Source organism: Carassius carassius, chromosome 41, assembly GCF_963082965.1.
Source record: "Carassius carassius chromosome 41, fCarCar2.1, whole genome shotgun sequence".
In the NCBI taxonomy this organism is placed as follows: Eukaryota; Metazoa; Chordata; class Actinopteri; order Cypriniformes; family Cyprinidae; genus Carassius; species Carassius carassius.
The window spans coordinates 26,264,205-26,336,293 of NC_081795.1; the positions used below are offsets into that span (position 1 = coordinate 26,264,205).

Here is a 72,089-nt window from a genome sequence, read left to right on the forward strand (position 1 = left end):
AGAGTTGGTGAAATCTGTTAGATTTTGCATGACCATTGCTGCATATAAGAACCATCAAACGTAAAACATACCAAAGTCATAATGAAACCGCACACTCCTTTTAAACTGGGTGGACCATATTTGTATCACAAGCTCAGATCAGTTGCATTTACTCGTGGCTCAGCCTCAGCCAGGCATCAAGATGATGAGCTATTATCATTCAGGAACAATTAGCAGTGTGTCTGAAATCCTAGTATTCCTAAAATTATTTTCACTTAGAATTTGTCATGTATGCCAGATTCTTTACGGTCCCATAAGACCATGGGAGAGAGTTTATAAATGGCTGTAAAAGCAACAGAATTGATGCTTTAGGGCATCAATGTGGAATATCCAGATGGTCCAGAAATCGGTAAATGGTAATGGTACAAATTCATAAGGGCCAATGCAAAGTAGAAACGAGCTATAAAGTCTGGACCATTATGAATTTTTGGAGCAAGCTATCAGTTTTCCTTATGTGTAAAATCTGTTCTGTTCTAATTTTCATAGAAAGTTACCGTAAGGTCCTTCTGCTGATGAGTCCATGGCACTCCAAATAACTGTTTGCAGAAAAATCATGAAATTTGGCACACTTGTTGCAGATTATAAATACACATTTTATATTATACAGGTGCTGGTCATATAATTAGAATATCATCAAAGAGTTTATTTATTTCAATAATTCCATTAAAAAAGTAAAACTTGTATATTATATTCATTCATTACACACAGACTGATATATTTCAAATGTTTTTTTTTTCTTTTAATTTTGATGATTATAACTGACAACTAAGGAAAATCCCAAATTCAGTATCTCAGAAAATGTGAATATTACTTAAGACCAATACAAAGAAAGGGTTTTTAGAAATCTTGACCAACTGAAGAGTATGAACATGAAAAGTATGAACATGTACAGCACTCAATACTTAAGTTCGTGCTCCTTTTGCCTGAATGACTGCAGCAATGTAGCGTGGCATGGAGTTGATCAGTCTGTGGCACTGCTCAGGTGTTATGAGAGCCCAGGTCGCTCTGATAGTGGCCTTCAGCTCTTCTGCATTCTTGGGTCTGGCATTCTTGGGTCTAGGACGTCACTTCCTGTTTGTTGTTGGCGGATGTACTGCATTTGAGCTCCGTCACTATATTCTTTTCATTGACTATTTTTAACTCAAAAATCAATTTTATACATCATCGTTTCCGTTTATATAACGTGTGAATATATCCTCTATTGTATTCTACAACAAAAACAATCAGAGCGCCTCGCTATCACTAGTTTTATTTTGATCTCCCGGGTCCGCTATTAGCTTTTAGCCCGTTAGCATCAGCGGCGTGGTTGCAGCTAACTGCGCTTACATTGCTAATACTCTATTCACACACATTACCACTGCTGTACTCACTGTTACGTGCTTTAATGGCGGATGAATGTCTCCACTCTGTGCAGCTCGAGCTCGAGGCCGTGGGAAAGCAGATTCGCGACCTGGAGGTGAGGCAGGCCCAGCTGAGAGAGCGGAGAGCCGCGCTGGAATCATCCCAGGCTGACGCTCACAAGTCCGGGGTAAGTATACAGCGATCTGCTAACAGTCCCACCACGTCTACTCCGTGTGTTTCTCTACACAGGCCCGGTGCACCCAGGACGCGATCTTCCCAGATGTCCTTCACTGCGACGCCGGGACACCACGGACCCTGGGTGCATCCACAGCGGAGGACGCGAGCCGGGTCCCGGGCGACGACTTCTCCCCCTCCTGCCTTCGACATCTCCATCCGGAACCGCTTCGCTCCCCTCCACGAGACAGGACGCGACGCTGTGATCATCGGAGACTCCATCGTCCGACACGTAAGTGCTACGTTAGCCGAAGGTAAAGTGCACACTCATTGTTTGCCTGGTGCTCGTGTTCTCGATGTTTCTGCGCAGATACCCGCGATCCTGAAGGCCGACGAGAGCCCCAGAGCGGTCGTGCTTCACGCCGGGGTTAACGACACCACGCTGCGGCAGACGGAGACGCTGAAGAGGGACTTCAGCAGCCTGATCGAGACGGTTTGCAGCACGACGCCCGCGGCGACGATCGTCGTGTCAGGACGTATCGACGAGGACACGAAAGGTTCAGTAGACTTTTTGCTTTAAATGAATGGTTGTTGTCATTGTGTAAAGAACAGAAACTGCTATTTGTTAATAACTGGAATCTTTTGTGGGAGCGTCCTAGGCTGTTTCGCGCTGATGGATTACACCCCAGCAGAGTCGGAGCGGAGCTGCTCTCTGACAACATCTCCAGGACACTTCGCTCCATGTGACTAGTAAGACAATTCTCTAATAACTATTATGATGAGTTTTGTTCCACCCGCTTAAATGATAAAAGTACTTGCACTGTAAAAACTATTAAGACTGTGTCTGTTCCCCGAATAGTGAGGTCAAAATATAATGTAGGATCTAGAAAAAATCTTATCGTAATTAAACCAGAAAAATGTAAAGTAAATGAACAAAAACAATTTTTAAAGTTTGGGCTCATAAATATTAGATCACTCACACCCAAAGCAGTTATTGTAAATGAAATGATCACAGAAAATAGTTTTGATGTACTCTGCTTGACTGAAACCTGGCTAAAACCAAATGATTATTTTGGTCTAAATGAGTCTACTCCACCAAACTACTGTTATAAGCATGAGCCCCGTCAGACTGGTCGTGGCGGAGGTGTTGCAACAATATATAGTGATATTCTCAATGTTACCCAGAAAACAGGATACAGGTTTAACTCTTTTGAAATACTTCTGCTAAATGTTACACTGTCAGACATGCAAAAGAAGTCTAATGTATCTCTTGCTCTGGCTACTGTGTATAGACCACCAGGGCCGTATACAGAATTCCTAAAAGAATTTGCAGATTTCCTCTCAGACCTTCTAGTTACAGTTGATAAGGCGCTAATCATGGGAGATTTTAATATTCACGTTGATAATGCAAATGATGCATTAGGACTTGCGTTTACTGACCTAATAAACTCCTTTGGAGTCAAGCAAAATGTCACCGGGCCCACTCATCGTTTTAATCATACACTAGATCTAATTATATCGCATGGAATCGATCTTACTGCTATAGATATTGTACCCCAAAGTGATGATATTACAGACCATTTCCTTGTATCGTGCATGCTGCGTATAACTGATATTAACTACAACCCGAATTCCGGAAAAGTTGGGACGTTTTTTAAATTTTAATAAAATGAAAACTAAAGGAATTTCAAATCACATGAGCCAATATTTTATTCACAATGGAACATAGATAACGTAGCAAATGTTTAAACTGAGAAAGTTTACACTTTTATCCACTTAATTAGCTCATTTAAAATTTAATGCCTGCTACAGGTCTCAAAAAGGTTGGCACGGGGGCAACAAATGGCTAAAAAAGCAAGCAGTTTTGAAAAGATTCAGCTGGGAGAACATCTAGTGATTTATTAAGTTAATTGATATCAGGTCTGTAACATGATTTGCTATAAAAGCTTTGTCTTAGAGAAGCAGAGTCTCTCAGAAGTAAAGATGGGCAGAGGCTCTCCAATCTGTGAAAGACTGCGTAAAAAAATTGTGGAAAACTTTAAAAACAATGTTCCTCAACGTCAAATTGCAAAGGCTTTGCAAATCTCATCATCTACAGTGCATAACATCATCAAAAGATTCAGAGAAACTGGAGAAATCTCTGTGCGTAAGGGACAAGGCCGGAGACCTTTATTGGATGCCCGTGGTCTTCAGGCTCTCAGACGACACTGCATCACTCATCGGCATGATTGTGTCAATGACATTACTAAATGGGCCCAGGAATACTTTCAGAAACCACTGTCGGTAAACACAATCCGCCGTGCCATCAGCAGATGCCAACTAAAGCTCTATCATGCAAAAAGGAAGCCATGTGTGAACATTGTCCAGAAGCGCCGTCGTGTCCTGTGGGCCAAAGCTCATTTAAAATGGACTATTTCAAAGTGGAATAGTGTTTTATGGTCAGACGAGTCCAAATTTGACATTCTTGTTGGAAATCACGGACGCCGTGTCCTCCGGGCTAAAGAGAAGGGAGACCTTCCAGCATGTTATCAGCGTTCAGTTCAAAAGCCAGCATCTCTGATGGTATGGGGGTGCATAAGTGCATACGGTATGGGCAGCTTGCATGTTTTGGAAGGCTCTGTGAATGCTGAAAGGTATATAAAGGTTTTAGAGCAACATATGCTTCCCTCCAAACAACGTCTATTTCAGGGAAGGCCTTGTTTATTTCAGCAGGACAATGCAAAACCACATACTGCAGCTACAACAACAGCATGGCTTCGTCGTAGAAGAGTCCGGGTGCTAACCTGGCCTGCCTGCAGTCCAGATCTTTCACCTATAGAGAACATTTGGCGCATCATTAAACGAAAAATACGTCAAAGACGACCACGAACTCTTCAGCAGCTGGAAATCTATATAAGGCAAGAATGGGACCAAATTCCAACAGCGCAACTCATAGCCTCAATGCCCAGACGTCTTCAAACTGTTTTGAAAAGAAAAGGAGATGCTACACCATGGTAAACATGCCCCGTCCCAACTATTTTGAGACCTGTAGCAGAAATCAAAATTGAAATGAGCTCATTTTGTGCATAAAATTGTAAACTTTCTCAGTTTAAACATTTGCTATGTTATCTATGTTCTATTGTGAATAAAATATTGGCTCATGTGATTTGAAAGTCTTTTAGTTTTCATTTTATTAAAATTTAAAAAACGTCCCAACTTTTCCGGAATTCGGGTTGTATATGTCTCAGCGTTACCGTCTGGGCAGAACTATTGTTCCAGCCACCAAAGACAGATTCGCAAATAACCTGCCTGATCTATCTCAACTGCTATTTGTACCCAAAAATACACATGAATTAGACGAAATTACTGACAACATGGGCACTATTTTCTCTAATACATTAGAAGCTGTTGCCCCCATCAAATTGAAAAAGGTTAGAGAAAAACGTACTGTGCCATGGTATAACAGTAATACTCACTCTCTCAAGAAAGTAACTCGTAGTCTTGAACGCAAATGGAGAAAAACTAACTTGGAAGTTTTTAAAATTGCATGGAAAAACAGTATGTCCAGCTATAGACAGGCTCTAAAAACTGCTAGGGCAGAGCATATCCACAAACTCATTGAAAATAACCAAAACAATCCAAGGTTTTTATTTAGCACAGTGGCTAAATTAACAAATAACCAGACGCCACCTGATTCAAATATTCCACCAACGTTAAATAGTAATGACTTTATGAATTTCTTCACTGATAAAATAGATAACATTAGAAATACAATAGCGAATGTAGATTCTACAGCGTCTAACACTTCAGTTTCATCCATCGCACCCAAAGATAAACTGCAGTGCTTTACAAATATAGGACAGGGAGAGCTAAATAAACTTATCACTGTATCTAAACCAACAACATGTTTATTAGATCATGTACCCACTAAATTACTAAAAGAGCTGTTACCTGTAGCCGAAGAACCGCTTCTCAATATCATTAACTCGTCGTTATCTTTAGGTCACGTCCCAAAACCATTCAAGCTGGCGGTTATCAAGCCTCTTATTAAGAAACCAAAAAAACTGGCAAATTATAGGCCTATTTCAAATCTTCCATTTATGTCTAAAATTTTAGAAAAAGTTGTGTCTGCTCAATTGAGCACCTTCCTGCATAAAAATGATCTGTATGAAGAATTTCAGTCAGGTTTTAGGCCCCACCATAGCACAGAAACTGCACTGGTTAAAATTACAAATGACCTGCTTCTTGCGTCAGATCAAAGCTGCATCTTATTTCTAGTCTTACTTGATCTTAGTGCTGCGTTCGACACCATAGATCATGGCATACTCATAGATCGATTACAAAACTATACAGGTATTCAAGGGCAGGCTCTAAGATGGTTTAGATCCTACCTGTCCGATCGCTACCATTTTGTTTACTTAAATGGGGTGTCATCTCATTTATCATCAGTAAAATATGGAGTGCCACAAGGATCCGTCCTAGGTCCCCTTCTATTTTCAATATACATGTTGCCCCTTGGTAATATTATTAGAAAATACAGAATTAGCTTCCACTGTTATGCTGATGATACTCAGCTATATATCTCAACGAGACCAGATGAAACTTCCCAATTATCTAAGCTAACAGAGTGTGTTAAAAATGTAAAAGATTGGATGACAAATAACTTTCTCCAATTAAATTCGGATAAGACAGAGATATTAATTATTGGACCAAAAATCACCACACAGAATCTTGTAGATGTCACGGCTTACGCTGCTGGAAGGAACACGGAGCCGAGGGATAAACGAAACAAGGCTTTAATAAATCAAACATAGGCAAGGTAAGTAGTAAATAACAGGTGGCAAGTGGCAAGTAACAGGTAACAAGTTGACAAGTAGACAAGTAGACGAGTGACAAGTAACGAGTAGACCTGACAAAACAGAACTGAAAGGACAAGGCTTTTATACAATGGATGATTGGGAAAACACAGGTGGATGGCATGACTTAATTAACAGGGACAAAAACACACAAAATGAGTCCAGGTGTGTGACAGTACTCCCCCCTCCCGGTAGGTACGTCCTCGCACCGTAGAAACAACAAAGGGAGGCGTGGGTGGGAACTTGGGAGGAGGTTCCGGTGGAGGACAGCCTCCCAGGAGGGGGCCAGCAGACAGGGACCACAGAGGAAGGAGCCAGGGAGGAGATGACGGAGGAAGGAGCCAGGGAGGAGACAGGAAGGATCTGAAGCAGGAGGTACCCAGCAGGACCCAGGCCACAGCCATAACGGCCCAAGGTGGGGCCGACGGAGGAAGGAGCCATGGAGGAGGAATGGTCACCGACTCCAGGGACTCGACCCACGGCAATGGAGCAAGTGGAGGAGGAGCCCGAGGCGGAGACGGAGAGCCGAAGAGCCAGGGTGACGGGGAGGAGCCGGAGGTCCTAGGCGGAACTGATGGCTCTGGTGACTGACGCGGCGATGTGGATCCGGAAGGCCGCGGTGAGGCCAGAGTGACCGAGGACTGAGGTGTAGCCGAGGGGATGAAGGAGCCTGACGGAGCCGGAGGGACGGAGGGATGAGGCGAAGCCGGAGGAGTGGAGTTGGAATTTTGGAGGAGCAGGCACTGGAGTAAGCTCTGGGGCTGGAGCCCTTCCTGGGCTTAACGGAGGATCAGGAGCCCGTCCTGGGCTTAACGGAGGATCAGGAGCCCGTCCTGGGCTTAACAGAGGATCAGGAGCCCGTCCTGGGCTTAACGGGGGAACAAGAGCCCGTCCTGGGCTTAACAGAGGATCAGGAGCCCGTCCTGGGCTTAACGGGGGAACAGGAGCCCATCCTGGGCTTAACGGGGGAACAGGAGCCCGTCCTGGGCTTAACGGGGGAACAGGAGCCCGTCCTGGGCTTAACGGGGGAACAGGAGCCCGTCCTGGGCTTAACAGAGGATCAGGAGCCCGTCCTGGGCTTACAGGAGGATCAGGAGCCAGTCCTGGGCTTAACGGAAGATCAGGAGCCCTTCCTGGGCTTAACAGAGGATCAGGAGCCCGTCCTGGGCTTACAGGAGGATCAGGAGCCCGTCCTGGGCTTAACGGAAGATCAGGAGCCCTTCCTGGGCTTAACAGAGGATCAGGAGCCCGTCCTGGGCTTACAGGAGGATCAGGAGCCCGTCCTGGGCTTAACGGAAGATCAGGAGCCCTTCCTGGGCTTAACAGAGGATCTGGCATAGGTGAATTGGAAACCCCCTCATTTTGACCCATTTGGCGCTCCACATTTTGCTCCCTCGTGGTGGGCAGTGTCGCCGGCTCTCGCACCTGGTCTGACGGGTTGCTCTCTGGCTCTCCGTCATCGGTGGGCTCGGGCTTATGCCTCGTACCGTGGGGAGATTGTAGGCTGGGCTCTGGGTCCAGAGTGGACCTGGCGAGATCCTCCATTGGGCCGACCGTGAGAGGTGACCCATTTCTCACCAGATTCCACTCTATGAATGCGGCGAAATCCTCCCGAGGACCATCTTCGGGCGACAACGCTCTGCAACTGGAGTTCAGGCTGGCGTGATAAAAGGTGCAGAGCGCGTGGTCCGGGTAGCTGGTGGCATTAGCTATCAAGAGAAACCGTCTGGTATGGTCCTCGAGAGACAGTCCCTCCTGCTCCAGCAGGAGGAGGAGGTATTCGGGGCAATAGAGGGGATCCATGACACACTACGGAAAGAAAAAGACTGTGAAAAAACGGAAAACAAAACGGAGGGAAAACACGCAGTTTTTAACTTTTTAGGTCGGGTCTTCTGTCACGGCTTACGCTGCTGGAAGGAACACGGAGCCGAGGGATAAACGAAACAAGGCTTTAATAAATCAAACATAGGCAAGGTAAGTAGTAAATAACAGGTGGCAAGTGGCAAGTGGCAAGTAACAGGTAACAAGTTGACAAGTAGACAAGTTGACAAGTAGACAAGTAGACGAGTGACAAGTAACTAGTAACGAGTAGACCCGACAAAACAGAACTGAAAGGACAAGGCTTTTATACAATGGATGATTGGGAAAACACAGGTGGATGGCATGACTTAATTAACAGGGACAAAAACACACAAAATGAGTCCAGGTGTGTGACAGTAGATTACAATCTGCAACTAGACGGATGTACTGTTACTTCCTCTACAGTCAGAAATCTGGGTGTTATATTGGACAGCAATTTGTCTTTTGAAAATCATATTTCCAATGTTACAAAAACTGCATTCTTCCATCTTAGAAACATTGCCAAGCTACGAAACATGTTATCTGTTTCTGATGCAGAAAAGCTAGTTCATGCATTCATGACCTCTAGACTGGACTATTGTAATGGTGGTTGTCCTGCTTCGTCAATAAACAAGCTACAGGTAGTCTACAGTCAAAATGCAGCAGCTAGAGTCCTTACCAGGTCAAGAAAATATGATCATATTACCCCAATTTTACAGTCTCTGCACTGGCTACCTATTAAGTTCCGAATCAAAGTTCCGTTACAAATTATCATTACTTACCTATAAGGCCCTAAATGGTTTAGCTCCTGCGTACCTAACTAGCCTTCTACCACGCTACAACCCATCACACACCCTAAGGTCACAAAACGCTGGACTTTTGGTAGTTCCTAGGATAGCAAAGTCCACTAAAGGAGGTAGAGCTTTTTCACATTTGGCTCCCAAACTCTGGAATAGCCTTCCTGATAATGTTCGGGGTTCAGACACACTCTCTCTGTTTAAATCTAGATTAAAAACGCATCTCTTTCGCCAAGCATTCGAATAATGTATCTCTTAAATTGTGAGTGTAGTTGCATCTGCATTTTTATTCTTTAGCTTGGGTTAAACTAATTTTACTTTGTTGGATCAGCAGCTATGCTAATGATGTCTCTATTTTGTTTCTATGTTTTGCCACGGGATTTACATCCCGTGGTAACTAGAATTTACACAAGCTCCAGTCTGGATCCAGAACACCTGAGAAGAGATGATGCTGACCCTCAGAGGACCCCAGATGATCCTAACCTTGAATCAACAAACAGAACTAACAATTATTGCTACATGTGTGACTGCATCATATAATTACTATTAATTAATAATATTGATAGTTCATCATCTAGCTGACTACGTCTTATTATTATTATTATTTTTATTTTTCTAAAATCCTGTCAAACGTGCACAAACTACTAGCTACTACTAAATATTGTAGAAACATAATTTTCTGTAAAGTTGCTTTGTAACGATTTGTTTTGTAAAAAGCGCTATACAAATAAACTTGAATTGAATTGAATTGAATCGCATCTTCCTCTTAACAATACCCCATAGATTTTCTGTGGGGTTAAGGTCAGGCGTGTTTGCTGGCCAATTAAGAACAGGGATACTGGTAGCTTTGGCACTGTGTGCAGGTGCCAAGTCCTGTTGGAAAATTAAATCTGCATCTCCATAAAGTTGGTCATTAGCAGGAAGCATGAAGTTCTCTAAAACTTCCTGGTATACGGCTGCTTTGACCTTGGACCTCAGAAAACACAGTGGACCAACACCAGCAGATGACATGGCATCCCAAACCATCACCGACTGTGAAAACTTTACACTGGACCTCAAGCAACGCTTCTGACGCTGTCTGTTGTTCAAGAGTGGCTTGACACAAGGAGTGCGACAGCTGAAACCCATGTCTTGCATACGTCTGTGTGTAGTGGTTCTTGAAGCACTGACTCCAGCTGCAGTCCACTCTTTGTGAATCTCCCCCACATTTTTGAATGGGTTTTGTTTCACAATCCTCTCCAGGGTGCGGTTATCCCTATTGCTTGTACAATTTTTTTTCTACCCTTTTTTTTCTTTTCCTTGCCTTCACCTCTATATTAATGTGCTTGGACACCGAGTTCTGTTTACAGCCAGCCTCTTTTGCAATGACCTTTTGTGTCTTGTCCTCCTTGTGCAAGGTGTTTGTGGTCGTCTTTTGGACAACTGTCGAGTCAGCAGTCTTCCCCATGATTGTGTAGCCTACAGAACTAGACTGAGAGAACATTTAAAGGCTTTGCAGGTGTTTTGCGTTAATTAGCTGATTAGAGTGTGGCACCAGATGTCTTTAATATTGAACCTTTTCACAATATTACAATTTTCTTAGATACTGAATTTGGGATTTTCCTTAGTTGTCAGTTATAATCATAAAAATTACAAGCTATAAACTTTTGAAATCTATCAGTGAAAGTGACATGACATTCAGCCAAGTATGGTTACCCATACTCAGAATTCATGCTCTGCATTTAACCCATCCAAAGTGTAGTAACACAGCAGTGAACACACACACAATGTAAACATACACCCGGAGCAGTGGGCATCATTTAAGCCACGGTGCCCGAGGAGCAGTTGGGGGTTCAGTGCCTTGCTCAAGGGCACCTCAGTCGTGGTATTACCGGCCCAAGACCGAGACTCGAACCCACATCCCTAGGGTTAGGAGTCAAACTCTCTAACCACTAGGTCACGACTTCCCCGTCTGTGTGTATTGAATGAATATAATATAATAAGTTTCACTTTTTAAATGGAATTAGTGAAATAAATCAACTTTTTGATGATATTCTGATTATATGACCAGCACCTGTAAATATACCCAAGTAAGGTCTCCATCTCAAATGCTTTAGCACCACCAATCACTCAAATGTGCATGGACTAGACTTCAATTTAGATAAGAATTTTATGAAGAAAAAAAACCATTAATAATAATTAATAATAATAATTACTGACAGTTCATCTGATCTTTGCCAAATTTAGCTTAACTCATCTATGACTATGCTAGCAAAAAGCTGTGTTAATTAATGTTGATGCACAAAACTGTTCTCTTTTGGTCTGTCCATAAATAGGACAATGAGCAGGGGAGGCCTATATGAACAAAATACAAAGAGAATAATTCAGTGCTTTAAAGAGCTTGTTTTCAACCTGCAATACTCCCATAAAATTATCTTCAAAGTACAGCCTAAACATTTGAACTTTTTAGCCACAAAACTTTGGACAAGCACCATGAAAACTAGTAGTCATAATCAGTCTTTAATATAACTTACGGTCTCACTTGCCTCTAGTAAAACAAAAAACAACAATTGAATAGAAGTAAAATGTTGACCTGGCTCCAGTTTGAACTTAAAAAGAGTCTTGGAGTGAAAGTGAAAACACTAAGGCAAGGAAAAGCAAATGTTGCCAATATTTGCATTCACACAGCATACTTTGATTCTGGTTGAATATACAGCGTGCAGTATCTGTTGGGACATGTTGTATACTGTTGGACAGGTACAACAACACTGAAAGAAAATTCCAAAGATGACAAAAAAATATGCTCGATGTTACAAGTTTATGAATTAGCTTAATTCCAGTTGTGGAGATTTAAGCTCTTCAGATCTTGGCCAGGCAATTCTCTAGATTGTGAATATCAGCATCTCCGTCTTCTCCTTTGCTTCCAAGAGCGCTGCACTCGATGAACTCCACCCGATTGGGCAGCTGGGTGAACTCGAAATCTTTGCCTTTCTTACCCAGGTACACCGAGCCCCCAACAGCCCCGTCCTGAGAGGATAGGGCCGCAGAACGCGTCATTCTCAGAGTATTCCTGTGGAGAAGACACAAACCTAGCATCAATCCATTACAAGAAACAGCAACACACATGACATCTTACTAAAGGTTTCACAGAAAGGCATCTTGTGCATGCAAAGCATCTGCACATTAACAAAGCCAACGCCAAAGTGAGCTCTCTCTCCTCCAGAAAACACTTGAAACATCTGGTTTCTAGTCCTGCCATTATTTCCATGATGTAGCTACTTCAACATGTTGCACATCTGCATAAACCCCAGCTTGATTTACAATAACAATGTCACAGTTATCATAGATATAAGAGTGTTAATAGCTGGTCATGAAGCCTCAGGAGCGGAAACTTGGATGACCAATCAAAGCTGAGTGGACTTTGAAGAGAGAGGAACTAAACGGTGTATTTCAGGAAGAGGGTGTAAAGAGGTGCTGCAATCATGTAGAGCATTACACAAAAAAAAGTGACTCCAAAATTAACATGTCGTCGTATAAATGAGCACAATATTGGCACTTTAACTATATTACTGAAACAGAAAGAAGTGAATACTCACAACTCCTTCTCCAACTGCTGCTGAATTAATTTGGCTGATTTTGCCATAGAGATATCTACAATACAAAAACAAACACACATGTATTACAGATATATCAAATCCCTCTATTCACATATTTTTGAAAAGCAAACTACATCTGCAAATATGTATTAAAGAATTTTTTTATAAAGCAATCATCAGTGGTGTCCGACATTGATTCACTACGCAAACATATTCAAGCAAGTCAGGGCAAATAAATGCTGCTGCACTTACATTGACACTACATTTCCTAATCAAAGCTGATGATATTCTGTAGACTACACAATAAAAGCACCTTGTAAAATATATTTTAAATGTTTAGTTGTGAATGTTATATTCATCAATAACCTTGTTTGTTGCAGGCTACCACAAGTGTCGGGGCATTTTTTGCCACTACGTTGTCTGTGAGGATGGAGTAGAGAAACTCAGCCACATCTCTGACGTCCTTCTGGAAGACGCTGCTGTCCACCACAAACACGATGGCTCTGCAACACCAAAATCCTTGAAAGACATACTCAACCAAGTGCATCCTGAAGCAGTCCAGGAAATTGTCTTTTTTTATTTTTTATCCAGCAGCTAGGAATTTTGATCAATTACTGAACATCTATTTACATGAGTGTGAATGCTAACTAATTGCAGAGCATTTCAGAGCAGAGCAAGAAGACAGTCATGCAGCTCCATGTGAAACTATGACAGGCTGCTGATCAAGCAGCGGTTTATGGTGCATTTTCAGGAACACTGAATCTGAGACGAGTGAAATTAATCTGATTTTGTTTCTATATGCACCCCATAGTCCAATCAAATTACAAAACACAGCTGCACTTGCCATGGAACTCTAACAATTTACAGTTATATTAATATATGATAAAATCAGGGTTCATCCAGGTTTCATAAATCACATTTACTTGAAGCAAAATTACAAAACACTGAAATTAGTTTAAAACAAGAAAGATAAGTTAGCCAATGGGTTGAATATGAACTTTTTATTCATATTATGATGAAAAAGTATAATGTTTTCATACCCTATTATTACTTCATATCTTCATTTTGCATCTCAATTCAAGTAAAGGTAACTTGATTTAAGCATGTTTAGATATTTGCACTGGAAAACAAGGTAAAAATACTCAGGGCTTTTTTTTAAGACCTACAGAAAGTGGGTTATCAGTACATTACAAAACTGCTGTGATGTGCAGTATTCAATTAAAAACTGGTTCTCGAATGAGGGAAAAAAGGGACTTTTCCTGGAACCTAATTGGATTGTTTTGTTTATTTTTATTTTTCCTATGACTAAATCATTTATAATAAACACTGTAACATTCCATTAAAAATTCTGATCTCATGGTGAATTTAGAGCATGCTTTGGATTTAAACTGTGGGAAAGGTTTATTGTAATGCTATTATTTATTTTGTGCATTGAATTGACTGCTTGCATTACATGTGAGCCATGATGCTGCTTCAAACCATTTGAAAAATCTTAGTTGACAAAATGGTTTAGCCACTAATGTGCAGCAGTGGCTCGAGAAACATGACCAAAAGCTCATCTCTAATCGATTGTTGTGCTTTAGAAGTCCAAAGGAAAACATCTGCCTGTTCTTATATTACAATAAGACAGACTGCCATCATGTGAATGTTCCTGGAGTGAGCAGGACCAGAGGATCCCACTGTTTCCATGCAACTAATACTAATATCATCATTCAGTGTGAACAGGCCTTCATGCATGGACCCTCAATCAGAAAAGCTCATATTCATCTTCATAACTCACTGAGCCACGGCCTTGTACTTCTCCACAATCTGAACTCTTAAACTTTCATGACCAGGAACATCGATAAGAGTCCAACTGCTGCCCTGCAATATTAAAAACAGTCTCTCATTAAACTCTCAGTGTGTTACTCTGCATGTTTAAAATCCGCTTATGTGCCTCATCACATCTAATGCACACAGTCATAATGGATTCATAAGAAGTGATATTAAATCACTTACTCTTTCATTTTTGCTCTTGTATGTGGTGCTGTTCTCGGTGATGGACGTCTGTGTTCTTACAAACTTCCCTAGTAATAACTGGAAAAACACTGCACATCATTGCCAGTTTAATGACTGTATTGTGGAAGAGCAGGAATGTTTACGCTGTATGATCTTTTTATGAAAGTGGAGTAACTCACTCGAGTGAACAGAAGAGTTTTCCCAGAGTCACAGAGTCCCAGCAGCAGCACAGCGTTCCTGGCTTTACTGGAGCCCCAGAAATTCCCAAAGAACACTGACATGCCAGAAAAAGAACAAGTGAAATGTCAGAGAAAAAAAAGGTCAACTGTGCAATGTCAGACAATCTTGACATAATGGTGATCACCTACAATGCTCAGTGCAGCAACTTTTTTTAGATGCAATAGGAGTAGAATTAAATGTAATACTTTAACCTCTTAAGTGCCACAAATGGGCCTATTGGCGCTCTTTTTTTTTCATTGTCTTTCTCTGTAACATATCTTAGAAATACTCATAACTTGCATATCATTTGAAAACTTAAAAGCTTGAAAATTCATCCTGTGAAAGCCATTTTGAAATCAGACATTGCTTTACCATGGAAATGGTACGGTCATATATTTCGGCAGTCTCCTTCCCCTTATTGGGTGGAGTCAGGTGTCATAGTACAAAATGTATTATGGTCTTTTAGAATCAAAACATTTTATAATCTTGACAAAATACATATCGTCTGAAAGGTCTGAGTGTCAAGATTCCGTATTTGGAATTCCGTATTTTGATGGCACCCAGTGGCTGCTTGTAGTAGAACACCCTAAATCAAATCTCTCAGGGAACGCAATTTTTTTAAATATCCACTTCAAATTTGGATTATAACTTATTTAGACATAAGGATTTCATTTTATAGCACTTTTGGATTCAAGAATATTTTGAAAAATATGTATTTGATATAAAATAAATAAAAATGGTACAGTGCATTTTCTTAACAGTACATTAATATTTTGAAAGATTCCACTTCTGCAATAATCTGCAGATTGTCTTCTTCCAAAAAAACACAATCCAACCTTATATCTGTATTCCAAAGCATCCATAAATTATAACAATTTAAGTTTGAATGGTGCACTTTCACATCATTATTTAAAAATGGGGGAGGGGGGGACTTAAGTGGATAAACAACACTTCTCATGGTTAATCTCGACAACTACTTTTTTTTCACCCAATCACAGCATTGAGCATTTAGTTTGAAGTCTTACAGAAAACACGCCCCTTAAACAGTGTTTAAAGCTGAGGGATAAATCAAGTAAATGACAGTTTTTTGATGTAAAACTACTTCTATTATAAATGCACCATCTGAATCATTTGTTTTTTATTTATTTACTTATTTTATTTTTTTAAAAGCAGTTCATTACCCATGTTAAAGCGGAGAAATGTTACAAAATGTTAGAAAAAAAAAAAAAACATGGCAAAGAATATTTAATTTAACTTATGCATTTAGCAGATGCTTTTATTCAAAGCGAATTCCAGTGAATTTAGGCTAACATTTTTAACCTAACAATTAATTAAAAAAATAATTATTGACAAGATTTAAAATGTGTATTAGACAAATCATATTTAAATGTCATGGTTTACAGTGTGGCAATTACAGTACTATTAAAAGTACAAGACTCCTTGTTCACACAAAAATGTCACTCTTTTAATATTTTTGTAAAACATCTGTGTTTAAGATATGTGCACAGTCTAGATGCTGCAAACATAAACAACAATAATAATAATACTACTCGTGCAAACTTCTAATAATGTCTCGTATTATTAATGTCTGCTCTGGATTGAAGCTGCTGCTTCTTCTTCTTCTTACCGATAGTGAGAATCACGAGCGCTAGAGCCACTAATATCCCGATGATGAAAACGCCCTCTTCACTCTGAATATCCCTCATGAAACTCTCCATGAACTGCTCCTCGGAGAAATCCTCTAAATCCACGTGAATCTTCTCCTCCTCCATGTTTGCCCACACACGGAAACGAGCGGAACACAGCGGAAGTGAATGACACGTGTACTGCTTCAGCCATCCGCGAGAACTCCACGTACTACCGCGGTGACGGCTGACCTCATGAATATTAATAAGTACACGTTGCTTTTACTGGCCAATCATGAGGAACGGAGATATCGTTAATATTAATGAGCGTAACTTTACATAGCAGCATTCACCTGAACACAAGGGCGAAACAAATATATACACGTTACAAATTAGAATGAAACTGGACGACCCATAATTTACATAGTGTATCTCGCAATTTAATGTCTGTTAAACTCAGGTCTGTTAGACGCCGCCGTCACATGACAGGTGTTACTTTTCACAGCGTTTACCAGATTGAACCAATCGCAGTTGACTATAATTATCGATTCTACAAATCCTTTAATAATTTAATTGAGATTGCCAGAGCATATGTGTTAGACTTCAATGTTCACAGTTTAATCGTTCAGATGTCTTTATTTATGCACAAACGTCGTGAGGTTTGACTCGGCTCTACGCCTGCTGACGGAGCGCGCCGCGCGTGTCCGGCTCTCCGGGAGGAAACAGCGACGGTTGCTGACGGAGCGCGCCGCGCGTGTCCGGTTCTCCGGGAGGAAACGGCGTCGGTTGCCGTCGTGTGAACCGAAGATGGCGGTGTCCAACGCGGCGTCGGTGTGTCGTTACTGGACGCGGTTTGACTTGCAGCAGCTGCAGGTCAGTGACTCTCTGGTCACACTCGAGTTGTGTGTGTGTCTCTGTTGCACAGGGGCTGTGCTCTTATCGGTCCGCTTCGGTGATGGATTAGCCGCTGTGATGTAAACATTGTACGAAGCAGTCATGGACAGCGCAGAACAGACGTCAACTTTCATTTAATGCTAGACACAGATGTGTTTGTTAACAGTTTGAATAACCTTGGCTAAAGACCCTGACTTCGCTGTGGTCAAATCACAGAAATGTTTATGATAGTCTTAGCTAATTATGAGCTAAAACTAGCCCGTCAAGTTAGCCTCAGTGTTTCAAGCAGCGGTGATTATTATTTGTTCACAGTCACGAGATGACAACATTGCTTTCACTGAGTTAAGTTTGCAACGGCTTAAGAAATGTTTTGTGCTCTTACCGACACTATCATTTGTATATATCATTTTATAAATTGTTGTTGTTTATTATGCCACGTAAATCACTTGGGTCAACCTCAAGTTTTAAATGTTCTATATAACTAAAGGAAATAAAGAAAGTAAGAAAGATGTCAATAAAACATTTAAAAAAAATCGTCACAACTTTTCATTGTCTACGTGGTTGTTGGAAAAAAAATGCAACTTTAGTTCAAACTGTGAATAGATTGTTTAGCAAAGAGTATTAAAGATTTAAGATGTCCTGCAAGCTGTGCAAAACATGAAAACAGATATGAGTTTGGACTGACTTGTGTTTAAACAAGTGTTTATACCTCTGATCTGTGATAGAGTTATAGAGGCCAATGGTTTATACATCTGTGAATAAAGACAGACAGACTGACATCTGAGAGAGCACAAACAGAAGTTCCCTTTCGAGAGTACTCTCGTACTGCGTAAGCTAGCTTACGCTATGGGAAAAGGTCCCCTTTTCTCGAGAATATGAAGCCAAAAATTATCCTTAATTTTTAAATAATGTAAAACGCAGTGCTGCAGCACAGCAGACCTAAGCGAAGCGGCTCGCGCGCTTATTGGCTGTGCTGTGGCAACTGCAACAACCTATGGTGAGGCGGCGGAGAGGAACGAACCAATGGGGGCGCTTCGCGCCCATTGGACGTCAGAGCGCGCCAAAATAGGCGTGGCTGGAACTATATAAGCCACCGCTTCGCCATAGGGATCAGATTTCATCTCCTTCAGCGATCTCACCTGCACTTCGCTGTCTTCACCGGAGAAGCCTCTACACGCCGTCGAAAAGCCTCTCAGCGGGATAGCACTGCAATGCAGATCTGAGGACGTCGGCTCGTGCTTCATCTCGACGCCGCCTTCAGCACTCGCTTCCTGCTGCGCCATCCGGCGTGACTATATCCTTTATAAAGCTAGTGTGTTTGCCGCTGCATCACACTTTTTTCTCCAAAATTCCCCCCCCCCCTCTACAGCCCCCAGCTGCACCGGACAACGCGCTGATATCGACGCGGAGCTTACTCGCGTGCTTACAAGGGCTGTCAGCGACCTTCAGCTCGACTGGTCTCCTCCAGACGAGCCCGCTAAAAGCAGGCTGGACAAATGGTTCTTGCAGGGGCGCCCTTCGGCCCCTCCGCAAAGAAACGCCCCCTTCTTCCCGGAAGTTCACGAACTCACGAAGTCGTGGAAAGCCCCATTCTCCGCACGCTTGAAAACTTCTGTCTCGTCAGCGCTCTCCTCTGTCGACGGCGCCTGAGACCATGGTTACGAGAGCCTCCCCCCTCTCGAGGAGGCAATTGCTGCACACCTCTGCCCGCCCTCAGCCGCAGGATGGCGGTCGAAGCCTGTGCATCCATCCAAACCGTGCCGCACCACCTCAGCTCTCGCTGGCCGAGCATACACCTCCGCTGGTCAAGCTGCTTCGGCTCTACACACCATGGCTGTGCTGCAGGTCTTTCAGGCCAGACTTCTCTGTAACCTGGACGAGTCTGCCCCAGATACCTATGACTTTAAAGATCTCCGCAGCGCTACTGATCTAGCCCTGCGTGCGACAAAGACCACAGCACAAGCGATCGGCCGAAGCATGGCAAGCCTCGCTGTTTTAGAGTGACACCTCTGGCTCACGCTCACGGAGATGAAAGACGCCGACAAATCCGCCTTTCTTGACTCTCCTATCTCGCCTTCCGGCCTCTTTGGCCAGTCGGTTAAGGGTTTCGCTGAACGCTTCACTGAGGCTCAGAAGACGTCACAAGCAATGAGACACTTCCTGCCGAAACGCTCTAGCTCTGCTGCGGGACGCCCTAGAAATGCGCCGCCCCCTCAGACCTCGAAGCCATCGCAGCCAGACTTACAGTCTCGCCCAGCGAACAAAACCCAGCACCGCTCTCGCTCTACAAGCCGCAAACTGCCAGAGAGACGGGGACCTCGGCCCAGGATTGTGCTGAACCCCGAGCCTCCGAAGCCCTCCTGACCTTCGTGCTGAAAAGACCGTGGTTAAGTCCCGCTGCGGCCGGACCACCACACAAGAAACCTCACATACTTCCTCCAATCCCCTCACTAAAGGTGGTTGGAGATGTCTATACTGCAGTAAACGAGCCTGTTACAATGCATGCACACCTGCACACAAACGCTGTTTTCACGGCGACCTCAATAAAGCACAAAAAGAACTTTTTCTATGTAGGCAGTGTGCCCACTACACAGTACGCACCCCTACATGTATTCACACTCCCCCAAGTGTCACAAAAACACACTCGGGTCCCCTTTCATGCCCACCTTCCCGCTCGCGCCGGAGGTGCTCTAAATGTAGTGCGCGTGCCCACTTCTCAGTGCGCAACCCTACAAATAAGCGCTGTCACCACAGTGTCCCAAGCACAGCATACTCGAGCTACTGGTCCCCTCATAACAGGCGGCCAGTGCCCGAAGCACATTCAACCCATAGCCGCACGAGCCGCTGCATGGCAGGCCATCCCCGGCATATCAAATTGGGTTTTGAATATAATAAAACGAGGTTACTCGCTCCAGTTCGCTCGCAGACCGCCGCGCTTTCGCGCCGTGGTCGAAACGAAAGTGAAAAGCGAAATGACACACGTCCTTCGCGCCGAACTGATAAACCTTCTTGCAAAAGGGGCGATAGAAACTGTCCCCCCTGTGCAGCGCGAGTCAGGCTTTTACAGCCGCTACTTCCTCGTACCAAAAAAGGATGGCAGTCTCAGACCCATCCTAGATCTCAGACGTTTGAACAAAGCGCTTATGGCGCGATCGTTCAAAATGTTACCTACCAAACAAACAAGCAAAGCAAACCAAGCAAATTCGCCCGAGGGATTGGTTTTTCTCAGTGGATCTGAAAGACGTTTACTTTCACATTCAAATAGCACCTCATCACAGGCCATTCTTGAGATTCGCCTTCGAGGGGCAGACTTATCAGTACATGGTTCTTCCATTCGGCCTCTCCGTAGCGCCCCGTACGTTTACACGGTGCATGGATGCCGCTCTCGCACCCCTGAGAATGCGGGGAGTGCGAGTATTGAACTACCTCGACGACTGGCTAGTTTTAGCCCATTCCGAGGAACTACTGACGACACACAGATCCTGGATCCTCAGCCATTTAGAATGCCTGGGTCTCACGATCAACACTGTCAAGAGCGCTCTGTCTCCCAGCCAGAGGATTTCCTTTTTGGGGATAGACATAGACTCTGTGACGTGTACAGCGCGTCTGACGTCACAGCGCGCTCTCACTATTCAGCATCTAGCCGTGTCGTTCAAAGCCGGGTCTCTTTACCCGCTCAAACGATTTCAAGAAATGCTAGGTCTGATGGCATCAGCCTCTGCGGTTCTCAAACTGGGCCTGCTGCGCATGCGCCCACTACAACGCTGGCTGAGAGACCGTGTTCCAGCGCGCGCATCAAGGTGACCCACGGCTGCATCACAGCTCTGGCCCCTTGGAAAATAGCCAACTGGTATCAGTTAGGCGTAAGCACGGGCGCTGTCTCGAAATGGAAAGTAGTCTCGACAGATGCATCCAACCTCGGTTGGGGCGCCCTGTCCGAGGGCAGGTCTGCCTCCGGCCTCTGGTTGAGCCCGGAGCGACTGTTACACATAAACTGTCTGGAGATGATAGCGGTCGAACTATCCCTGAAAGCTTTCCTCCCATTTTTAAAGGGCCACCACGTTCTGGTCAGATCAGACAGCATGTCAGTGGTGGCCTACATAAATCGCCAGGGTGGTGTCAGGTCAAAAACCTTGCACACCCTGACCGAACGTCTTCTGACATGGGCACATTACAATCTGCGCTCGCTAAAGGCAGCGCATGTACCTGGCATCCTGAACCGGGGCCCGGACATGCTTTCCAGGGTGAATGTTCCCCCTGGGGAGTGGTCTCTTCACCCACAAACGGTTCAGTTGATGTGGAGCATCTTCGGCAGGGCAGAGGTCGACCTCTTCGCCTCAGAAGACAACGCTCATTGCCCAATATATTTTTCAGAGAGTAGGGACGCGCTGGCCCTCGATTGGCCCAGACGCCCGCTTTATGCCTTCCCACCGGTCGCGATGCTACCGCAGGTCATCGATTGGGTCAGGAAGAGCAGATGTGCTATGCTGCTAGTAACCCCACTCTGGACGACCCAACCTTGGTTCTCCGAGCTGATGCAGCTGTCCAGTACAGCCCCATGGCCAATACCGCTGCGGAAAGATCTCCTCACGCAGCTGAAGGGCGCGCTCTGGCATCCCCACCCCGAACTTTGGGCCCTTCATGTATGGCCCCTCAACGGGTACCCGGAAACCTCCCTGAGGGAGTGTTAAAGACCATTACGGAAGCCAGAGCGCCCTCAACCAGGCGCCTTTACGCGCAGAAATGGTCAGTGTTCTCCACCTGGTGCGGGACACGGAACCTAGACCCTCACTTATGTGACGTGACGGAGATACTCTCCTTCCTACAGGAGCGTTTAGATGCGGGCAGATCCCCGTCGACGCTCAAAGTGTATGTGGCAGCAATTGCAGCTTCTCATGCTCCGGTGGCCGGCCTATCACTGGGAAAAAACGAACTTGTCATTCGTTTCCTTAAGGGAGCTCGTCGGATGAACCCTCCCCGACCCCCTTCAATCCCTTCCTGGGACCTGTCTACGGTCCTAGAGGCCTTAAAGGGCCCCCCTTTTGAACCGCTTCAGTCTGTCGATATGAAGCTTCTTTCGTTCAAAACCGCTTTTCTACTGGCTCTGGCCTCAGTCAAGCGAGTGGGGGATTTACATGCGCTATCTGTAAGCGCTGACTGTCTCGAGTTTGGGCCTAATGACTCCAGAGTCATTCTCAGACCAAGGCACGGCTATGTCCCCAAGGTGCTCTCAACACCGTTCAGAGCACAGGTCATTTCGCTGTCAGCCCTTTCCTCGCAAAGCGACGAAAGCAACGCGAGCTTCATCTGCCCCGTCAGGGCTCTCAAAACCTATATTGCGCGCTCCGCCTCATTCAGGAGGTCGGACCAGCTCTTCATATGCTTTGGTGGGCGCACCCGAGGTCTCGCCACCACGAAGCAGAGCCTATCGCGATGGATAGTAGACACTATCTCGCTGGCTTACAAATCTAAAGGCCTTCACTGCCCATTCGGCATCAGAGCCCATTCCACCCGAGGTATGGCCTCGTCATGGGCGTGGTCCTGCGGGATACCACTGGATGATATCTGTGCGGCGGCAGGCTGGGCCTCTCCGTCCACATTTATTAGATTCTATAATCTGCAAGTCCCTGCCCTGCAGGCCAGGGTACTTTCTATATAGACGTGCTAAGCCTTATCAAGTCCCCCTTTTTTCGTTCCCTATATAAAGCTCACTAAGGTTGGCTGTTGGGACTGGGATTTCTCCTGCTATAAAGCCCCGGGCTCTCGCCTCGGGCTGTGACAGGTCGAAGTTCCCGAGCACGCACGGCGTTTTACATTGTGTTCCCATAGCGTAAGCTAGCTTACGCAGTACGAGAGTACTCTCGAAAGGGAACGTACTCGGTTACTAACGTAACCTCGGTTCCCTGAGATGAGGGAACGAGTACTGCGTAACCTGCCGTGCTATGTGCTCGGACCGGGTGATCGCTTCAGTCGATTTAAAACCTGATCCCTATGGCGAAGCGGTGGCTTATATAGTTCCAGCCCGCCTATTTTGGTGCGCTCAGACGTCCAATGGGCGCGAAGCGCCCCCATTGGTTCGTTCCTCTCCGCCGCCTCACCATAGGTTGCTGCAGTTGCCACAGCACAGCCAATAAGCGCGCGAGCCGCTTCGCTTAGGTCTGCTGTGCTGCAGCACTGCGTTTTACATTATTTAAAAATTAAGGATAATTTTTGGCCTCATATTCTCGAGAAAAGGGGACCTTTTCCCATAGCATAAGCTAGCTTACGCAGTACTCGTTCCCTCATCTCAGGGAACCGAGGTTACGTTAGTAACCGAGTACGTTATTTAACAAAAAAAGAAGCCTAAGGTCGTGTTAAATAGATGGACTTGGCAACTCTGCAATTGCAATTTTTATTTGTTTATTTTTATTATTATATATATATATATATTTTTTTTTACGAAGAGGCAAGAAACAAAAAATTGGATTACAGAATAAACCACTGTACAAAGACAAATGTTACGAAATATGACATAAAATTGTATGCATCAATTATCAGCACAAAGACCCCAGTATTCCTGCAGGTCCTTAAAAAGTCAGTTTTATAATGCCATGAAAAGTCTTCAATGCTATAAGAAGAGTAGTGCTTCTTCTTAATTTAAGAGGTTTTAAATCTGTGTCTGGTTCTGTTTCAGAGGGAGCTGGACAGCACCGCCACACTGCTGGCCAGCCGACAGGACGACAGCGAGCACTCCAGGAAGAAACTCATCGACCAGAGCCGGGACTTCAAGAAGAACACGCCTGAGGTGTGCACTTCCTGTTGAGTGTGTGTTCTCTGGCTCCGGGATACACTCCTCTGTTTCACCAGCCCTCGTCTGGCAGGAGATGTTTCTTTTAACTGTTAACACCAGTACCTCAGGACGTGACTGCATGAAAACGGCCGTCACGTGTCTTAAATGGAAACATATACCGTACTTTTCGGACTATAAGTCGCACCTAATTATAGGTCGCATCAGTCCAAAAATATGTCATGATGAGGAAAAAAACATATATAAGTCGCACTGGACTATAAGTCGCATTTATTTAGAACTAAGAACCAAGAGAAAACATTACCGTCTCCAGCCGTGAGAGGGCGCTCTATGTCTTCAGTGTAGACTACAGGAGCACTGAGCAGCATAGAGCGCCCTCTCACGGCTGGAGACGGTAATGTTTTCTCTTGGTTCATGTCAAATTAGTTTTGATAAATAAGTCGCACCTGACTATAAGTCGCAGGACCAGCCAAACTATGTAACAAAGTGCGACTTATAGTCCGGAAAATACGGTAATTGTTTTTGTATGATTGCTGGTTAGTCGTGACATCATGTGGACTGGAGAGCAGACATGCAGGATGTGCACTTTATAATAACTACTTTATAATGCTATTTTGTATATTCTTTGAGCTTTAGGTGTATGTTTTAGTGTGCTATTACAGTGGGATTTACACATTCAGACTAGCTTGTGCCTTTGTGGCCTTTTGTGCACATTCAAGTTTTATTACTTTTATGTCACAGATTGATGTCATTCGTGTGAATTAATGACACTGTTAGCAGTGGGTTTTAGTTCACTGATGTTCATTCAGTCTTTAGCTTCAGATCAAGCTGACTTTAATGACACTGTCTGACATTATTGACTATGATCAGATTGTTTAAAACAGTTATATTCCTTATAAATATATAAGTGTTGATTATAATTTTTAATAATATAGCAGTGTTGTTGTTTTTCCTCCATCATTTCCTATACAGTTTTATTTTAGTTAAAATGTTTTTTATATCAATCATTGGAAATCAAGTCCATTTGGACTTGCTCTGCCAAACGTTTCTTTCTGTAATTCTGCAGTTGTCAGGAAAGCTGCTTTAAAAAAAACCACACATTTTAGTCTTGAGAGAAAAGTTATGTTCACCTTTTGCCTTCCGCTCTGTGTGGCGGTAACATCAGTCTTATGTTAATGAGCCAAATCATATCATTGTGACACACAACAAGGAGGATCTCAACATCTTGGGCTACTGGTGGGCCGTTGTCTGTCAGGCAGTACGTGAAGAGGGCGCCTGGGAAATACACTGATGCTGTGAGAAGTGCTCTGTGTGTGTGTGAAGTACACCTGTCAGGTCATGTTTCTTCCTGTCTAACTAACAGTGTCTGTGCTCTACGTGTGTCTGATGTAGGATCTGAGGAAGCTTGTGGCTCCGCTGCTGAAGAGTTTTCAGGCCGAGGTGAGTTTTCTCCTGGGCCATGAAAGAAGTAAACCAGCAGATGATTGACTTAGAGTACCGCAGAAGAAGACACAGTCATTATGAGTAGATCTGTTTGAGGCACAATCAGGTGCTGTTAGTACGTGTTGGTGTGGATGATATTTGCTCCTCTTTCTCTTCTAGATCGATGCGTTGAGTAAGAGGAGTAAAGAGTCCGAGACGGCCTTTCTGAACGTCTATAAACGACTGATTGATGTGCCAGGTAAGTCTGTGTCACAGTCCTATCACGTCTACAACGAGTTCGGTTTCATTTTTGTGACCGTGCCACAAGTTCAAGGAAAACAAGAGGAAAATCTCACCCTATTTGTTTTCTTTATTTTTCAAAAGCACAAAAAAACCAATTAGGCCTAACTGTTGTAGGCTGACCTGATCTCATGAAAGTGCGTAGTGTAGCACGATTTTCCTTTTTTGGCGTAATTTTTATAGCAGAAATGGACTTTGGCGTGCAGAAAATATTTAATGAGATCTGGCTACTAAAGGAGAAACCATGGCATGGCTGGTTCAGTGGACAGAAATACGGGACACATATAATAAGAGATTACACGTGTGTGGGGCAAATCTCAGCTCAGTCCGAGCGCTCATGGTACACACCTGCAGGTGCCACTGTAGTTTTACTCATTCCTGCAGCTTTCAAGTTTATACTAGCCTTAAGGAAATTCCTGCAAAGATTTATCCAATGTATTAGGCCAGATGAGTAAATGAATCCACAAACTATCAGATTAAATCTGTCATTTGAAAACAGCGCGAGTGATTCAGCTCTACTGCGTCTTCTCTCTTGCACTCTCTCAAACCAGCTTCTCATTGGTGCATATATATTTTATTTTTTTGGTTTGTTGAGCTTAACCTGCCAAATAAACACAAAATTATGTGAAAATATCCGTCCTGGCGAGTGTCCTTGTGAACAGTGGGTTTGTCTAAAGAACATTTTATAGGGCCTATTATTGTTTAAAAATGGACCCTATACAAAAAAAAGAAAAGGTTTAAAATACAGGCCTGTGGATCTTAATTTCTTTTTATAAATTCACCATTTGTAAACTGTTGTTTAGTGTTAATGTTTTAGGAATATCAATAGCATTTGTATTAAAAGTGTATTCAAGGAACGTAGTCCAAAAACAAAAACGAGAATCGAATTGAATCGAGAGCTTGTGAATCGAAATCGAATTGATTCGGGACATTTGCATCGATACCCAGCCCTATTCTACGACCTGCGCCGCTGGAGACACTGAATAACTTCTTCATGTAACGAGATAACATGACATTCTCAGCATTTCATTTCCAGAATAGAAATTGAAGGAGTTTATTCTCAACATTTAATTCAGACTTTTCACTAAATTTAAAGGGATACTCCACTCCAAAATGAAAATGTTGTCATTAATCACTTACCCCTGTGTCGTTTCAAACCTGTAAAACCTCTGTTCATCTTCAGAACACAATTTAAGATATTTTGGGATGAAAACCGGGAGGTTTGAGACTGTGCCATAGACTGCCAAGTAAATAATGACACATTCTGTGTCAGCTGCGCCACAAGGATGCTCTGTTTTCCTTCAAATCAAAGCATAAATACACATAGGGTGTACTCACACTAGGCACGGTTGCCATGAACCGGGCCCGAGTACGATTGTCCCCCCTCCCCACTCCCCCTCTGGCCTGCACTCACATTGGAGGGTTTCAGCATTCGTGCCGGAGCACGCTTACGTCATTATGGTGCGCGACGGTTTTGGGATAAACGGGAAGAGCGGCGCTCTCTGAACACAATGGAGTCCATCGCTCTGTTTTCTTTGTGGATAATTTTGTGTCGTTTTGGTCCACAGCCCTCTCACAGCCTGTTGTTAAACAGATGTGTCGCCTTAGTGGCGCGAAAATGTTCACGTAATCGTGCTGCTCGTATGAGGAGGTTTGCAAGGTACCAGCTGAAGTGCAGCAAGGACTTTGCAGCTGCACTTTTGGAGCGTCGCAAAACCGTGACGCCACGCGTCCTGTTCCGTGCTCCAACCTTCCGTGCAACCTTGTGGTGCGACTGAAACAGACGAGCGTAAGCAGTTTGAGTGATGTGAAGAGACACAGAAGAGACTTAACTTATAGAGAATACAACCTTATTCCCAAAATTCAATTATTTAATTCTCAATTTTACGTTGAAATATTTCTTGAAATTTATTAAGTTTAATCTCGCATCATAATTACTTTAACCTCAAGATGGTTTTAATTTTGTGTTATTGCTTGGCCCTAATCCTCTTCTCAAATGGGCACCACTGACTTCCAGAGTTTTTTGTTTTTTCTACTATGGACGTCAGTGGTCCCCATCAACTTTTCGGATACCAAAATTTTTCAAAATATCTTCTTTTGTGTTCAACAGAAGAAAGAAACCCGTACAGGTTTGGAATAGAGCTGAAACAATGAATCGATTTAATAGATTAAAATCGATTATTAAAATAGTTGTCAACTAATTTAATCATCGATTCATTGCTAAATAACTTTTATTTGCCGTAAGCAGCTCATTTCGTGCAGCCACCGGAGTTTTTACTCAGCCAGTACAACAGGAGAAGTAGCGAATAGCCAATAGCTGGCCTCGTTTTATGTCACGTGCTTCCCGAACAGCGTCTCTGCAGCATTCAGCGGGATGTGGGAGTACTTTACTTTGAGCCTTCAAAAAAAAGGATTAACCTGTAAACTCTGCACTACTGAACTGTTTAAGGGGACGTTCACATATCGCGTCTTTTGCGTGCTCAAGTTCGTTATTTCCAACACCGCACCGCATCGAGTTAAAAACATCTCAACTTTTCAGAATGCCGCAAGCGCATCGCGGGTCATGTGACAAGAACTAACCAATCAGCTTCATCCTTTCCCGTAACAACGTTAAAAGCTCAGTCAAGATGAAGGAACAGCTGATCATAGTTGTATATGGATTTCCATTTTGAAATAAATTTAGTAGCAGAGCTACTGCAAGCGATTTTTTTGAACTGCAAATCCATTTATCCTTTGCTGAAATTTCTGCGTCTTCAAGGAGAGAGCACGTCATGGTTGCTTAGCAAAGGCAGACGCCTCAGGGGCGCTTCTGCGCGAGCGCTTTGGAAAGGAGGAGAAAGCGGCGCGCCTAGCGTTTTCCACGCGTTTTAGGCGCGATTTGTGAACGGCCCCTAAGACTTTTATTTGTGCAGATTCTCCAGTACAATGTTGTTTGCAAATGTTTAGTCGTAAAAGCTGATAACATTGCTTTTTAACAGTTAACATTTAAAGCTTTACAAACATGTTCTGTGATCAGTTTGTCGTTTACCAGTTCAAAATTCAGTCGTGCAGCCTAATTATGACTGAATGAGAGAGGTAAATGTAGATATTTGAAATGCACTTTTTTTCTAAGTATTCACTGCTCTTTTTCACACAGCAGGTTTTTTGTGTGTGACTGTCCAATTTTTTTTTTTCTGGACAACCTTCTGATGGATTTTACTTTAAAATTGTGAGTTCCATTCAGGTTTCATGCCATTGGCACTTTATTCGAAGGATTGTTTACAATTTCACAGCAAAAGCTATGAAGCTGTTTCCCAGTAAATAATAAAATACAATGCACTGCAATTTTATTCTGTTTTATCCTTATTCTTCGTGAAAATATGTTCTGAAAGATTCCTTAATAAGCTTTGTTCAGGATGTTAAACTACTTTAGGAGCTCTAAGGACTGCCATGGTGAAAACATTATTTTAAATCTACTTGTGAAATTTGTGAGTATGGGTCAGTGTTCTGATTGCAGAAGAGTTCGACAAAGGATTACTAACACAATAAAACAACTCCAGGTATATTTTTGATGAGGATATGACAGTGCAAAATGGTTAAAATCTCTTAAATCTATGCTGAATGATAAAGACCATTTATTAATAATTTACTTGGGGAAAAAATGGAAAAAACTAAAATATAAGTACATAAACCGATTAATCGTAAAAATAATCGACGGATTAATCGATTATCAAAATAATCGTTAGTTGCAGCCCTAATTTGGAACAAGTGAAGGATAAATAAATGATGACAGAATATTCATTCTGGAAGTGAACTAATACTTCAAGTTTGAACCGTACTTGTAATATGGCTTTATGTGATTATTAATCTTCAAAAAGATATGATTTTATTAAATTAATATGAGCAACGTACATTCAAAGTAAAAATGCAGCACTGTTGTGTGTTCTCCTGGCTCACAATCAGTGAATACTGCACACTTATGCCAAGAGACTGCTTATGATGCACTGTTGATGAATTATGACGTTTAGTGTTTATATTGTAATCTGTTGTAGATGGTGGCAAGATGCATATTTTATCTCCCTTATTTATTTGAATGGGCGGCTGGAAGTAGTATAGCATGGACATTTCAAAATAAGAGTCCCATTGTTTCAGAATAGTTGAGAATTAATCTTAAGCATAAAATATTTTCTGATTATAATTGAACGTAAACTCTTGTAGCTTCTCTCTGGTCTGTCCCGTCGCAGGAAGAAAAGACTAAGAACATTAATCACCATTAACTATGTAGATTTCTCAGGTATTGGCACAAAATGTCCGTGATCTGTGTTTCATTAGAAACATTATTATTGTACCAGCAAAATCTAATATTGTTTGACCTCTTAGTATATTGGTGCAAAATCCATTTTCAGTACACACTGAATAAAACATTTTAAACTTGCAGTTACCCAGATTTACTGATTAGTCTGAAGTTCTCACTGAATGTGTGCTGAAACATGTCTGATTAAGAAAAGATTCTGAAGATACACTATTTAATTTTAGATTGTATTGGTTTCTTCTTAATGGTAATTCAGTATTAACTTTATTTGTGCAGTTCTTTAAAGAGGCTTTAAAATAAATAAATTGAGCTTAAACTGTGATTTATAAACCCTTAAGATTGTCTGTGCCCAGATGGGGAAGTAAATGTGTCATAAGAACCTGTGTTGATCAGCTTTGTGAGAGCTTTCCTGAAGGCAGTGTTAACTGTGGCCATCTCTTTATCTTGTGTGTGTGTGTGTGTGTGTGTGTGTGTGCAGATCCGGTGCCAGCGTTGGAGTTGTCGCAGCAGCTGCATCTGAAGGTCCAGAGGATGCATGATATAGATACAGAGAACCAGAAGCTGCGCGAGACGCTTGAGGAATACAACAAAGAGTTTGCTGAGGTCAAGAACCAAGGTAAGACACACACACACACACTTGTAACACTGGAAACATCCTGTCATCTTTTCTCCATGACGTAGCAGATGTGAAGTTAGGCTGAGACTCAGGTGGCACAGGCACATGGAAATATTGGTATTGTACTCGTTCTGGAAAAAAGTGCATTGCATTACTGAATATGTTAGACTGTGCAAATCTGGGGCTTCAGTATCAATCTCTGTCGAGCAGCTGTCAGTACACAAGAATCATCTCCAGTACTGCAATGCACATAGTTTTCTGCAACACATCATAGCAGCGCAAACCCTCTGCATCATTATTCATTTCTCAAGGCTGTTTAAACACTAGGGTGTGTGTGTGTGTGTGTGTGTGTGTGTGTGTGTGTGTGTGTGTGTGTGTGTGTGTTCGTGTGTTCACTGAACCTTGCCTTGTGTCTGTAGAGGTGACCATTAAAACACTGAAGGAGAAGATCAGAGAGTATGAGCAGAGCATGAGGAACCAGGCAGAGATTCTGGCCCTGGAGAAACACCAACAGATTCATAAAGACTACGCTGAGAAAGAGAGGTCAGTACCCATCATATCTCATCTTTAGAAGAACAGCAGGTCATGTGGTATTTTAAAGTGTCCTAAAATTGTGTTGGAGTCCCTTACATCGTCATTTTCTCAGAATATACATTTAATATTAGTCATTGATTTCAGAGCAAACCCCGCCCTTCCTCATATGGAAGGCATTTTCTGCCAAATTTAAATAAATAAATGAAATGATTCAAATTAAAACCAGATTAACTATTTCATTACAGAAAACTGTACGCAAAATATGTGACAAAATTGAGAATGAAATTAAATGATTTCATTTTCACGGTGACATACCTGTCAAATTGAAAATTAAAATGCAATTGCTGATTTCACATTTCATTTTCAATAGAGTCTGGAGGCAAGACTGCCAATATTAAAATGAAAAGCAAACGTGAAAAAGAAACTACACATACAGTTTTTACAAAGCTCTTTATTAACGCTCACGCAATAATAGTGACACAATTCAAATTTAAATGTAAATTTTACTTGTCATTTTAATTCCTCTTTTATTTCACTGTTTTCATTTTCAAAGACAACCTGCATGCAAATTATATGTTAATGAGTGGGTGTGGCTTATTCAAGTAAAGGCGCTAGAGACAATCGTCGAAGTCTCGTGTGCATGAGTTGAATGGTGGTTGAAACAATGTGTGAAACGACATTAAAATGTAAATATATTGTAATCGAGACATGGCGAATCTGTTAGTGAGCTTTTGCGGGAAGCTGCTACAGCATTAGAACGTGGAAGAAACAACCAGCCTGACCAGCATTCGTCAAACCCTCGACCCACTGCAGTTCCTCGGCCTGAGCCTCCACGAGACTCCCCGGAAAATCTGCTGTCCGCTGAGTTTGTGACGGCTGCAAAATGTCCAAGTGTATCCAAGATTAGGGCTGCTCCGATCACGATCGGCCGATCGTTAATGCGCATCTCGTCAGTAAAGCCGGTTCTCTAATCAGCGGTTAATTCCATCAGGTGCGTGATTTCACATAGAGCAGCTGTTACTACACAGAGTCATTGTTAACTGAGAAGATGCGCCAATAAACGCTGAAAATGAACGTGGATTTGTGCATCTTCTCAGTTAACAATGGCTCTGTGTAGTAACAGCTGATCCGATCGTGGAGCACCCCTATCCAAGAAAGTTTCAACTCGTAGCAAAATGAAGTCATTATCATCCGAAATGTTTGCTAGCTGGTTTAATTCTGCTGCTATACTGGCCATAACCGCCATTATAGCTCCTCCACGTAACAACGTAATTGAGCCACACCCACTCATTAACATATAATTTGCATGCAGGTTGTCTTTGAAAATGAAAACAGTGAAATAAAAGAGGAATTAAAATGACAAGTAAAATTTACATTTAAATTTGAATTGTGTCACTATTATTGCGTGAGCGTTAATAAAGAGCTTTGTTAAAACTGTATGTGTAGTTTCTTTTTCACGTTTGGCTTTTCATTTTAATATTGGCAGTCTTGCCTCCAGACTCTATTGAAAATGAAATGTAAAATCAGCAATTGCATTTTAATTTTCAATTTGACAGGTATGTCACCGTGAAAATGAAATCATTTAATTTCCTTCTCAATTTTGTCACATATTTTGCGTACAGTTTTCTGTAATGAAATCTTTAATCTGGTTTTAATTTTAATCATTTCATTTATTTATTTAAATTTGGCAGAAAATGCCTTCCATATCCTCAAGCCTGCTCTGCTCTGATTGGTCAGCTGGACAAGCCTTGGTGGATACGTTAGCCGAGTGCTAACGTGACTAACTGATGAAAAAATACAGTTTGTGAACCAAAATATGTCTACTGTAATGTTTGAAGAATGACAGACAAAAGACGCTGTGTCTTAACTTTTAAATCCGAACCTAAATAAGTCACACTCTCTTCTCTCCCGCATTAACCCTATCACTGCCGCTGGATCACAGCAGTTTCACAGTGATTATAACGTCTGTGTGCTACACTGCATTCTTTAATTATTAAACAATGTAATTAGAACAACATCAGTCTACATTAACCAACACATTCTTAGGAAACAGTTGGTTCACAGCGTATTATCAGAAGTACTACAGTAATATTGTGCTTCACCTGGAAACCTAAAGCCGCACTAGAAATACATTACATATTAGCACAAAAACCTAATACTTTGAGCACTCAGTTGAAAACGTACACATAACGTATCAATCGTACTTACAGGTTGTGGTTCGGAGAGCTTGTTAGTCCAAATTAAGAAGATTAGAAGCCAACCAAGATTAGAGAAGCAGTCCTTGTTAAAGTGACATGCACACAACAGAAGGTCTGAGTTGTGTTTCTGTGGTATCCTTGAACACACTAACAGAGGAAGTGTTTGTGAGCAGGTCAGACTCTTGGGATTATACAGATGTGTTACTCAGTGATGTATACCGGTGACAGACACAAGTATGGAAATATGACGGCTCCTCAAGGTTGATTCAGAGAGACCCTATCTTTATTCATCATGCACGGTTTTGATTAACAACTTTGCAGATTGTTTTCATTGAAGGATAACTACGTTATAATCTGCAAATGAGGTATAAAAAAAAAACAACAACATATGACCTGTTCTTTTATAAAATCCACAGTTTAGATGTCTAAATCATGAGCGGTCACGTTACATGTCACTTTAACTGCCATTGAAGCTTTAGACATGCCATTAACTTCTGAGTTCTGTTCTGCCACTTCATATCGTGCATTTTTAGCAGGTTGTTGTAATTGTCCACATCATTCATTTGTAATGCTGAAGGTCTTTAAATATTACATTTTCAACCCTGATCAAACTCACAGAGCAGTTGATTAACAGTAATTCACCTATTGTACACTACATCAGCACCATCATCAGAGATGGACCGGTCTAAAGCAGTTATCAGTCTCGGTGAGTCAAGTGTCTCTCATCTGTTCTGACAGGAAGTTGCAGGAGTCGCATGAGTCTTTGGTTGGTAAACGACAGGAAGCTGAACTGAGAGCCCAGACCCTGCAGACAGGTACTAGCTGCTCTCACGTCTGTTTTAATTCATTTGGTTCCTTTTATATGTTTCTGATGCTGCAGCAGTCAGATGGGTGTCTCCATGTGTTTCTCTCGTCCTGATGAGATTCAGTTCCATCATTCAGTGTGTGTGAAGGACATCATAAAATGAGTTTTACTCATTCCTCCATGAACTGATGAACAGGAGTGTGTGTTTGTGTGCTGGAAGTTATGTTATATATGTTATATTGTAATATTGATCATTATATGTTGTTGTGTGTCTTTGCAGCACTTGAGCGAACTCAGACGGAGCTTTTTGACCTGAAAACCAAGTATGATGAAGAGTCGACTGCAAAGTGAGTGTGTTTGAGTATGAGGATCGTCATTCACGTTTATATAACTCTTTCATGTTCAACTAGCTTCTGATTATCGACTTACGTTGTACACTATAGAGGGATTATTTGGTCAGATTATAAACTAAAAGTCTAAAACTTAAAGTTTTAAACCAAAACTAAAAATCTAAATTTGAAACTTAAAGTCCAAGTAGAAAATTAATTTGGTATTTAGGATTGGGCATTTGGTCATTTAGCCATTTAAGATTGAGGATTGGGGATTCGGGGATTGAGGATTGAGGAGTGTATGCAAATTAGGAGGCGTGGCCCAAATACTGGAGGCTGGGTTTGACATGGCTGGTGCGCAGAGGCACCTTATGGACAGCAGAGGGAGCTCCCAGTGCTAAGGAGCACACTGTAATGAAAGTAATGTAATTGTAATGTAATTCTGTTTCTGTAATGAAACAGAGCGAGTGAGCGGCTTGAGCGAGGACTGTGTGATAACTTCAACTTAATGACAGCTTTGTAACATTTGTGGCCTCAAACACAAAGTCACCAGTGAAAGGAGTGCTATCGGTCTGACGACGAGAAAGCAGCAGACAGTGCAGCAGGTAAGACGCTAACATTAGCTACTACTTATATAAGCTGATATTGCTTACATGCTTTAGTAGGGTATTATTATATTGGCACATGCTGTTTTGTTTTTTAAACTGCGGCTAACCCCTCTGACATTAGTAGATACACTCCTTTCACATTGCCACTAGATGGTCTTGTGTCTGTTTTTTTTTTTGCTATATAGCCTATATATATATTTATAAAGATTGTGAGAGAAAAGAAATTAGGCTTGTTCGACTTGAACCGGCGCTTGAACCGGATTTTCACGCTCAACCATTTCTAGGGTTTACAAAGAATGGTGTGAAAAGGGAAAAACATCCAGTATGCGGCAGTCCTGTGGGCGAAAATGCCTTGTTGATGCTAGAGGTCAGAGGAGAATGGGCCGACTGATTCAAGATGATAGAAGAACAACTTTGACTGAAATAACCACTTGTTACAACCAAGGTATGCAGCAAAGCATTTGTGAAGCCACAACACGCCCATTCTCCTCTGACCTCTAGCATCAACAAGGCATTTTCGCCCACAGGATGTTTTTCCCTTTTCACACCATTCTTTGTAAACGCTAGAAATGGTTGTGTGTGAAAATCCCAGTAACTGAGCAGATTGTGAAATACTCAGACCGGCCCGTCTGGCACCAACTAAAGCAATTCTGCCACGCTCAGAATTGCTTAAATCACCTTTCTTTCCCATTCTGACATTCAGTTTGGAGTTCAGGAGATTGTCTTGACCAGGACCACACTCCTAAATCCATTGAAGCAACTGCCATGTGATTGGTTGATTAGATAATCGCATTAATGAGAAATTGAACAGGTGTTCCTAATAATCCTTTAGGTGAGTGTATATATACATCAAAGAAAGTAGATGCTCCTTATGCTTTTGAATCGCTCTCGCAGTACTTTGATGTCATAAACGGATCGGTTGAACAAGCCTAATTTCTTTTCTCTCACAATCTTTATAATATATATACAGATATATACAGGCTATATAGCAAAAAAAAAAAAAAAAAAAAACAGACACAAGACCATCTAGTGGCAATGTGAAAGGAGTGTATCTACTAATGTCAGAGGGGTTAACCACAGTTTAAAAAACAAAACAGCATGTGCCAATATAATAATACCCTACTAAAGCATGTAAGCAATATCAGCTTATATAAGTAGTAGCTAATGTTAGCATCTTACCTGCTGCACTGTCTGCTGCTTTCTCGTCGTCAGACCGATAGCACTCCTTTCACTGGTGACTTTGTGTTTGAGGCCACAAATGTTACAAAGCTGTCATTAAGTTGAAGTTATCACACAGTCCTCGCTCAAGCCGCTCACTCACTCTGTTTCATTACAGAAACAGAATTACATTACAATTACATTACTTTCATTACAGTGTGCTCCTTAGCACTGGGAGCTCCCTCTGCTGTCCATAAGGTGCCTCTGCGCACCAGCCATGTCAAACCCAGCCTCCAGTATTTGGGCCACGCCTCCTAATTTGCATACACTCCTCAATCCTCAATCCCCGAATCCCCAATCCTCAATCTTAAATGGCTAAATGACCAAATGCCCAATCCTAAATACCAAATTAATTTTCTACTTGGACTTTAAGTTTCAAATTTAGATTTTTAGTTTTGGTTTAAGACTTTTAGTTTTAGACTTTTAGTTTATAATCTGACCAAATAATCCCTCTATAGTACACTGCCCTTCAGAGATTTACTTAATGTTTTTTTTATACTTTTATTTAGCAAGAACACTTAAAAGTGATTAAAAAAATGGTGAAGGCATTGACCTTGTTTCAAATAAATGCTTTCCTTTCTATTCATCAAATAATAAAGAACAATGCATTCAGTTTCACAAATAGTCAGCAGTACAACCGTTTTCAACCTTGATGAGGAATATTTTTTGGAGCGCCAAATCAGCCTATCAGAAAAAAATTGGGAAAGCATGGACGAAATAATGAACGCAGTTGAAGTTAACCATGAAGATAACTTTTATTCTCCCAGTCAAAGTGCTTGGGTTGTTAATGCTGTCAAATGCTGTTAACCAATGGTTAAATAGTGCACAATATACTTTCGATGAATCTGCAGCTGATTTGGCCACTTCTAAATAACTTATCCATCATGTGTTAACAGATGTGCTAAGAGTGTGCTACATTAATACAGTGTGAACGCATGCTCACATGAGCGTTGAAGCACATGCAAGTCATCTCTGCATTTGTTCACAAGTTTTAAAAGAGAGATAATGGTGACTTTATTCTGTTCTCAGGGCTGATGAGATTGACATGGTGATGACAGATCTGGAGCGAGCCAATCAGGTACAGATTCAATCCTGTTATCAAATCCTTGTCATCATGATTATGCATCTTTATATTGAAAATAATACATGATTTGTTCAAATGTTAAAAAGATTGTTGAAGGGGTTAGTTAGTTGTCATCATTTACTCACCGTCATGTTATTCCGAACACTTAGAAATGTTGCTTGTGTAGACTTCAGTGGAAGGACAGAAACTTCTGAGTTTCTTTTGTTGGTGTTTCAAAGATGAACCGAAGTTGTGTGTGTTTGGAATGCTGTAAGGCTGAGTGAATGATGATGATGATGATGATGATGATGTTTCTCCTGCAGAAAGCCGAAGCTGCTGAGAGGGACGTGGACGCTCTGAGAGAGCAGCTCTCTTCAGTCAACAGATCAACACATGCTCCCACACGGAGAGACTCCACGCCGTACACGGTACCAGCTCTCCACTGCTGGTGGTCTGGATAAACCACCCATATTATCACATAAACACTGCTGTTAACATGAAAACACAGTTTAGAGTCCTCAAAGTAAACTGGATTTTTAAGACAACACTGTAGACAACCGTCAAAAACAGCAAATAAATAATAATGATAGTAATACTTGCTAATCTAATTGTGGACAGTTAGTAATATAATAAGAGTTAAGAAAGAAATGACAAACAATGCTACAATTCAGTAGAGTAGAACAAATAAATGTGTCTGAAGTCTCTGTGGCAATAGACAACCATACACTGTGTGGGTCAAAATGATCCATTATCTTTCATGCCACAGATCATTAGGATATTAAGTAAAGATCATGATTTATGAACATATTCTGTAAATTTCCTACCATAAATATATCAAAGCTTCAAATTTGATTAGTAATATGCATTAAGAACATCATTTGGTAATCTTTAAAGGTGAATTTCTCTTGATTTGGATTTTTGTGCTCCCTCAGATTCCAGATTTTCAAACAGTTGTATCTCAGACAAATACTGTCTGATCCTAACAAACCACACAACAATGCAAAGCTCATTTATTCAGCTTATAAATCTTAATGTTTAAATCTCAATTTTAAAAAAAAAAATTGACTCTTATAACTATAGTATCAATTCAGTTCGATTTCGATTCACAAGCTCTCGATTCAATTCGATTCTCGTTTTTGTTTTTGGACTACGTTCCTTGAATACACTTTTAATACAAATGCTATTGATATTCCTAAAACATTAACAGTAAACAACAGTTTACAAATGGTGAACTTATAAAAAGAAATTAAGATCCACAGGCCTGTATTTTAAACCCTTTCTTTTTTTTTGTATAGGGTCCATTTTTAAACGATAATAGGCCCTATAAAATGTTCTTTAGACAAACCCACTGTTCACAAGGACACTCGCCAGGACGGATATTTTCACATAATTTTGTGTTTATTTGGCAGGTTAAGCTCAACAAACCAAATATTATACTCTGTGTGTGTGTGTGTGTGTGTGTCTTGTGTCTCTCTGTGTGTGTGTGTGTGTGTGTGTGTGTGTGTCTTGTGTGTGTCTTGTGTCTCTGTGTGTGTGTGTGTGTGTGTGTGTGTCTTGTGTCTCTGTGTGTGTCTTGTGTCTCTGTCTCTGTGTGTGTGTGTGTGTGTGTGTGTGTGTGTCTTGTGTCTCTCTGTGTGTGTGTGTGTGTGTGTGTGTGTGTGTCTTGTGTCTCTGTGTGTGTCTTGTGTCTCTGTCTCTGTGTGTGTGTGTGTGTGTGTGTCTTGTGTCTCTCTGTGTGTGTGTGTGTGTGTGTGTGTGTGTGTGTCTTGTGTCTCTGTCTCTGTGTGTGTGTGTGTGTCTTGTGTCTCTGTCTCTGTGTGTGTGTGTGTGTCTTGTGTCTCTGTCTCTGTGTGTGTGTGTTGAGCAGGATGAGGGTGCTGATCTGGTGCCACGCTCGAGTCTGGAGGCGGAGCTCAGTGCGAAGGAGCGTGAGATGCTCCAGCTGGTGGAGGACGTCCAGAGACTGCAGGCCAGCCTCTCCATGCTCAGAGAGAGCTCAGCCGCTCAGATCAGCCAGCTACAGCAGCAGCTCAAGAGCCAGACCGCCACGCTCCAGGTGCACCACCTCACTCAAACCGATGCACTCCAAACACGAGCAGTGGTCTACTGTTATCAAACAGCCCAACGCCACCCACTTGAATTTAATATGAATACGTAAATATGTGCTGCACAACAAAAATGGAGAGCACAGCAAGCATTTGTTTAGATAAAATCAGTGCTTCATTTGTAAATTGCGAGGTACCGGAACAAAGCGGGGCAACAGATCCGGCACGCAATTACAGAAGGGAGAGGTAACAGAGCACTCACGCTATCACATTGCTGGACCAGTTGAAGTGATCACAAGCGTGCATCAGTTGCTTTTATCGGGTCTGTAAGGTCATGAATAACATGGAAATGCCATGCGATTTTAAAATAACAATTTCCAGGCCTGAAAACTTTTCTGAGGGGGACTATGTGTCGCATGGTTTTAATAAATCTCGCAGCGTTTAGAATGAGGAAAATTCCTGCATTTATTCAACATAGCTTGTAGGTTTGAATAATAAAATAAATCCACACAAAGTCTAAGATTAAATCAGTCATTTGAATCCATGACCTCTCTCATCAGCGCATCAGTGACCTGCACGCTGCGATACAAGACTCACTCGCATCGGGACAGCTGACAGAACGGTCACTTGACTAATCGGGTCATTGTTGCATTGTCACAAAAATGTATAATAATTCGCAAACCTTAAGAATTTTGAGCCAAATGGTACTCACAAAGGCTGTATTAAGTGCCCTCACAGTCACATCCAAAGCTCGCGCGTATAAAGCCGCCTCGCGAGTATTAGTCTATATAAGTTATTTTCCGTAGTTTGTTGAGTTTAAGCAACCAAATACAAACAATATGACGTCTGATGGGTGTTGACAAATAAAACAGTTTCATAGCTCACTACTAAAATACAAGGGGGAAAGAAAGGATAGTGAAAGTGAAAGTGATGTGACATTCAGCCAAGTATGGTGACCCATACTCAGAATTTGTGCTCTGCATTTAACCCATCCAAAAAATGCACACACACAGAGCAGTGAACACACACACACACACACTGTGAGCACACACCCGGAGCAGTGGGCAGCCATTTATGCTGCGGCGCCCAGGGAGCAGTTGGGGGTTCGATGCCTTGCTCAAGGGCACCTCAGTCGTGGTATTGAAGGTGGAGAGAGAACTGTACATGCACTCCCCCCACCCACAATTCCTGCCGGCCCGGGACTCAAACCCACAACCTTTCGATTGGGAGTCCGACTCTCTTACCATTAGGCCACGACTTCCCCTAGGGGGAACAAATCAATAATTAAACAACACTGCGTCTTCAGTGTCGGTGTTGTATCAGACTCTTGTAATTAACATCAGGCTGTATGAAAACAAGCTCAATGGAGTTAACAAGGGCTTTGGCCGGCGAATGAGGAGATCTGTGTTTTGTCCGCATCTGAGGAAAGTGCAGCGCATTATATGCCATCATCACCTTTTACAGGTTAGGGTATAACGTTTATTTTGTTAAGGGTTTTTTATTTTTTATTTATTTTTTGCTGTTTAATACACTTGGCCAAAATCTCATGATATAAATGATTAGGCACTTATGCATAGGATATTTTAAACGTACAATATTATATTGGCTAGATGGCAAAAAAAACGACTTCTCCAGTCTTCAAACACACAGAGACAATTCTTCTGAGTAAAGAAATGCTGTATTCAAACAGTTATGTGTTTACCCTTGCTTTGCGGATGATCGGAGATCTGTCTCCTCCAGCTGTGTGTGTGCGAGTCAATCTGAGTGGAGGGGGGGGGGGGGAGTGACGAGGTCTCGCGAGAGCTTGAGGATCCAATGGCGTAATGAAGTTTTACTGACAAGCTCCTTTAAATACTTATCATTGGTTAAATATTTCTAAAACCCTGTGATTTAAAATAATAATAATAGCGAATTATAATAGAGATATGAATTTTGGATAGTTTTTCACTGCACATACTGAAACGCCGCCCCTGGAGGAGGGGGATCTGCCAAAATGAGGTGCTGGATCGGATTTGGGAGGTGCTGGATCCGGATCCGGCTTGTTCCGGCACAAATTAAGCCCTGGATAAAAAGCATCTGCTCATAGCATGAGCTCTGCAAATTAGCACACCTGTGAAGTCAAGTGTATTTACATGGCACTTTATTCAGAATATTCCTTAAAAGCAAGCAGCAGTATTAAACATGAAAAACAGTGTCAGTGTCTCATTTCATCAGAGGCATAACTTATTTTGCTACTATAAAGCGTGGACATCTTATCTCCAAGGACTCGACAGACGAAATGAACCCAGAGAAGAGCTCTGCATGAGAGAAGGCACACACCTCCTATGACCTAATCATCACAAATTAACACTCCTGTCGAGTCACGTGTATTCACATGGCACAGAAATAAACTGTGTTCATCCAAATAAAGGCAGAAGGAATGAGTAGGAAAGTGTTGACCTGGCTAATGTTATAGCAGTGGAAACTAATCACGTTTATTAATCAAACCGTATTGAAATATTTCCTTTTCTTGTATAACTATACTAGTATTTTAGTCGTACTGCACACTTGCAAAACTTACCTTATTAGTTGAAAAGTACAATATTTTTTAGTTTGTTTTTTCATTAAATCCAGTGCATACTGTGACCGTTCACAAATTCAGATGCAGTAATGTGAACAGCTGGTCTGCACCCAAGAGCATCTCATGGACCTTAATTATGAAAAGCACAGGAGTAGCTGATAATATGACATTCAGTGGCTCGGACTGATTTATTCAAAGAGAGTCAGAATGATTACTTTTGAGACAATTAACCAATTGATTTAAGAGGTTGAGCTACAGTCATTTGATGGAGTAGGTAAGTGCATCTTGTGCTCACAGACTGCAGACTCTTGTTTACTTGTGCAGCCAGTTCTGCCAAACACAGATCAGTTTATGTGCGTTGAACAATGGGTGTAAATGGTTTCCAGTAGTCATGCTGGCTAACAGTCACAGAGATGATGCACAGTGACAGAAATCAGCTCTTTGTCCTGTTCTAAACCGCTCTGTTTCTGGGGATTGATTAAAAAAGTGTGCAGATCCACTTCTGAATGCCATCTGCACAGTATTTGCCTTCATCACGGTCTTTTTATTTGTCCAGCATCTGGAGGAGAAGCTGCAGACACAGGCAGACTACGAGGAGGTTAAGAAAGAGCTTAGGTAAGAGATGCTTCCGCATATTACCATCGAGGCACGTTTAATATCGTGTTGTTTTATTTCATCATGGCTCTGTTTTATATTGACAGCATCCTGAAGTCGATGGAGTTTGGGCCATGTGACCGCTCCACGGCGCAGGTAAACAGTAGCTTAGTTTAGTTTGGTGTGGTGTGGTGTGTAGCTCCTTGCCGTTGATGTGATGTGACTGTGTCTCTCAGGATTCATCTAAACCGTTAGAAGTGTTGCTGCTGGAGAAGAACCGCAGCCTGCAGTCTGAGAGCGCGTCTCTGCGCATCGCCAACACTGAGCTCAGCAGTGAGTGTGCTTAGAACCTACACCTCACAAATACTCCTTTCTGTAATACCTTTCAAATCAGCAGATACGTCTGACATCAACTGATAGCAACGTTTCCTACCATGTGCAGCACGTAGTGATATAGCCATTCATTTATAATATTTAATAACTGCACGTTACCAGATCAGATCATGAAATAAGTGACGTTTCTGTCTTTGACATCACATTAACAGAGATGTCATTATTTGAATTGCTATAACATTGATATCATTTATTAATTTATTTGCATGCAATACTAATGATAAAATCACAAACATTTAGGATGTTGATTTTCCTGTGATGATCGATTCTGTCGATGCAGTATCGGTGTCACAAATATCAATACTTGTTTACATTTCATTCCAAACTTAAGCTTTCTTTCACTTTAAAACACAACTGAAGTTGTTTCAAGCTGAGATATCTCTGCCCCTGATATATCTGTTCACCCAGAGAGAGCTGATGGAGTGATGAGATCATCCGCTAGTGAATAAAGGCCAAGCTACATTATCATCAGGAGCTTATGATTCAATTCTGACTGATGATGATACTGTATGGGATCTTCCATACAGATCCCTTGATATGATGAACAGATTTGATTTAGGCTTTACATATAAACATTGATCAATGCAGATAGGTAAAGCACATCAGATCTGGTAAACAGAAGCTCAGGTGTTAGTTCTCGAGGTTAAGCTGCCATTGATCATGTTTTGGTCTGCTGTATGTGTGACTGTTTTTATTTAATCGTTCAATTCTATTAATCAACATTTAAAGGGATAGTTCACCCATAAAGTACAATTTTGAGAGCGTGTGATTTGTCTGAATACTTACTGCTGTGTGTGTGTGTGTGTGTGTGTGTGTGTCTCTCTCTCTCTCTCTCTCTCTCTCTCTGTGTGTGTGTGTGTGTGTGTGTGTGTGTCTTTGTGCCTCTGTGTTTGTGTGTGTCTCTCTCTGTGTGTGTGTGTGTGTGTGTGTGTGTGTGTGTGTGTGTGTGTGTGTGTGTGTGTGTGTGTGTGTGTGTGTGTGTGTGTGTGTGTGTGTGTGTCTCAGGCCGCTGTGCGTCTCTACAGCTGGAGTTCTCCGCAGCAGTGAAGACCAGCGCTGAACAGAAGGAGCTGATCCTCAGACTGGAGCAGGATCTGAGCACCATCCAGACGATGTCACGACCCGACGCTGAGGTCAGACACCAGCACCAGCTTTACAACCATGACCAACACTTTCACATTTATGCAGTACCCAAAGCATCTACATTTATAAGTTCTTTTTTGGGAATCATGACATAAACTCATGATAATTATCCATATTCATTTAAGAAATTAACATCATTTTACCCAGCCCTAAAAAAAATACTGACAAAGAAATTGATTTGGCAGTAAATGTGGAAATGATAGATACACCAGACATTGGGGTCAGTTAAGATATTTTGCTTTTGCCTTAAAGATATTAAAGTCAAAAAATACGTCATGACGAGGGAAAAAACATATATAAGTCGCACTGGACTATAAGTCGCATTCATTTAGAACCAAGAACCAAGAGAAAACATTACCGTCTCCAGCCGCGAGAGGGCGCTCTATGTCTTCAGTGTAGACTACAGGAGCACTGAGCAGCATAGAGCGCCCTCTCACGGCTGAAGACGGTAATGTTTTCTCTTAGTTCATTTCTCTCGGTTCATGTCAAATTAATTTTGATAAATAAGTCGCACCTGACTATAAGTCGCAGGACCAGCCAAACTATGAAAAAAAGTGTGACTTATAGTCCGGAAAATACGGTGTGTGTGTATATATATATACATATATATATGCAAAAAGCTTGGTTAACATTATAAGTGAACCTCTAGGAACATTAAAATAAAAAATAAATATAAAAACTTCATTCATAGTGTTTCAAAAGATTTCTATTTCAAGATGTTCCTTTGATATTTCCACAGAAATATTGTGCAGCACAACTGTGTTCAACATTAATAATAATCAGAAATGTTTCTTGAGCAGTAAATCATCATATTTTCATGATTTCTGAAGATCATGTGACACTGAAGACTGGAGGAATGATGCTGAAAATACAGTGGAGCATCACAGAAATAAATTACACTTTAACACAGATTCACATAGAAACTGTACTAATATTTCACAATATTACTGTTTTTTACTGTAATTTTGAGCAAATTAAAGAGACTTTTAAAAACATAAAAAATACTAGTGACTTCAGACTTTTTAATGGTAGTGTACTAAGTGATATAACCAAAATCACTGACTTCCTGCTGAAGTCCTGAACGGCGACCAGGTTATTTTTTTCTGAAGAATGAAGTCAAACACTGAAAAGACATTTAGTAACTTGATCTGAGTGTGAAGCATGTTAATGCACACTTTGTAGGAGGAGTGAAAAACTGTGTGTGAATCTGATCCACACGGACTGACTACTGAACACATCCAGATGACACAAGACACCGTTACACACCTGGACACACATCACAATAATGTGTGATTCTCTGTCGTCTAGGGTGCAGACAGCAGCACAGTGATCGTCCCGGAGCCCATTAAAGAGGCCACTGCTCTGTTCACAGGTAAACTAAAGATCTCATGAGAGATGCATACAGACGAGTCATGAGATGCTCCTACAGCTGTGTGTGTGTGTGTGTGTGTGTGTGTGTGTGTGTGTGCTCTCCTCCACAGATCTTCCTCCGGCTCAGATGGACTCTATGCTGTCCATCATCTCCAGTCAGAGGGAGAGGTTTCGCTCTCGTAACCAAGAGCTGGAGGCCGTGAGTGCACTTGACAGTAATGAGTCCTGCTCCGAGGAAGAGCGGCTGAATGTGGTGTTGTTTGTGTCCGTCAGGCGAACAGCTCCCTACAGCAGACCTTACAGAGTCTTCAGAGCCAGCTGGACAGTCTGCGGGCCGACAACATCAAGCTCTACGAGAAGATCAAGTTTCTGCAGAGCTACCCAAATAGAGTAAGTCACGTCGACCGTCGACATTTATCACTAAGCTGAAACCCCTCCTGTCGTGCCCAGGGGTGTGCGATATTGATGAAAAAATTCAGTCTCAATGATTTTCCTGGAATAAGACAGAAATGAAATCCGTATCCACCAAATGTGTCCCTGCACTGCAGAGGTGGCACAAAAGCTGCATCTGAAGGGGGTTTTGTTAGGCCTGTATTCACTGATTCATGCAGCTCAGAGCTGGCATGAAGGCGTTTAGTCTGCACTTACAATTACATGAATAATGCTGTGAGACAAAAAATAACATGAATAAATAGAAAATATTTATTTATTTATTAAAGAATGCTTCAAATATGATACTAAAATCTCCAGTAGCTGGCAGTATGTCAGTATGAGTCATTCATTAAAATGATTCAGATTCATTCGGGAACTTTATGAACGAGTCATTGAACCACTGACTTACCTGATTCATTAAAAATAAAAAATAAACTCTATTCATTCAGAAATTAAACCCCTCAGAGAAACACAATGGTTCACAACCTGGATTTGTCTGGAATTATTTTCTTTGGTGAAATTGACAATATTGTGTCTAAAATGCAGCTCATTTAATATTAACCTGTTCATTGAACTGTTGTTTAAAATCAATTTATATCATGCTGATATATGAAGAGCAAAAAAACACTCTTGCTTTTATGATATTGCTCCACTGTACCATACAGAAATATAAGACAGAACGTCATACAGGGGCAAAATTCACATCATGAATAATTTCAGGGTCATTCTAACTGCTTTCTACTTGGCTCATGTGTTTGTTCAGTTTTTTTTTTTTTTTTTTTTTTTGCAAAGTAAATGACACATTCAGTTTAAAACAACAATTATGGTATAATCATAGATGAAATGAGCCATGAATGTTGATGGTCTGAATATGTGTAGTAAGATCTCAAACATCAGTGATGTTCAGATCAGAATGAGACTGTAGGTCCTAATACAGTAGATGACTAAAGACTGTTGTGTGTGTGTGTGTGTGTGTGTTAGGCTGGAGACAGTGATGATACAGTGATGCGTTACTCGTCTCAGTACGAGGAGAGACTCGACCCCTTCGCCTCCTTCAGCAAAAAGGTGAAGATGTGAACATAATCAAATGTGATTTTGGAATTGTTTGCTGGTTTTGTTGGTTCAGGATGGTTCAGTAGTGATGTGTTTATGATGTGGTTTTCTCTTCAGGAGCGTCAGCGGAGATATCAGAGCCTCAGCCCGTGGGACAAGGCCACGCTCAGCCTGGTGTGTGATCTTCACACACACACACACACGTCAATCAGTGTTCTTTCATTTAAAGTGTGCTCCCCCTCAGCTCATCAGGAGTTTATTTCTTCAGATTTGGAGTAATGTAGCATTGCATCAGAAGTCGTGGTTTCCATCCAAAGTTGCGAATTTAACACAAAATTGTAATATTGCACAAACAAGTCAAAGAGAACAAAATCGTCACTTCCTGATAAACTGGCATTATACGTCACTAAGAATAGTAGGAGAAGCTACTGAATATAATCATTTTCATGTATAATAAATTACATATGAAATGAGTTACTAATAAGAACGAACAGACGAAACACAATGAATGCGGTTATTGTTTTCGGGGATGGATGCTGCTGTTTGGGAACGCAGTCGTTTATCAGTTCTGGGAGACTTTCTGAGACTTTCCTCAGGCATTTCTGAACGACCATAACAACATTTCAGATGCTGTGGACTGAGATCGGTCCACTGGTTAGTCCGGATTTACCGTCCCATAGCATCACTTTTTTGATGCTCTTGGGGGGAGTATATTCACAAAATGCATTTCTATCTCTCATTATTCACATTAACCCTAGCACCTCAAGCAAGCGTAAAAACTCAGCGTTTCCATCACTAGATTCTGATGCAATACTACAAAATGTGCATAAAAGCAGGGTGATGGAAACATTGTGCAGTGAATGGGTGCCGTCAGAACGAGAGTCCAAACAGCTGATAAAAACATCACAATAATCCACAAGTTATATCCTAATGATGTCATAATCATAAAAATGTCACAATGGATTTATTTCTTACAAACTTACAGCCTTTGGCTTCTCAGGTCATTACCTGTTTAACTGGAGTGCTGTGGATTATTGTGATGTTTTTATCAGCTGTTTGGACTCTCATTCTGACGGCACCCATTCACTGTAGAGCATCCACTGATGAGACACTGATGCAGTGCTACATTTCTCCAGATCTGATGAAGAGACTGACTCAGGCCTGAGGGGGAGTGAACTGTGTTAAGGTTATGAATCCCCCAGTGACTCCGGATGTTTTGTTGTGTCCCTCCCCATCACTGTCTGTGCTGATGCTGTGTGTGTGTGTCAGGGTCGTGTGATCCTGTCCAATAAGACGGCCAGAACTGTGGCGTTCTTCTACACGCTGATGCTGCACTGCCTCGTCTTCCTGGTGAGGGACTTGAGCCTCAGTTTAAACCCTGCTTCATGTTGACCTCTTCTGATCCGCTGAGCTGTTGTGACTGTGTGTGTGTGTGTGTGTGTGTGTGTGATCAGGTGCTGTATAAAGTCGCCTGGAGTGAGAGTATTGGTCGGGACTGTGCTGCATTTTGTGCAAAGAAGTGAGTGTTTTTACTCTGAGTTTCTGGTTTTGTTCACATGCACCATGTGTGTTTCTGATTCACACTTCCTCTTCTCTTTCGTCCCACAGATACTCCGACCACCTGCACCGTTTCCACGAGGATGGAGACACGTGGCAGTAGCAGCTTCTGTCCACTAGAGAGAGCTGTTCACTTCAATCATATTGTGTAGATTGTCATTGAGTTACTGGGACTGGGGCCAGGTTAGTTAGGGAATGTATTGGGTTAAATATTACATTGACGGGAGGTTTAAAGGCTTGATGCTGTTCAATTACATAATGAGATGTTCTGTCCAATGAAATCAGTCCGCTCTAACATCTAATGCTTTACATAGAGAAAAATCAGTGCTAAGGGTTTATTTAACCTTGTGCCAGATACTGACACAATACTTGCATCCCTTTATTTTGTATATTTAACTGTTGGGACTTTAGGTATATTCTCTTGAAATTAAATTTAAGCTTTTAGGCGACGTGTGTTTTTCTTTATTATGAGATGAAGGTATTTATAAAACTGTAAGAAGTTTGTGGTCGGGAAGATTTTTTCAGCATCATTCCTCCAGTCTTCAGTGTCACATGATCTTCAGAAATCAGATTAATGTGATGATTTACTGCTCAAGAAACATTTCTGATTTAATATCAATTCAAAAGAACAGCATTTATTTCAAACAGAAGTCTTTTGTTACATCACTGTCACTTTTGATCAATTAAGTGCAACCTTGCTAAATAAAAGTAATGTTTTCTTTCCCAACAAAACACACTGACTCAGTGCTATACATGAACCAGTAATTGGAGATATTTCCACGTTTTCTTTACTCGTACAGAGGACTTTACATGACATGTGTGAAATGGTGTGTTGAATCGCTCTCTGAAAGCAGCATCTGATGAGCCTAATTATTAATAAAAGAAGGGCTTCTGTAGATCACTGTACGGAGAATATCTCTGGACACACTGATGATGCTCGAGCAGTGGGCTTCTACTCATGGCTTCATCGTTGCATGTTTTCATTGTGGAAGCAGACGTTAAAGGCTCATTTTGTAATGAATAATAACTGAGAAACAAAGCCGTCTCCTCCAGCGGGGTGTTGAGTGCTTGAATAATTCATCTAACGGCTCTTAATGAGTCCAGACCCTCAGCAGTTCATTCTGCTCCGCATGAGTGTGAGAGCTTTTCCAGAACCAGCCAGATCTGAACATGAGATCCACACACACAGGTCTGGGTTCTTCTCCAGATACTCTCTGTGCAGTTTGATTGTGTTATTTGTCTGAGAGAGACTTGGCAGTAATGGCTTCATTAGTGAAGCTGCAGCATCAGTGCGGCTCCTGGTTTCATTTGACCCCGTGACCTCTGCTCCTGCGTTTCCCAGCATGCTGTCAGCACTGAGCCATCGATGCATCATCACTTCGGCCTGCATGATTTCCTGTGACATCGTCTGTTTGAGTTCTCAGCACATGTGACCAGACTCGGCCAATCAGAGCGTCCGATGCGGTGATGCGAGAGATTTGGTCTTCAGCTGCAGATTATTTGACTGGAGCTGCTTGCTGCGTACTTCTTCATATCTGTATTTGTTTTTTGACTCCCTGAGCCTGCAGCATGTTTGATGTCAAATCCATAAGACTGAGATTAGTGTATTCATGTACCATAGTATTCACCTGCTTTTTTAGAGAATCGGCATATTAACAAGAACACAAACTTCAGTGCTGATGCTGAGCTCAATCAGAATCATGTTTAAACACATGCATACACTGAGAAATCTCTCAGACGCTGTTGAACGTGCTCTGAATGCACTGGCTGCTCTTGTGCTTCATGCTTGACTCAGTCCACACGTTCAGCCCCGTTCAGAAGGGTTTGTGTTTCTGCCATGATTCACAGAGCTTCTGTTATTTGACATGGCTGCCTGGTTTCTGAAATGAATCTCCCAGAAGGCATTTCTCCTGAGAATGAGTACAGTACAGGCTGGAGGATGGACAGACACTGCTCGAGTTGACACACATGGTGCAACTACTTTCTTTTTTAAAGCAAGTAGCAGATGTGTGTTTGAGACGCTGAGGACGTTCCCATGAAACCGGTGTTGTTTGATGAGAATAGCACGTGTCTAGAGTAAGACTCTTCATGAACGTGGATCCTCTGTCCTCCCACAGTCCTTTGCGGCTCGGCGAGCGTTTAGACACGGTTGTGTTGTGATGTTCAGTGTCCTTGTGTATAACAGTGCAACAGCAGAGCAGGACTAAATACACAACTCTCTTACTTGAGTGAAAGTACAGATACTGCTGCTCAAATAATACTCCATTACAAGTGAAAGTTGTAAGGACAGATTTTTACTTCAGTAAAAAAATGACTTTCTACTTCGAGGACCTTGATAGAAATGAAGTACAATATTTGTCTTTCAAATGTAGTACAGTTAAAATAATACTCAAGTACAGATACTCAAAAAGTGTACTTAAGTACAGTGCTCAAGTAAATGTACTTCATCACGGTGCACCTGAAATCCAACACGGACTGTGATGTAACGTGTGTGATATCTGAATATCTAATAGGTTTAGACAGAAGCCTGCATGATACTTAAGCTGTTTTCACATCTAGCTCATTTGAGCACTACAAGAACCAAAAAAAGGGTCATTTCAAGTGTACTGTATGTGAAAATGCTCTTAAAGCATTTAGATTAGGGTGGCCATATTTTAGTTTTCCAAAAAGAGGACAGTGGCTGGGGCGGGGCGGGGGGCTACATCGAGGTTACATCGACTAAGATCTTGCTGATATATGAACTGGAGCAATGGCTGTACATAAACTGTGTGAACAGTAAAGTATGCACTACACACAAGCTACAGCTACTATACCAAAGCATCTCCATGAATATACAGCAGCGGTGTGTATTTCCACTCATGTGATCCGATCCCAGTGAGATTTCATCTTGATGAGGAGGAGGAGGATGCTCTGAATCACCTTCACTCAGTGCTGACCGATGACTTCATGACGTGGCCCATTTAAGGACCAATCGGAAATCGCGCCGCGCTCCCTTTAAGAGCAGCTGCATTGCCTGGAGAGTAGATGCGCGCGCGTCATGTATCAGTCTCTGACCTGCTCACTTATGGACCATACAGCGATGCGATGCGCTGGACTCCTCCACACACCTCTGTCGATGGATCTGGAGTAAAAGCTCTGGCATCAGATGCAGTGACACATTTATCGGAGGTGAGATGAATCAGGGGGGCCCTTCGCTCTCATTCATTACGCGCCGCTTTACCTACATGTACGCGTTCGCATGGGTTTATCTGTGTTTAAGACCTTCGCGTGTGCGGTGACTGATGATTAAAGCATAATATGGGTCACAGTCGCTGGTTCAGTGATGGTCATCATCAGTGTTTTCTATCGATGCAAGCGCGCGCGCGCGTGTGTGTGTGTTATTGATTCAGGCCTCGTGCACCGGCTTTATTCACAGAGATTCACAGCATCATGTATCACCCACCCAATAACAGAGAAGCTGAAATAATCAAATGACGCACGCATGTGTGCACACACACATAAACCCCCAGCCAGGGGCGCTGCCAGTAATTTTGGGCCCCATGACAAAAAAAATCTAATTGGGCCCCCTCTGCGCAGCTGTTGTCACCAGGGACTCACGTCCCAAGGACCTAACTGTCCCATCAAAAGCTTCACATAACTCTAATCAAAGGCTTGCAACTGTCTTGTAGTTCAATTCTAGTACTAGCACAATATTTACTGCTGGTGATTTGTAAATGCAAGTCTGCATACAGTATGCAGTTCACTATTTGATGCAAGATTAAAAGCCAACATAAAAATGTCTTTAAAGCAACACTATGTAACATTTTTTACCTTAGAATAATGTTTCCAAAATCGTTTCAGTGGTTCATCAAGTTGTAACAGGGTGAAAGGCACTTATGCCTCCCTGGAATGATGCTAAGTCATAAACACAGTGGGAGCTAATTTATATGTAGTTTTCAAATTAAAATAATCATTAATTATTCACTCTTCAGACCAAATCAATTAAGCAATATGAGAAATTTGAATCAAGGAATACATTTGGAAAATCTTGAATAAATTATGACAATTTTCATTTTTGGGTGAACTATCCATTTAACAGAAGTGAAAAAGGAGCAACTTAAGAAACATCTGGACTGTTGTGTGTGTACAGTCGTGGCCAAAAGTTTTGAGAATTACATAAATATTGGAAATTGGAAAAGTTGCTGCTTAAGTTTTTATAATAGCAATTTGCATATACTCCAGCATGTTATGAAGAGGATCAGATGAATTGCATAGTCCTTCTTTGCCATGAAAATTATCTTAATCCCAAAAAAACCTTTCCACTGCATTTCATTGCTGTCATTAAAGGAGCTGCTGAGATCATTTCAGTAATCGTCTTGTTAACTCAGGTGAGAATGTTGACGAGCACAAGGCTGGAGATCATTATGTCAGGCTGATTGGGTTAGAATGGCAGACTTGACATGTTAAAAGGAGGGTGATGCTTGAAGTCATTGTTCTTCCATTGTTAACCATGGTGACCTGCAAAGAAACGCGTGCAGCCATCATTGCGTTGCATAAAAATGGCTTCACATGCAAGGATATTGTGGCTACTAAGATTGCACCTAAATCAACAATTTATAGGATCATCAAGAACTTCAAGGAAAGAGGTTCACTTCTTGTAAAGAAGGCTTCAGGGCGTCCAAGAAAGTCCTGCAAGCGCCAGGATCGTCTCCTAAAGAGGATACAGCTGCGGGATCGGAGTGCCAACAGTGCAGAGCTTGCTCAGGAATGGCAGCAGGCAGGTGTGAGCGCATCTGCACACACAGTGAGGACAAGACTTTTGGAAGATGGCCTGGTGTCAAGAAGGGCAGCAAAGAAGCCACTTCTCTCCAAAAAAAACATCAGGGACAGATTGATCTTCTGCAGAAAGTATAGTGAATGGACTGCTGAGGACTGGGGCAAAGTCATATTCTCCGATGAAGCCCCTTTCCGATTGTTTGGGGCATCTGGAAAAAGGCTTGTCCGGTGAAGAAAAGGTGAGTGCTACCATCAGTCCTGTGTCATGCCAACAGTAAAGCATCCTGACACCATTCATGTGTGGGGTTGCTTCTCATCCAAGGGAGTGGGCTCACTCTCAATTCTGCCCAAAAACACAGCCATGAATAAAGAATGGTACCAAAACACCCCCCAACAGCAACTTCTTCCAACAATCCAACAACAGTTTGGTGAAGAACAACGCATTTTCCAGCACGATGGAGCACTCGTGAACGAGTCAATCTTTTGTTCGTTATCTGGCTCGGCTCGGTGTTCATCTCTCTCTTCACAGCAGTTCAGTCAGTGTACTGTTTGAGTGAATGAATTACTCCGGGATATTGGTTTGTTTGAACTCAGAGGGAGTGTCAGCCACATTAAAAAAGTTAACCGCTTAAGTCATTTGTAGATTAATGCGTATTGGAGACGTGAAATCTAAAATATCTTAATCCGTGTTCTGAAGATAAACGGAGGTCTTACGGGTTTGGAACAACAAGAGGGTGAGTTATTAATGACATAATTTTGCAAATTGGGCGAACTAACCCTTTAAGGTTACTGTCCTGGTTAGGAACCCTTCGGTGGCAGGTCATCACTCTTCACCAAGCTCTACATCAGACCTGAGAATACAGTAACAGTGTTGATGAGTTCAGAATCAAGTGGAGATGTTAACCGTGGAGCTGGAAGAAGCTCGTTTTAATTAGTTAGATTTTTGTGAATATTTTGAAGAAGATAAACACCAGAGGCATTTTTCCGTGGCCTGTTTTGCTCATATTTTCCAAGGGTGCCAATATTTGTGGAGGCCACTGTATTGTACTAATCTAGTGTAACACTCTTGTCTTAATGTCACGTGTTCAGTGAAAGGCTCTGATTTGATTTATTCTCTTCAGACAGATGCTGGTCTGTGTGTCTCTGCACTCCGTGTCATTCTCTACATTAAAATAAGTCCTCTGTCCAGAGAGAAGAGACTGCTGTGTGTCTGTGTTGGAAAAGTGATTAATTGTGCAAAGTTAGTTTTATTTTATTTGACAGTAATCTCATTGTGCACTGTTCAGTCTGACTGTCAGTGTTTTAGGGTACTTGTGTCCTTCTCCTGACGGTGCTGTGGCAGAGCGCTTTGTGGTCTGCTTTGCTTAACGTGGTCAATCTTGCAGTAGTTTCAGTCTCCTGACGTCTTGTGTTCTGCTTCTCTTGTTTGTTTATGCCACAACATTTACAACATATATGTTGTGTAAGTGTTGCATATACCTCAAGTAGAAATGGGTGTTTTGTATATTGTTTAAAAAGACTTTTTTTCTTTAAAAATTTAAGATGACAAATTGTGTTTTTGATCAGTGCAGCTATGGCAGTCATATATTTAAATTTAATAAATCTTATGTTCATGTTATTATGCTTAGTCTTTGTTCATTTAATTAGTTAATGTAATGAAATGTGATTCTCTTGTTGTGGTGACTGATGGTCATTTTTAATGTTTATTGTAAATGTAATTTTGCATTTCAAAACCACAAATTGACTTTCATACAAATTCCCACCATGCATATATTAGAGATGAATGTGTGTGTTTATGCCTTTTTTCATAACTATCATGCTCACATTTGATTGCACAATAATGATGAACACACAAACATAATCTATTCTAAATAAATTCGGACATCTGCTGTAGTGTTTGTTATAGTGCTCAACTAGTAGGTGGCGATGTTCCCAGACTGCTATGATGCCTTCAGAGCAGGATTTCATTGCAGTGCACCAAACTATTGCCATTTTTCTAAAACAGTCTCTATTGAAAATCAAAATCTTTTATGAAATTTGGGCTGAATATCAGCAGAGCGAAGGTTTGTTAAGATTTGAGAAATTGTGTACGATGGGAGTTGAAAAAAAAAACTTATGTAAAAGAGTAGTATGGAAATTAAGCAAAGCCTTCTCAATTGTAAGTTTTGGGCAACATACAATCAGTATGAGGAAATGGGGAATACTAATTTGCAAACTTGCAATTTGTTTGGGCTGCCTAATACTTGATGGGGCTGATTTTCTCAGAAGCAACCACCCCACTCAACCCCACCAAGTTGTGTTTTTTGGAAGTTGCTTTCCAAATCGACTGACTTGGCTGAGACATTTGTGAGGCAATGCCAGTCTGAATGACACTTTGGCCACATTTACACTGCAGTTCTTGATGGCTAATTTGGATTTGTTTTTGACTATATACAATTATTCTGACAACAAGGGTATATTTTATATTTATTAAAATATAAAAAATTTATATTTTCTCTCAAAAGTGACCCATATTCAAAATCTGCATTTACACTTTAAACTTAACAACCAAGAGCAGACATACGGACAGTTTGCCAGGTCTGTGAAACAAAACTAGCCTAACTAATAACTAATTGTTATTTAAAACTATCCTATTAACTATTACTATTTAAAAAATTTCCCCACTGGCAAGTGTCCCCCTCCATCGAAAAGTGGGGGGGGGGGGGTTTGCTTTAATATGTGGACTGAAAAACAACCTGCGGCAACAGTGTAAAAGTAACCCAATTCTGTAGGAAAACCGCGGAATTGGCAACACTGTATTCGCAAAAGTGTCCACATGAGTTGACATGATTCATCACATCGACAGGGAAATATCCAACAGAAAAACCCATATCGAAGTCATATTTTATTTATTTCCAAACATGGAAATAAATGCATGAGGCCTGAAACCGTTCTTAGAATATCGGAATCCACACACTTTTTTCTTGCTTCCATGTTCATGGGTCATATCCAGTCTGTGCCACATGGGATGAATAAAAAGGGTCAATTGATCCATTTTGCTTCAACCTTTAGATTTTGCTTACTGACCTGTCTCTCTCTCTCTCTCTGTGTGTGTGTGTCAGTGGTTTGCCAGGGCATTGGCATGGCCTAGTAATGAATGGTGACGGGGCTCCCAGCAGCCCGGAGCACTCCTCCTGCACGCTGCCTGACTGGAAGGAGTTCTGTGAGCTTCACGCTCGAGCTTCTGCTGCTGATTTTGCTTACAAGTTCCGGCGATTCATCAGCGAGAACCCATGCTACGACTCACCTGGTGCTGATGCCAATTTCTCGCAACACTTTGCTCAACACTTCCTGACCTGCTTCTCCACCACCCTCGACCAAGTTCAAGGTCCCGGGTCTCCGGGAGACTCCTCCGCTCTGAAGTACAGCATCGTGCCCTTTGTGGGCATACAGAGCTGCACGCTGCCCCTCAGCCACGACCTCTACCATCGGCGGAAAGACGTGGGGGCCTCGAGCGAATCACTGGATAGCATGGACAGTGGAGGGGGCGGAGCCAGTGGACAGGAACAGCAGACCCCCACCCATAAAATGTCAACTGTGAGCCAATCCAGGAGTTCGGAGGATGTGTCATTGGGACGACGTAAGGCTCGTTTCAAGAAGGGCTTTTCTCTCCGAAACATGAGTCTGAGCGTGGTGGACGGGGTGAAGGAGATCTGGCACCGCAGGGCCTCTCCAGAACCAGACCCCTTGGGGAGCTCCAGGAGGACCAATGGACCCGAGTCCATGGGGTCCGAACACTGGAGCCAGAAGCTGCGGCTGCCGCGGGGCTCTCAGGGCCATAAAGTGGAGCTGTTGGAGATCCAGAGGGAGGGTGCGCTCAAATACATGGTGGCTGATGACAATAACTGTATGGGTGCAGCGCAGTGGCAGAAATGCAGGCTGCTGTTGAGGAAGACCGCCGCGCAAGTGGATGCAGGAGAGAAGTTCCAGCTGGAGTTCTACGTTCCACCAAAGGTAGAACCGCACTCTGATAAAACTCTTATTAGTATGACAGTTTGTGGGTTAGGGGAAGAAAAACTGATTATTCTTAAACCATAGAGCCCTTCAGCCCTGCTCCTGGAGTCCCACTGTCCAATAGAGTTAGGCTCCAACCCTTATCAAGCACACCTGAACCAGCTAATCAAGGTGTTCAGGATGACTTGAAAAGGTTGGAGCTAAACTTAGGCCTGGGACACACCAGACGATTTTCAAATCTTAATCCATCTTTAAACTAGACCACAGATATTATGACCGTTTTAACCAATTTTAAACATTTTAATCCTCTTAATGCACACACTAGATGATTCGACCAGACCACAACGCCACACACTTGTTGATTTTTGGAATGATTTCACAGTGACACGTGTTCTCTCAAATTCTTGCAAGATCAAACGTGACTTAAAGGGGTAATCGGATGCCCATGTTCCACAAGTTGATATGATTCTATAGGGTCTTAACGAAAAGTCTGTAACATATTTTGGTTAAAATTTCTCAATGGTAGTGTTAAAAACTCTTGTTTTACCCTGTCAAAAACCGCTCTTTTCAGAGCAGGTATGTTGGAGCTAAAGTCTGCAGGATGGTAGCTCTCCAGGAGCAAGTTTGAAGACGGCTGGTTTGGATGAAGCTGTTTATAACAGGTGAAAAAGAACAGAGGTGGGCAATGACCTAGAGTACAGTGGTTCCCAATCCTGGTCCTGGAGAACCCCAAACACTGAAATAAGAGAGCCATCCAAAATGTGCAGTGTGGGGGTTCTCCAGGACCAAAATTGGGAACCACTGGCTTAGTAAAAGTAACATGCTAAGAACAAAAAAAATAAAGTAAAATAAATATATAAATTAAAATTGAATAGCAAATATTAGTGAGAGTCTAAGTGTGCAGAGGTGGCAGTTATAGTGTTCCTGTGGTGGATGAAGAGCTGCTGGTTGATAAGTACCGTATTTTCAGGACTATAAGTCGCACTTTTTTTTATAGTTTGGCTGGTCCTGCGACTTATAGTCAGGTGTGACTTATTTATTAAAAAATTAATTTGACATGAACCAAGAGATATGAACCAAGAGAAAACATTACCGTCTCCAGCCGTGAGAGGGCGCTCTATGTTGCTCAGTGCTCCTGTAGTCTACACTGAAGACATAGAGCGCCCTCTCGCGGATGTAGACGGTAATGTTTTCTTTTGGTTCTTGGTTCTAAATAAATGTGACTTATAGTCCAGTGCGACTTATATATGTTTTTTTCCTCATCATGGCGTATTTTTGGACTGATGCGACTTATACTCAGGTGCGACTTATAGTCCGAAAAATACCGTAGTCTGATGGCTTGAAAATAAAAGCTGTTTGCCAGTCTAGTTGTCTGTGTTTGGATGCAACGGTACGGTAATGACACAGCCAGGTGGAGTGTGTGTCTTACTCAAACAGCGTGCTCGGTAAAAAAAGCTGTAAAGCCAGTGATGAGCTCAGCTGTTTTCACTACTTCCTGAAGAGCTTTGCATCTGGAATAAGAGTTTCTAGCCTATCACATATAGCAATTCAGCCTGTGATGCAGTGGTTCTTCTCTAGTGCTCAAAACTTGTTCACTTTCTGCATTCAAGTTGATGATAGATGCGAGAACCATCAAGGTTTGTGCATGTGGTTTCTTCTCCTTTATGAATGCTGCTCACAAACGTTCTCACGTGTTTGACAGATAAGAGAGGACAAGATTTTGACTTAAACTATGGTTTGTTTGTCACGTAAAGCAATCATATTAATTCAGAAGGCTCTGAATAATGCACAAGAATCATATGAACTACTTTAATGGTTCTTTTATCTTCTTTTTGGAGCTTGACCATCACACTAGTTAAAAGTTAAAAGACATTTTTTTGTTTAACCTCTTAGCATTCCTGTAAAAATAGCATTAAACGCCTAAAAAGTAAATTGCATGATGTTCTTGAACCCTTTGGAGTATATGCATGGTTTTGGTCTGTTTTGAAAGGTGACATGTTGAGGTTTGTTCTGGTATTTCCCATTAGGGATGGGAAATACCACTTACTTTGTTTCCGATATGATACCGATGCTTTTAAAGGCCAGTATCATTGATACCGATACGATATCTCGGAACTAAACTTTTAAATTATGGGTTATGATAACCACTTGATTTTGTTTAAAACACATCTTAACATTCAATACGGCTTAACTTATTAGTTGTTGTTTTTTTTGTTTACACATGGTTCAAATGTGATTTTTGTTTACACATGATTCAAATCTACAAATACTAGAATTGAACTATGGTCACTTTAGTAAAACCACGGTTCATTTTCATAAGGGACTGACACTGGAAGGCTGATGCATGTATAAAATGCAACCTTTTTACTTTGACAGTGTATGATTTCTGTTAACATTACAGAATAGAACATGATCAGTATTATCTTAACATTCAATTTATGTAATTGCAAAATTAACCATGTAGGCTACAATTTAAATTTCTTTATTGTGAAATAACTCAAACATATGTTGTTGTTTTTTTCTTTCTTTCCTCTGATAAGCATTGTTTAGGGCTATTTTTACATGTTGAAAAAAAAATAGATTTTGGGAAGCTGATCTCAGAGCAATTTTAGCATCGCACACAAACACTGAGAACCACTGGTTTTAGGTTTAGGTTTAGGGATTGGTTTGTTTTTAGTCTACTTCTCATGTAGCCAGACCTCTGACTAAAAGACAAGGCTGAGATCTCCACTTTCCCATGAAGAAGCCGTCTGATTGGACAGCCATATTTGTTTGGTGTGTGTTTAAGTCTGGAATTTCCTGATATGCAGCAGTTTTTCCTTAAAAGAGCTGATGGACCGATAAACTGATAAAAAATAAAAATAAAACCTTCTGTGGTCTCTCTGCCAGAAGTGTTGTTAGTGAAACTGCTTTTCCAGTTTTGTGTGAAGCTTGCATGAGGAGGTCAGCGAACAGGACTGCAAAATGCGATATTTGCCAGTCTACTTTTCATTATTTTGTTTGTTCATCATTTGTCTTCTGGTGTTTGATTCCACTTGAGGACAAACGTTGTGGTTCATGAATAATTATTTGAGTAGATTGAGTTAGTCTAGTGTAGCTTCACACATGAGGTGATTTCACTAGGAACAGATGAACCGGACATATGTTCGTAGCAATGTTTTCCTCATTAAAAATGAGTCAGATCCGGCCTCTTAAAATCCTGTTCCGCATTTTGGTTTAGCTTGAGAAAGGTTTAGAGAGATTTTGGGAAGCCGATCTCAGAGCAATTTTAGTCCCTCAAGACAGTACTAATGACTTCCTTTTCCGGAACAAACTAAAGACAGGGTAAAAATATCCATGCTAACAACAACATAAACATCCGAGCTAAGCTCCTGTCTGTCTTCATGTGTCCTCACAGCGCTCCGAAACGAATAAAGCACATTATAATGACCGTAAGTGAGATCCCCTGAACAAAAATGCAGGCGAAAGCACATGAGAGACTTCAGCTTCAGTCATCAGTTTCACTCTGATGTTTTCAGAGCAACATCCCCTTTCCTTTTAAACAAGACTATAGACTGAGTTATGGTCCAGTTTACATACATACTGTGTTCTGTTGATCATGTGCATCTGTTTTTATGCCTTGCAATAATATTTATTATGTAAATTGTGCTGATTTCAGGTAGGAGCCTGATAAAAATGTAAAAAAAGAAATCTCCGAAGAATCTCAGACTAAATTTTCTTCTTCATATGTACAGTACAGACCAAAAGTTTGGAAACATTACTATTTTTAATGTTTTTGAAAGAAGTTTCTTCTGCTCATCAAGCCTGCATTTATTTGATCAAAAATACAGAAATAAAATGTAATATTGTGATATATTATTACAATTTAAAATAATTGTTTTTACATTTATTATACTTTAAATTATCATTTATTTCTGTGATGCAAAGCTGAATTTTTAGTATCATTATCACATGATCCTTTAGAAATCATGCTAATATGATGATTCATTATCAAAGTTGGAAACAGTTCTGCTGCTTAATATTTGAACATGTGATACTTTAAGATACTTTGATGAATAAAAAGTAAAAAAAAAAAAAAAGAAGCTATGTTTTTAAAATATAAATATTTAGTAATAACAATATACACTACTGGTCAGTAATTTGGGGTCAGTAATTTTTTTTTCTTTCTTTTTTTAAAAAATAAAATCAATACTTTTATTCAGCAAGGATGTGTTAAATTGATAAAAGGTGATAGTAAAGAAAATATATTATTAGAATATATATTATTAGAATTTATTTTATTTTGAATAAATGCAGTTCTTTTGAACCTTTTATTGATCAGATATATGAGACAGCAGAACTGTTTCCAACACTCATAATAAATCAGAATATTAGAATGATTTCTAAATGATCATGTGATCGACTGATGTTACATGTGACACTGAAGGCTGGAGTAATGATGCTGAAAATTCAGCTTTGCATCACTGGAAGAAATTATTTTAAAGTATATTCAAATAGAAAACTATTATTTTAAGTTGTAATAATATTTCACAATATTACAGTTTTTTCTGTATTTTTGATCAAATAAATGCAGGCTTGATGAGCAGAAGAAACGTCTTTCAAAAACATTAAAAATAGTAATGTTTCCAAACTTTTGGTCTGTACTGTATGTATGTATGTATAAGCCTCTTCAGACAGCATGACAGTAGCACATTGTGTTCTCTTTTGCAAACAAAAGCACACAAATTTATGCCAAAATGCCCATTTTTGCCAAGTAAGCAGTCTTACATTAGTTAAGAAGTCCTATATGAGTTGTGAGAAAATCGGATGTGTGTCAGGTTTTAAAGAGACCGCGCTGCTTTTGAAGTCAAACCTGCTGCAGTCTGTTATTGATGGAAATCAGTGAGAAAAAATCTCTTACTGCTCGATTCACTTTTGTTGCTTGAAACAAGCTATGAGATATTAAATTTAGTCAATTTATTCAATTGCATTATTATAACTCCATTATATTTCTCAAAGCCTATTAAATGTTTAAAATAATGTCTTTGAGTTAGACTGTAATGTTGAATGGCCAATATTGCATTTACTAGAGACATTAGCAGTATTGGTATCATCATTAATAAGTAAAAAGATGCCATTAAACACATAATTCAAATATATAATCGTTGTCGTTTCTTCAGTCATTTAGAGATTCAGTGTGAAACTATAACAGTGTAGTATGCAATTAATTGCGATTTTAAATACAGAAAATTGTTTTAATTAAATGATTAATCGATTATCAGCACACACACATATATATATATATATATATACACACACACACAATATTTGCATGCTAATCGTTCTGTATTCTGTCAGTTTTATTTTCACTTATTATACAATTAACAAAAGCAAAAAAGACCTTTAACACTGGCTTGTGCTATTTTTTTTCACATGTACTGTGTTAAGCTAACTGAGACTTGTTATAGCACTTGTCTATCGTTGCTCTTTTGTTGATTTTGGTTAGCTTCCATTGGCTTTGGATACAAGCGTCTGCTAAATGAATGAATGTAAATGTAAATACACAGTCCTTATTGTTGAGCGCTGCAGAGCCGTGCATGATGCATACGTGAATGGCATTGACTTGTGTTTGTAGTCATCTAAACCCAAAGTGAGCATCCCTCTGTCTGCGATCGTGGAGGTGAGGACCACCATGCCTCTAGAGATGCCTGACAAAGACAACACATTCGTGCTCAAGGTACAGATATGTATGCTCACACATCTAACTGTTCTCATGTTAGCGAGTGGATGTAGATCAGAGCTGTCTGTTCAGACTGGTGTTGTGTGGACCATCGCAGGTGGAGAATGGTGCTGAATACATCCTGGAGACCATCGACTCTCTGCAGAAGAACTCGTGGGTGGCAGACATCCAGGACTGCATTGACCCCGGGTGAGACTCGTCTGCTGGGAGCCGGGGTTATTAGTGTCCTGAAACACGTTCACAGCATCATCACGGGACACGGTCTCAGACTAAACCATGACTGACACTGAAGCTAAGCCACTAGTGTCTAAACACTGCTCAGAACTGCATGGAAATGAGATTGCATTATCCCTTAGCTTACTGCTAGTTAGTCAAACTAGCGTTTAAGACACAATCTCAACATAATGTCCTTGATGCCAAGTCAAATCAGAGATGTTTCAGAACAGCTTTACAGAAAGTCATACTGTCTTTGTCTTGTTTAAACATTCTTAAATCAATATACACGTACTTGAGAAGCAAAATAACAAGACATTAGGTCTTGTTTTCTGAAAAAATAAATCAAAATCACACCCTTTTTTTTCTGAAAATGAGAAAAAATATCTGCCAATGGGGCAAGAAAAAAAATCCTGCTTTATTACCCTGTTGACAGATGCTTTATTTCTTGTTTTAAGCAAAAAGAAAACAAGAATTAATATCTCAAGTCATTTGGTTTCTGTATCTTGATTCAAGAATGAAAACGAGACAAAACCCCGAGAAAATCACTTTCACTGTAGTGTTTTAGTGCTGATATGATGATTTAGATCTCGCTATATTAAACTAGAGTGTTTTCTAGCACATACATGAGCGCAGCATTTTAAAGCTATTCATAGATTAAGATATTAGTAGGTATTGCTCAAAGTGATTCTCTGTGATTAGGAATGAATGTATGTTTGTAAAGTCTGATGCTCGAGAGTAATGAGTAATAAAGCCACAGAAGCTCAGCTCGGTGTTCCAGGACATCAGACACACGCTTCACGCTGGAGATGGTGAAGTGTGTGGTGTGTGTGTGTGTGTGTTTCAGGGACAGCGGGGATGACATCGAGCTGGCGTCGTGTGCTCACAGCCAGCCGCACAGAGACGTCTCGCTCTCGCTGGTGTCCTCCTGCAGCTGTGAGCTTCTGTGTGACGGTACGAAGCTGCTCAGATGCATGCAGCCTTCTGTGTGTGATGTGTTTCTCCTAATGCTGTGGATGTGCTGCTCAGGGTCCCATCGGGGGTCCGAGCGGCTGTGCTCTGTGGCTGCTGATCAGTCGACCGTCACCCAGCACCCCTCACACGTCCCGCTGGAGCACTTCCTGCGGTCACCAGAGCCCCAGGACACCAACACATCATCAGGTACATCAGGGTGCACTGACTCCAGAGCAGAACTCAACTCCATTAATGTGTGTGAAAGAGCAAAGACTTCAGTGTTTACTGCATCAGAAGGAACCCCAAAGAAAACACAGGAGCTACTAGTGTTAGAGAGCAGCATTCGGATTGATATGTTTCTCTCCTGTCAGATTAGATGCACTGAATTGTTGTTTTGGTAAGTGTTAATATTCATAAGATATAATATTTGTTTATTCATTATTATTTCCTATCTCCAGAATTACAGATATTTCATAGTTCCTAGTTTATGACCAGCATGTTGAGGAGAGCTGGTTTTTTCCACTTTGTTTTCAGTCTAAAAACATGTTGGGCCAGATGTGGTTCCTGACGCTGGAAACACACACACACACACACACACACACACACCCTGCTCCTGTCGTTTAGGAAGCCCAGGTGAGACTCCAGGGGAAGCGGAAGGAGACGCCAGTTTGGCAGGTTACCCATGGTTCCACGGGACGCTGTCTCGGGTGCGGGCGGCCCAGCTGGTCCTCGCCGGCGGGACACAGAGTCACGGTCTGTTTGTGATCCGTCAGAGCGAGACGCGTCCTGGAGAATACGTCCTCACCTTCAACTTCCAGGGCAAAGCCAAGGTGAGCCGCGCTCCCTCGTCGTCCAGCTGCAGGAGACATGCTGCTCTTCAGTACTGTCCTGTCCCAAACTCACATAGATGCAGTATACTGGAGAATATAATGCAGAATATATTCATACATTTACACAGATGGGAAAATAGTGCTTGTATTCAGTATTCTGCTAAATATGCTTGGAGTATGCATATGTGTGCTGATGGTAAGGATATAATTCAAATTTTCTAGGATTTTGGACAATTCTTGTTAAAGTGATGTCTAACTTAATAGATTGAGTGCTAGATACACACACACACACACACACACACACACACACACACACACATATATATCTGACCCTGGAGCACAAAAGCAGTCTGAAGTCTCTGGGGTATATTTGTAGAAATAGACAAAAAAAACATTGTGTGGGTCAAAATGATAGATTTTTCTTTTATGCCAAAAATCATGAGGATATTAAGTAAAGATCATGTTCCATGAAGATATTTAGTAAATCTCCTACTGTAAATATATAAAAACTTAATGTTTTATTAGTAATATGCATTGCTAAGAACCTCATTTGAACAACTTTAGAAATTATTTTCTCAATATTCAGATTTGTTTGCTCCCTCAGATTCCAGATTTTCAGATAGTTGCATCTCAGACAAATATTGTCCTCCGAACAAACCACACATCAATGGAAATTATGTATAAATCTCAATTTGGAAAAATGTACCCTTATGACGTGTTTTGTGGTCCAGGGTCACATATGTAAATATGTGTATGTATTTATATGCGTGTTTGTGTACTGTATATGTTTCTCCTCACACTGCAAAACAATATTTTTCCGTACTTCGCATTGTTGTCTTGTTTCAGATTACAAATATCTTATATTTCAGATTTTTTTTTTTTTTCAGTTTGATAGTTTTTGCTCAAAACAAGAAAAGATATCTGCCCATGGAGTGAGAAACTATTTTAATTTAAGGGGAAACAAGATTATTTTTCACGGCCCATTGGCAGATATTTTTTTCTTGTTTTAAGCAAAAACTAAAAATAAAACTTTTTTTTTTGTAAATGCGTCTTGATTCAAGAATGTTTATATATTTATAATATGAAACAAGACTAAAATACTTAACAAGAAAATCTCTTTTTCCAGTGGCATAATTGTTTATAAGTATGATATAAATATGAACATATACAGCCTATATTAGTCCAGATATATGTATTATTTGATATGAGAATGAGAATGAGAAGGCAGTCAGAGGAAGAGCAGGATGATGATGTGTTGTGTGTTCGGCAGCACCTGCGGTTGTCTGTGAACGACAGCGGTCAGTGTCACGTCCATCACCTGTGGTTCCAGACGGTCACAGACATGTTACGACACTTTCACGAGCATCCCATCCCACTCGAGTCCAGCGGCTCCACCGACATCACGCTACGCTCTTACGTTCAAGTCCAGCGCTCGGCCTCAGGTACACACACACACACACACACACACACGTGAGGACTCCAGGCTCAGTGAAACGTAACTCTCGTGAGAGCACATTATCGTCTGATTATCTCGCTGAGCACCAAGGACTGTTGCTCAAGCTGAACACGAGTGTTACAAAGTGACATTGTTACACTATCTGCATGGAGTCTGGTCCACATTGCAGCTTATTCTGCTCAAAGAACGGCCATTTAGACAAGAAGCCTGGCATAAAGTGACTTTTTAGAGTTAGATGCATTTAAACTAGAAGTCATCTCTAAGAGAAAAGGTTTGGAGTTAACAGTTCAGCTCTCCTATCTAGATTACTTGGTTCTGAATCAAGCTCAGAGTTCATGAACTAATTCTGGAAATTAAGGCCTGAAAAGGTTTTAAATAGGAGCAGAAAGTCTTAAACCCATGCAGTCATGGGGCTAAATGTTGCATGAGGCTCGTCGTCAGTATTGTTTCCCATTACACATATTCAAACATCCTAAAATAAAGACTCTTTTACTTGAGATGCAAACTGAACATGAAGTCTTGTTTTCTGAGAAACTGAACAAAATGTCAGAAAAACAACAGAAAAGTGTATGCTTCAAGAAGAATGAACATCTGTCAGTGGAGGAATGAAAATGTTAATTCCAGTTGAATTAAGTTGATTTTAAGCTCAATTTCTGAACCCGGTGGCACAGAGTTGCTCTTGTTTTAATCAGAAACTCTCCATTTTCTCAGAAAACAAGACTTCTCAAATGAAGGCATGTTGCTTCTCAAGTAAAAGCATCTTGAGTAAAGATATCTTTAGGCTTTTGCACTTTTTTTTACAGTGAGATCAGATGGTACAGTAAAAGTTACTTCCTTATTCTTGTGTTTATTTACTTTTGCTAATACAAGACATTTACATTTAGAGACCATATTCACGTATCATTCAATTTAATTTATTGCTTAAATATCCTTTATCTGGTCTTAAATAGTCTTAATTTTAAAACCGTTAGAAGTGTCATTGACTAATTTCCCAATAGAATAAAGCTTGATGTTTTGAGAGCGCTTCATTTCTGTGTTCCTTATACTATACATATTACCATAATAGCAGTCCTAGATGAAAACCACCTCGTGGCCAGAGTCCAGAGAATCACTTGACTATTTTGTCTAATGTAGTTAGTTGTGCTTTTGGTGGATGTGATTGTGGAGTGCATGAGTGAGATGTGTTCCTCAGGTGTGTGTGTGTGTGTGTGTGTGTGAGTCTCTGTCTGGAGCGTGATTTGACCTGTGTGTGTTCCTCAGGTGTGTGTGTGTGTGTGTGTGTGTGTGCGAGTCTCTGTCTGGAGCGTGATTTGACCTGTGTGTGTTCCTCAGGTGTGTGTGTGTGTGTGTGTGTGTGTGTGTGTGTGTGTGTGTGTGAGTCTCTGTCTGGAGCGTGATTTGACCTGTGTGTGTTCCTCAGGTGTGTGTGTGTGTGTGTGTGTGTGTGAGTCTCTGTCTGGAGCGTGATTTGACCTGTGTGTGTTCCTCAGGTGTGTGTGTGTGTGTGTGTGTGTGTGCGAGTCTCTGTCTGGAGCGTGATTTGACCTGTGTGTGTTCCTCAGGTGTGTGTGTGTGTGTGTGTGTGTGTGAGTCTCTGTCTGAAGCGTGATTTGACCTGTGTGTGCACAGGTGTGGCATCTCCTCCTCCCGTCCCAGCTGCCCCGCGGGACGCCTCTGTCTGTTGGGCCGAGCCGACCCAGGTGAGCCATCAGCTGTCGGACGCGGTGCTGTTGTCGAGCTCGTCCTCGTCTCCGATGGCTCAGCCGGCCGCAGGAGCGCTGATGGGCCGCAGCAGCAGCGCAGAGAGACTGCTGGAGCCCGGGGCCGGGGCCGGGGCCGAGGACTACCACGACAGCGAGGGCACGCGTCGGACTCGAGCCGTGGAGAACCAGTACTCTTTCTACTGATGTCCTGAGGATCTGCTCCAGTCAAACCTCTAACTAGCTGCAGAGCTGTCCCTTGTGCTGTCTCTGCTTTGGTTTACCCCTCTTTCTTACTCATAGATGTTTCTGAATGAGTCTCTTCTGCTCACCAAGGCTGCGTTTAGTTCATCAAACACACACTAATATTGTGAAATATTATTCTAATGTTAATCAGCTGTTTTCTGTGTGAATCTGTGTTAAAGTGTAATGTATTTCTGTGATGCTCTGTTGTATTTTCAGCATCATTCCTCCAGTCTTCAGTGTCACATGATCTTCAGAAATCAGAAGAATATGAGGATTTACTGCTCAAATCAGTGTTGAACACATTTGTGCTGCACAATATTTTTATGGAAACTTTGATACATTTTAAAAAAAATTAGGATACACAGATGAATATAAAAAGCTCAAAAGAACAGCATTTATTTGAAATAGAAATTTTTTGTGACATTATAAATATATTTACTGTCACTTTTGATCAATTTAATGCATCCTTGATGAACACAAGTATTAATTCATTTTCTTTTCTTTTTCGTTCTTTTTTTTTTTTTAGATTACCCCAATCTTCTGAATGACAGTAGTATATCACAGTTGTATATTAAGCTGTAAAAACATTAAAACATTGATAAATCGATCATGTGACACTGAAGACTGGAGGAATGATGCTGAAAATACATCACAGGTATAAATTACACTTTAACAGATTCACACAGAAAACAGATGATTTACATTAGAATAATATTTCACAATATCAGTGTTTTTGATCCAATAAATTCAGCCTTTAGTGGGCAGAAGAGACTCTTTCAGTAGCTTTTCAAAGGTTTAGCAATTCATTTGTGTTATTTTGAACCTGGGCTTTCTTGACATATTATTCAGTTTGAAAACAGTTTCTAATTGTATTTTTTTTTTCAGTTTTACTGTATTTTTTCGTTAACTAAACGCAGCCTTGGTAAGACATCTTTCAGAAAACATAAACAATATTATTACTTTTTACCAGTAGTGTAGTCCCAACACAGACTGAGAATCATTTTGAAATCAGTGATGATCTGAGAGCCGCTGTCTTGGACCCGCAGTCCGTCAGACTCTCCGTGTTTCAGGTGTTTCAGCTTCAGTGGCAGTAAACGCCTCCACATCATCGTACAGCTGAGCAGGAAGTCTTCAGTCTTCATCAGGATTCATGCGTCTACACTCTCTGAGAGAAGAGGACTGATTCTTCAGCTGTGGTCCTGGATTCAGTGAGATCTGTGTGGTTTGAGGACAACATCAGTTCTTCACTCGACTCTTCATCTGTGTTCCTGAGGCGTGTGGCTAGCAACGTTACCTTTATGCTAATCATATTCTAATTATGTTCCGCCACGCATTACTGTAATATTAGTCATTTAGGACATTGATGTACTGTTTCTGTTGATTTATACATGTGATATTATTATTTTTTTTTATCTGTAATTTTCCAATAATGGCCAAAAGTGTAAAAGAAGACAAATGTTTTAACGGGCTGTGATGACTTGGACATCAGTCTACTTTTGTGTGATGTTTTCCTTCTAAACATCACCTGATCTTCATCAAGGTGAGCGAGTGTCTTATTTAAAGAGACAGTTCACCCAAAAATGAAAACTCTGCCGTTTACTCCTCCTCAAGTTGTTCCAAACCTGTGTGAGTTTCTTTCTTCTGTTAAACACAAGAAGAAGACGTTTTCTCACACAGGTTTGGAACAACTTTAAAGGAAATGTTTTTTAAACATCAGAATCACTGTAGACCCCTACATTTACATTTGAACATAAAAAGAAACCTTTTCTCTCTCTCGACTGCTTCACTCTCAGACGAGGACGAGGATCAGATTTCAGGAGGTTCTCTCCCATCTCCACAGGAAGTGATGTCAAACGCTCTGATTGGCTGCTTCCTGTTCAGCCCTGATTGAATTGCTTCAGATTTCTGTTGTGTGTTTCCTGAATGTTTGTCTGTTTGAGCACATGCTCAGCACGGCCCCATGGGTCATCACCAAACCAGTTTCAGTTTCTCCTGGGTTTGGTTTGTGTGCTGTCAGGGGTTTCACTGATGTGACGACAGTCTTCATGCTTGAACAACAGTCTGGATGTTTAACTGTTATGAGTGACAGAACCCGAACGCCATGTACTTTACTTTACTCTAACTGGATCATTTGTTGTTAAATGTGAACTCATTGTGTCCCAACAGCTCGGTGTCACCCAATCCTCCAGCTATATTGTGAGATATAAGTCAAGCTTCAGATTCAAGCCTTTGCTACGGGGACGTTTTGGATAATTTGGCTAAATGAACAAAACCTATCAATGCAGCAGCAGAGGTCGACCGATACTGAAGTTAACTGTGGGATAATAAAGTGGAGAAACAGACCACCTAGTGAGCAACTGGATGTGGAAAAGAAATCAAAATCTTGACATTTGATGTCAACTAAACGTACTGGCCTACATATACATTAAACAGTGTGGCACTAACTTCCTGTTTTCTCCTAGTAACCGCTGTCCAAACTAGATCTAAAATGATGCTACAGCGTCTGGATCAAGTCTTGACTAATATGTGATGTCAAGTTGATATCAAGGTGCCCGCTGGGTAATAACTAATGAATTAGTTAACTAATTAAGCTTCCACTCGGAGTGAAATCATGCTGATCTTGATTACTAATAATTACACTGTAAAAAATGATCAGTAAGTAATGGCAATTTATTCAACTCAACATTAGTTGAACAATTTCAATGTTTTATTTTTATTCACGTTTTGGTTTTGGTAAACCAACCACAAGTTGGTTTAATGTAATTTAAGTTGAAACTACTTGTACAGCCAAGTTGATGATACTTAAAAACTAAAGTTCAGTTGCTTTCTTGCATTTTTAAGTTGCAACAATACAATAATGACTTGATCATGAAAATGTTTTGGAATTATTATAAATAAATAAATGTACTGAGAAACATCCGAGACAAATCAGAAAGTAACAGTTTACATAAACATTGAAAACCAAGCGTTTTGAATAAGTCCAGCAACATATCTTTTTTTTTTTTTTTTGATAACATTTATTGTATGCATATCTTCTGTAAATGTTTATAATTCCCCATGGTTTGAAAAATGGATACATGTTTAAAATCTGGCTTTGTTTATCTGCATACAAACAACAGTTAAAACACACACACACAGTTGGCACAGGTTAAATTGTGTAAAAACCATCTATTTGTCGACCTGTATGCTGTAGCACACTCATACTTTTGTTTTGTTTATTTAAATAATTTAGTTTTTTGGTGAATACTGTATTAAGGGTTCACTCAAGCATCAAAAAATGGAAGAAAAATATAGAATTTTTGTATAATTTTTAAGAAAGAGTGAAGAACTGTGAAGAAAACATCAAATAAGCCTGCTGGTCTAGTGGTGCGCTCGATCATGCTGTAATAGTTTTTTCTGAAGGAGTTTCTGAGTCAGCTTGACCAAGTGCCACTTCCCAGCTAGAATTGTTTTGTTCTAAAATGTTCTCAGAACATTACCATGGATTGTTCTAACAATGTTTTTAGTGGATAGTTTTATTTTTGTTCCCAGAACGTTCTCTCAAAAGATAGGATAACATTCTAAAAAT

General features: G+C 41.2%; 3 protein-coding genes across 4 annotated transcripts; 2 read left to right on the top strand and 1 right to left on the bottom strand.

The window, feature by feature from the left end:
* Positions 1-11,505: 11,505 nt before the first annotated feature.
* LOC132123131 (signal recognition particle receptor subunit beta-like) lies at positions 11,506-16,678 on the bottom strand. The gene is made up of 7 exons (XM_059533676.1): positions 16,445-16,678; positions 14,778-14,872; positions 14,599-14,676; positions 14,381-14,463; positions 12,967-13,103; positions 12,601-12,655; positions 11,506-12,074 (listed from the first exon to the last, which is right to left on the bottom strand). Exons 1-7 carry the CDS (start codon positions 16,587-16,589, stop codon positions 11,864-11,866), a joined length of 804 nt encoding a protein of 267 aa, XP_059389659.1. The 5' UTR covers positions 16,590-16,678; the 3' UTR covers positions 11,506-11,863.
* Positions 16,679-17,115: 437 nt separating this feature from the next.
* cux1b (cut-like homeobox 1b) lies at positions 17,116-48,801 on the top strand. Of its 2 annotated transcripts, none has more exons than XM_059533663.1 (23): positions 17,116-17,315; positions 24,010-24,120; positions 25,516-25,563; positions 25,726-25,804; positions 30,615-30,752; positions 31,172-31,295; positions 34,223-34,299; positions 34,570-34,636; positions 37,474-37,522; positions 37,831-37,935; positions 39,375-39,563; positions 42,669-42,727; positions 42,814-42,862; positions 42,943-43,039; positions 44,105-44,232; positions 45,551-45,614; positions 45,724-45,812; positions 45,887-46,003; positions 47,027-47,110; positions 47,216-47,272; positions 48,368-48,448; positions 48,553-48,617; positions 48,707-48,801. In XM_059533663.1, the coding sequence occupies exons 1-23, from the start codon at positions 17,250-17,252 to the stop codon at positions 48,756-48,758; spliced, it is 1,995 nt and encodes a 664-aa protein (XP_059389646.1). In that variant the 5' UTR covers positions 17,116-17,249; the 3' UTR covers positions 48,759-48,801. The 2 variants fall into 2 exon arrangements, with proteins under 2 accessions (XP_059389646.1, XP_059389645.1); XM_059533662.1 differs by having other exon boundaries at positions 17,118-17,315; positions 39,372-39,563.
* A 2,689-nt stretch (positions 48,802-51,490) lies between these two features.
* Positions 51,491-69,064, top strand: LOC132123411 (SH2B adapter protein 2-like). The gene is made up of 9 exons (XM_059533997.1): positions 51,491-51,823; positions 56,512-57,403; positions 63,018-63,119; positions 63,220-63,311; positions 64,183-64,289; positions 64,365-64,496; positions 64,914-65,119; positions 66,390-66,561; positions 68,205-69,064. The coding sequence occupies exons 2-9, from the start codon at positions 56,543-56,545 to the stop codon at positions 68,480-68,482; spliced, it is 1,950 nt and encodes a 649-aa protein (XP_059389980.1). The 5' UTR covers positions 51,491-51,823; positions 56,512-56,542; the 3' UTR covers positions 68,483-69,064.
* The last annotated feature ends 3,025 nt before the right edge of the window (positions 69,065-72,089 follow it).

Coding starts and splice junctions, on each gene's coding strand:
- LOC132123411 (XM_059533997.1), top strand. CDS start 56,543: ATGAATGGTGACGGGGCTCCCAGCAGCCCGGAGCACTCCTCCTGCACG. Junction 57,404..63,017: donor AGTTCTACGTTCCACCAAAG/GTAGAACCGCAC, acceptor TTGTGTTTGTAG/TCATCTAAACCCAAAGTGAG. Junction 64,497..64,913: donor GGACACCAACACATCATCAG/GTACATCAGGGT, acceptor CCTGTCGTTTAG/GAAGCCCAGGTGAGACTCCA.
- cux1b (XM_059533662.1), top strand. CDS start 17,250: ATGGCGGTGTCCAACGCGGCGTCGGTGTGTCGTTACTGGACGCGGTTT. Junction 24,121..25,515: donor TCAAGAAGAACACGCCTGAG/GTGTGCACTTCC, acceptor TGTCTGATGTAG/GATCTGAGGAAGCTTGTGGC. Junction 48,618..48,706: donor GCTGCATTTTGTGCAAAGAA/GTGAGTGTTTTT, acceptor TTCGTCCCACAG/ATACTCCGACCACCTGCACC.
- LOC132123131 (XM_059533676.1), bottom strand. CDS start 16,589: ATGGAGGAGGAGAAGATTCACGTGGATTTAGAGGATTTCTCCGAGGAG. Junction 14,677..14,777: donor AAACTCTTCTGTTCACTCGA/GTGAGTTACTCC, acceptor GTGTTTTTCCAG/TTATTACTAGGGAAGTTTGT. Junction 12,075..12,600: donor CAGCAGTTGGAGAAGGAGTT/GTGAGTATTCAC, acceptor TCTTCTCCACAG/GAATACTCTGAGAATGACGC.